The sequence below is a fragment of the Lepus europaeus genome, chromosome 14 (genome assembly GCF_033115175.1).
Source record: "Lepus europaeus isolate LE1 chromosome 14, mLepTim1.pri, whole genome shotgun sequence".
Taxonomy (NCBI): Eukaryota; Metazoa; Chordata; class Mammalia; order Lagomorpha; family Leporidae; genus Lepus; species Lepus europaeus.
In genome coordinates, this window is record NC_084840.1 from 85,934,966 (window position 1) to 86,007,054 (window position 72,089).

A 72,089-nucleotide genomic window follows, 5' to 3' on the forward strand; every position below is an offset into this window, starting at 1 on the left:
TACTTAGGCAAAATGCCTACTAAGGGGTAGACACTGCACTGCAACAGATTAAGCTGCAACTTGGGACATCTGCATCCCCACTGCAGGACCTAGGAGAGAGTCCAGCCTCCACTTCCCATCCAGTTTCCTGCTAGTGGGCACCCTGGGAGGCAGTAGTGGATGGCTAGAACTTCGGTCCCTACCACCTGTGTGGAAGAACCGGATGAAGCTCCTGGCTCCTGATTTAGCCTGGCCCACGTGGAAGGAAAGAACCAGTGGATGGAAGACCTCTCTTCTGTATGTCTTTCAAATACATAAAAAACAAAACATAAACAAAGCACATGGGAGGTCTCAGTTGCCTTTTATTTTTACATTTTTGAAATAACTATTCTAGGATTAATAAGATAAAATAAGCATTTATATCATTAGAACACTTCAATTCTCATTTGTGCATATTTGGCATTTGATGCATGATTATTACAACCAATGTCTTTAAGTTCATTATATTTCCTTCTTTAAGACAGAAGACTTTTTGTCTGACTTGCCAGTCAATACCTTTGGCAATATTTATAGAATTCTATAAGTAAGAGTCGGGGAAAATGCAGTAACATTTTTGACCTTTGAAATTAAACTGAGGTCAGAGCCTAAACATATATAGGTTCAACTGAGTTCCTGAGTACAGTTCGTATGTCCAGTTATCTTATTATCCATGACGGGTCCTTAGCAATTTTTGCATTTTCTGGTCCCAGGATGGCCAATCCATGTGTGCTTCTCCCAATGCCAAGGTACCTAAAAGGAAGATGGATGAGAAAATCCACAGTAGGTCTACATACTTCTGAATTCCATTTTCCCTCAGGGAACACAATAGCCAACCATGTCTACTCACTTATTGCTCACAGCGGTAAGTTTGTCGTGGCTGACAGCAAAGAGCTGTTCCCTGTGTGCCTGCTTCACTTCATCCGAGAGGCCATACAGGAAGTGGTCCATTCCTAAAAGGCAAACCACAGAACAAGTGGAGCGGCTGGCCAGAGGGACAGCCCCAATAGTGGGCTCGGTGTTGGTGGGATTCTGACGTGATCACACGGCTGTTCGATGAACCAAAGGGCACAGTGTAGGTGGTCTAGAGATTGAGCCTTGACCTCCACTCCCACAAAGCCACGCTGACTTCTGTGGACTCCCACTTTTGGAGTGTGAAGATCAGGGAAGTTCACATAAGGCTGATGATACTATCAACAAAAATGACTTTGCATAGCGATGTGGCCACCCCTGTGCCTTGTCAAAAGTTCTTGTTCAACGGTGATGAACATGTATTTCTGCAGGTCGTTTGGCCTCATCGGGGCTTAGATTATTCAAGGTCTGAAACGCTGACTCAGCTCTTCAGAAAGGCCAAATATCAGAATGTGTCTGACTGAATGTCAAGAAGCATGTTTTCAACTTCCAGTGTTTAGGTTGTCAAACGGGAAATTGATATCACAAAGGAGAAGGATGGGGAGAAGGGAACAACAGAAAATAAAACAGTTGTTGCTTGTGGTCCACACAAGCAAAGCAACAAGGAACTTGGGAAACTGGTATGTGAAATTCTACATGGTACCACCATTTATGAAGGCCCTCATTATTCAATCAAACTACCTTTGTCTGAAGGAGCAACAGGGGCATCGACAGTGGAGAAGACCGAGAGCTTTGCTTCATCAATGTCCTGCTGTGTGAACTTTCCAGATTTAGCCCAGTCAACAGCCTTCCCAAAAGACTGCAGTGTTTCTATTGAATTGGGATCCCTAGGAAACACAAAGAGTTCAATATTCAGGCTTACTTAAGGAATACTCTTAAAACTTTCTAAATTGCTAACACAATGGTTCACACTCTCTGTATGATAATGGCTATGCTTTAACACTTCAAAGTCCAAGCAACCTGCTGACACTGACAGCACATACACCCGTGGCCACACATGCTGCCTACAGAGGCACGTTTATCTGCCAGCTGCATCACAGATCCCTTCCATATACCGATCCATGATTTCACCAGGAGATGACACCACACGGACGGAAGAAAGTTATAATAAATTTACAGACCATTCACGGAAAGGTCAAGAAGCATCAAACAAAAATCCTCATTTCAACAAGATATACCCGGAATAGTCAAGAAATTAGCCATGGCTGGCCAGCTTCTGAGACACTCCCTTTGTCTAACGGGAAGTGCTCCCAGCCCTTTTTTTTTTTTTTAACACTGACGTGGCACCAACAATGCGTTACTGTGGAGAGTTGGGGGTGGGGCATGTGCGGTCTGTTTCCCCACCCTTAAAAAAGTACAGTCCCCAGCATAGACCCAGCCAGTGAGGGTCACGGAAATTGAAGCAGTTGGAGCAAGGGTGAAGTGCATCAGTGTGGCAACAACTCGCTCTTTCTCAGAGTGTTAGGAATGCAGGTTTTCAGGACCTTCAGCAGTAGGGCCACAGAAAGTTAACGACTACTCTCAATGAAAGGACAGTAGTTTGTATCTATGAAAACCTAACAGGACAGTAGCTAGATGAGGTCTCTACAATTGAAAGGTCAGAAAGCTCTCAGATTGTACTCCACCAAATTATGGTGGCTATCACTAGGATTTACTCAAGGCAAAGTGCTTCCTAGTGTACGATCGTCCCTAAACTTCACAACAGAAAGAATACTGCTCAGTGTAGCTAGGTGCCCAAGATGCAGGAGGAAAAAACAGTAGGAAAAGCTTTTCTTCTTATAAAATTAAATCTACCTAAGATAATGACGCTGATAAATAACAGACCTGATGTCTCTTAAGTGAAATGACACACGTGTATCCATCCACACGTGTCAAACAGTGAAAAAGCAAAGACTCACCTGTAGGAGTAAAGAGTGAAAATTCCATTGTGGCTAAGTTTGGCACCTCCACCATAAGCACCCCCTTTTTCTCGAATTTCTGTATGCAGGAATTTAGCAGTCATCAAACGTGCAAGGATCTTAAGACTGAAATTAATGATTAAAAAATGCAGGTTAAAAAAAATGACTGGGACACCTGTTGTGACACAATAAATTAAGCCACTGTTTCCAATGCCTACATCCCATATCATAGTGCCAATTCAAGTCCCAGCTGCTCCATTTCCAATCCAACTTCCTGCTAATCACTTGAAAAGGAAGCAGATGATAGCCCAAAAGTTTGGACCCCTGCAACCTATGTAGGAGACACGGCTCCTAGCTCCCAGCTCCAGCCTGTCCCAGCCCTGGCTGTTTTGGCCATTTGGGAAGTGAACCAGTAGAAGGAAGATTGTCCCTCTGCCTTTAAAATGAATAAACAAACATTGGGGAAAAAAAAAAAAAAAAGGAAGAGCAATATGACTGACAGAAAAGTATTACACAGGGGCCACTGCTGTGGTGTAGCAGATTAGGGTGTCAGATCGAGTCCCTGCTGCTCCACTTTCGATCCAGCCATGTGCATGGGAAAACAGTGGAGGATGATCCAAGTGCTTGGGGCCCTGCACCCATGCCGGAAACCCCAATGAAGCTCCTGGCTCTTGGCTTTGGTTTGCCCCAGCCCTAGCTGTTATGGCCCTTTGGGGAGTGAACCAGAGGATGGAAGACTCTCTGCCACTGCCTCTCCCTCACTGTAATTATGCCTTTCAAATAAATAAATATATCTTTAGGGGAAAAAAGACTCTGGTGTCTTAGCAAAAAAAATTACATATACATCTTAGGTAAAAAGGAAAATAAAATCTAATTGCAAAGTCACATATGGCCAGCTCTGAGTCTGCAGAGCTTCTCTAACTGCAGACCAAAAATACCTGGACAAAACAACTGCATTTTTCCTGAACATGCAGCCTTTTTTTCATTGCTATTCCCGAAACAATACACTATAACCATTAACATTGTAACAATTCACATTACCAATATAGCTACTAAGCTTTTACATTATACATTATAACTAAAGATGATTTAGATTTAAAGGACACAGGAGGATGTGTAGGTTCTGTACAAATATGATACCACACTGTATAAGGGACTTGAGCATCACGTGGGGTGCTGGAACCAAACCATCAATACTAAAGGATGACTGTAACCTTATGATTGCACCCCTTTGTTAGTAGACAAAAGCCGAGACAAAATTGTGAGGAACAAAATTCAACAGCTCACTTGTATTACATGATTTGAACGGGGGGTGGTGACAGAGGGAATATAAAATTTTCCTCAAAACACTTCTATATTGCATAACTTGTTATGACATATATGTGACATTTTTAAGTCTGACAAAGTAGAAGGAGGTTATTAATTTTTATTGTGCAGGCAAATTATGAGTGATCATTCATTTAACATGCCCCCCACATCAGAACGTAGAGGGAAAAGAAAACTGGAATCGATTTTTATAGGCATTCCACCCTAAGAAAACATGTACACACTAGGAAAGCTAATCTCTTATTAATGAAGCCTATTTTCCTGCTGACTGCTATGCGAATGGTAATAGCTGTCAATCTGGAAGAGACAAGGAGGTTCCAGAAAACATTTTCCTACTGCAGGAGATGGAGGAGCCAGGCCCACATTTGCCAATAGGGGCTGAAATTTTTATCCATCTATGTATTTTTTTAATTGAGACATTTCTATCATTTTTATATAAAGGAAAAGAGATATATTCCCTGTTGGAAAACTCTAATATAAGAGGACTTCAGATGGTTCATGGAAAATGTGTATGATGAAAAAAATCACATGGCTTTCATTGTTTTTTGGCACCAAGGTAAACATCTGTCATTCCATTTTCCATAAACTTTTCAAAGTACTCTCATTCAATAAACAAAAGTAAAAAAAAAAATGATCTATAGTCCCATATGCAGGGGTAACCTCTTTTTAACATTTTAGTATTTTAAATCCACATTTTCCTATTCAATAGCAGAAAATATACTATTCTTCATGGTATAGCATACAGAATTATGTTCATTTTCTACAAATATACAGAGAAAGAACGGGGTGAAATAACTGAGTGTATTTTAATGGAATTTTCCACCTGGAGGCCCTCTCTGTTGGCCCCACCAGCAGCTTCACTGTGCTGTCCACTCAGATGCAGTGTGAGCACAGAACCAGTGTCCCTCACTCCCTCCCGGGGCACTCTGATCCTCTAGTCTGGCCTTGGTGCGACACATCTCCTCCAACCAGGCCTGGCCACACCAAGCTTTAGCCTTCCTTCCTCCTTACTGAGCCAGACTCCCGTTTCTGGAGGCCCATGTACTTCTCCTTTGGTTTACTCCCTCACGTGGAGCAAACAGGCAGCGGTCAGGAGACATGATTTTTGGGACACTGCAGGTCTGCAAATACCTGTGTCCTAAATGACAAATTAGTAATTAGGGGAACCTCAAAGGCCTGCGTCTGTGGCACTCTTCTCTTGGTCTGGCTGGATCCCCCAGGGAACAATGGACACACAAACACAGCAGCCCCAAGTCAGAGGAAGGAGACCGAGGGCTGCTGTCCTGGCTGCAAACTTCCACGGGGGCCCCTTTTCAGCACCATGTCTGATGTCGGCTCTCAGCCCTGGCCGCTGCTGCTCAACCCTGGGCCTGTCTAAGCTTCAGGGTGCGGAAGCTGGGAAGCGTGTCTGCTCAGAGCTTCGCAACAGCTCCCCTCTTCCCAGGCCCTCCAGAAGCCCTGCTTCTTCCTGTCATCTCTGGAGCTCTGCAAGACAACTACAACTTGGCTTTCCTCTTCTGGGTGGCCTTCCCCTCCCTAGCAGTTTCTCTAGTTCAAGGACTCCATGCCCATTCACTTTCCACTTTGCAAAACTTGCCTATAACTCTCCCATGTCACCTGCCATCTCTGCACCCTTCTTTTCCTTCGTCGTTTCATGCTTCTTTTATGCCTTTGCTGTTACTCTGTGGGATTAACAGAGGAGGGTTCAAATGCAACCATGAGTGCAATTTGCTGTTTTTATCAGAAAGTATCAAGCCTTCATTTGTAGAATTTTTACCTATAGAGGAGGTGGGTACATCGAGCACTTTGAAAGGAGTTGGTATTTGAGTTGGTATTTAGGTTCATAGGTATCTGCTTTCTTTAATGGGCTGCTTGAGGGAGAGTTTACCAAAAAAAAAAAAAAAAAAAAGAATAAATAAAAGGGCCAGAGTTCAGCATTCAAAGTTGGTGCAAAAACAAAAACTTCCTGGGATACAAATGCATGCTCTCCTATTTTTTAACATGGCTGACAAGGTTTTTACTAAGGTACACAAAGGAGAGGCCCATCCACCAGCCCTGCCCCTACCTGGCATGATCTGGGTCGGTATAGGGGACGGTTCTAACACATTCGCCAACGTAATTCACTGGGAAAGGCAGCAGGAAATGAGTCTTCATCTGGCAAGGTTTGAAAGTGGGGTCCTGTGGGATGAGAGGTGCACAGGTCAGACCAGGCTATACACACAGAGAAACTAACTGAATGTGACCGTCACTAGGCAGCCACGCCGGCTTGACAGCAAGGCCCTACAATAAGTCCTTCCAAAGAACTGCTTGTGTTAATACAGAATATCCCCATCTCGATAAGATGCTACAAAATTAGTTACTATCCATTTAAAAATTTTCAATTTTCATCATTTATGAATAGTAGTGGATTCCCTAGGAGCTTGTTAAGTTGCCATACTTCATGATGAACCAAACCAAATGTCATCATTACAGAGCTAAGAAAGCAGAAAGGGGTCAAACACTGCTTCACCGAAGTTGAACTGACATGATTCAAGCACTGTAGACTGCATGAAAATAAAAGTAAACGACAAGGCGAGGACAGCACTCGGGGCAATGACTATCTTCTGATCCTAAGAAGACTTACCCAGGAGCCGGCACTCACTCAGCGCTGTCTCCAAGAGCAAAGACTGGAGATGCAGTGACAAGAAGATATAACTAACTTGAAATTCTAAGGACAAGGCCCAACTCTGCCAGGGCTTGGACAGAGAAAGGTTCACAACTGGAGAGTGGACACACAGCGATGACAGGATCAGCACGGTTCACTCTGAAGCCAGGTGGATGTGCCAACTTACTGTGATCAGCTTTCTTATGATCTGGGAGCCATTAACGTGTGTATTCCCACCACAGCCATTATGTGCAGGCTTCTGAAAATAAAAACGTTTCCAAGAGAAATAAGAAAAATCCAAAACTTAGAGACCAAAACCAATTGCATAAACTAATGAAGTTGATTTAGAATATTAACTGATATAATTGTTCTAGAGAAAAATCTGTGAAATTAACGAGTCACAATGAAAACAATTTAGTATCTTATATCATTACAAGCAAGAATAATGGGCCAACATTTAGGTCCACATCCCAAACCAAACACTGTCTTTTTCCTAATAGGAGACTATCCATCTCCAGGAGTAACAATAAATAAGCCCAAGATTTAAGGCCACACTCCAGGGTTTGAATTCCCTTCTTAACTGCATCAACCCTGGGCAAATTAATTACTGCACAACAGGGGATATTCACACATACACACTGTATGGCTGAGAATCAAATGAGTTAATACAGGTGAAAACAAGTGCTACACCTGTTACCTGCTAAGGGCTCCCACATTACCAGATATGAAATTGGTGCGTTACCTCGATCACGTGTGGGCGCACAGGTTTCCGTTCCTTCTTACTTCGCCCAACGTTTCTAAGGAACTTCTCTACTTCTTTTTCTGTATGAGGCATCTGCTGAGGGGTAGCATTCACAGAACACCTGTTTAAAAAATGATCTGTATGAAACCACGATTATAAAATTCAAAGTTCTACTAATTTATCACATTTTCTCTAAATAACAAAAAGTAAAAAAGCAACTACATAATTGTGCTTTGATATAACATTTACATTTAGAAATGTTACAAACAATAGCCAAATATTGCATAAGACAGCCATGTTACTGCTTGACACTGCTTTCCTATCTGTCTACCATGTGTTACAGCTCGCATATAGACATCAAGATATAAAGACAGCAGGTAAAGCTGCCGCCTGCAGTGCCGGCATCCCACATGGGTGCCAGTTTGAGTCCTGGATGCTCCAATTCCAATCCAGCCCTCTGCTGGTGCACCTGAGAAAGCAGTGGAGGATGCCCCAAGTGCTCCGTCCCTTGAACCCACATGGATGAAGCTCCTGGCTTGGGCCTGGCCCAGCCCTGGCTGTTGAGACTATCTGGGGCATGAACCAGCAGATGGAAAATCTCTCTCTACATCTCCCTCTCTGTAACTCCGACTTTCAATTAATAAATAAATATATCTTTAAAAAATATACAAAGACGGCATTTCTGACTCTAAATACTCTGTTCTAAAGCACAAAAAGAATAAAAGGAAAACTGTGATTTGCCAACATTATATTTTCAAACTTACATTACTGGAACTTTTAAAATTACTGCCCAAAGAGAAATCAATTGTTGGATAATGTGAACTGGATGCTATAATAGAAAATCATTTGTGTCATCTTACTGACTGAAAAATTACCATACTCAGAAACTATTTATTTCCAAATTTGAAGAATCACAGCTAATACTACCATATAAATTTACCTTGAGTTCAACAGTTGTATTGAGTATATCTTCCCCCTCTTTTGGGCCTAAGTGCTAGATTTTCTTTAGTTAAAATGAATGGAAGGTACCATTAAATTAATACTAACTACATTCCAAGTACTACCACAACTATTTTGCAGGTATTTTCTTTTACTCCTCATAGTCCATATGCAAAGCAGGGCTTTATGAGAAGGAAGCAGAGACCAAGTGGTCAAGCAGCCCAGGATTACTGTGGGTTGGAGTAGAGGCAGAGCCTGGTGGTCAGTGCTCAGGCTCTGGTGTCGGGCAGGCCTGGCTTCACTTCCTGCCACCCACAGACCATTCTGCAGAATCTACCAGCGATTCTCAAGAACTGACCGAGGAGAGGTACCACAGTTGTTTTCAAACATTTTTATTATTATTATTTTTAAAATTTATTTGGCAGGCAGAGAAACAGAGAAAGACAGCTCTCATCTACCAATTTACTCCCTAAATGTTCACAAATAGGACTGGAGCAGGATGAAACCAGGGCCTAGAACCCAAATCAGGTCTCCGACATTGGTGGCAGGGACCCAACTACTTGGACCACAACCGCTGTCTCCAGGGATCTGCGGTGTTAGGAAGCTGCAGTTGGGAGCAGAGCATGCTCCCACAAGGCCTGTGGGTATCTTTACTGCTAGGCCACAAGGCTGCCTCCCGGAATCTGTTATGCAGAACGGCCAGTGACTTAAGCAACATTTTCCTATTATGTGTCGGCAAATCCTAAATCAGTGTCACTGAGAAGATGAAAATAAAGTATTGACGACTTTTTTAAACGTGTTTTTTCTCTGTCCAAATGCTTGCTTAGTTATATCTCTTTTTTTTTTTTTTTAAAGATTTATTTATTTGAAAGTCAGTTACACAGAGAGAGGAGAGGTAGAGAGAGAGAGAGAGGGAAAGAGAGAGAGAGTTCTTCCATCCACTGGTTCACTCTCTGGTTGGCCACAATGGCCAGAGCTACACTGATCTGAAGCCAGGAGCCAGGAGCCACGTGGGTGCAGGGGCCCAAGGACTTGGGCCATCTTCTACTGCTTTCCCAGGCTATAGCAGAGAGCCGGATTGGCAGTGGAGCAGCTGGGACTCAAACCAGCACTGGCTTTACCTGCTATGCCACAGCGCAGCCCAAGTATTAATGACTTTTACATTTTACTCATGCTCACAAACTTGACAGCATGAAGCCAACTGTGTGTCTATGACTGAACTGCTAGATGTTTTCCTTGAACTCTCAGTTTAACTAGAAACTGTCCTTTCACTCTGGTCTTGAAGCAAGCTAACCTTGCGTAGGTCTCACTGATCTCTTGCTTATTTAATATTTGCTTTTGGAACTAGTGTAACTTTAAATATATGCCCTAACTCTACTTTGTAATTCTAGGAGATTAAAGTAGCTTGCTTTCTTTTCAAAGTTTTATTAAACTTGAAAGGTTAATTTTCTCCCCAAAAGGAAATGATTCTTTAGTTTATTAAAATACCTAAAGTCTAGAATTGATTCTATAATCTGCACTTATAATACTGCTTTTGTCTTGAAGACAAATTTCTATCATTTTAACTCTGAATGAAAAATACCTAAAAGTATTTAATGAAATGGTATTAATCATAAGATCTTTGCTCAGAATTAAATCGTGGACCTACCTCATGTTATCACAGTTTAACAGATGTTTTTTGATACGTGGGAGCTTTCTCAGGACTGGCTTGATGTCTGTCATTTCTGCAATTCTCTTCATCAGTCTCACCTGAACCAAACACAGAGCCACGTACAGACCACAGACCGACCTCATCAGCCTGGAAACCAGACTGCCCCCGTATGGCACCTGTGCGTGTGTCACTGCCACTCTATGTGTGTCCCAGGAAGGGGTGGTAATGGGGGTAAAGGTGGTATGAGGATGAAAGTGAGTTAAAAAAAAAAATTCCCCAGGAAATTTAGGCCTGTTAGACAGCTGGCTCTTCTGAGGCATATATAATTTATGACCAGAGGAGCAAAAGTGGAAAAATCTCTCTAAGCCAGAATAACAAACATCCCTTCGCCACTCCCCACCTGATCCATCCCTCCGAAGGTCTCCTGCAAGTCCCCTGCGGGCGTGAGGGTCCTGCTGGCTCTGATGGATGCATAGAGATGCCCGGAATCTGGAATTCCATTTGAGAGCTCTTGAGCAGTCATTTTAACTAGGACTTTGAAATGTTCTTCTTCTTCAAAACATGGGCTATGGGGGTAAAAAAAAATATAGAGACCCATCCAATATCAGGGGTCCCTCCCCTTCAATATCATGGAAAATCTACAGTTCTCAGACCACTTCAACATCCTCCAGTGTAAGCCCACAGGAATTACAAGTACAATCAGCCTAGAAAATCAACCAGCCAACTGGTAAAATCTGCTACTTTTCGAACATATTGGCCTTAGATTTCTGATGCAGTCCAAGAGGCAACATCTTTTGCAAATAAACTAACTTGTTAAATATTTCACTCCACAGATGCATCATGTCTGGTAGGTTTCGTTCCAGGCAGAGAGATGAAAAAAGGACACCCTACATTACGAAAGAAAAAAAAAAAAGGCAGAAGAAGATATTACTTATGGTGCAATTTAAAAGCAGAAGAAAAAAACCCCACACACTGGATACACTTCAACCATAACTATGACCTATAAAATAAAAGGCTACCTGCTCATAGGTGTCCAGATGGGACTCATCAGGGAGCACACGGGGAGAAACGGTCATGCCTCCTGTCTTCAGTTCTATCTGCTGAGCTTGTTCTCTGTAGTCGAGAATGCCACAGCCCAGCCTGTACAGCAAACAAGGAGTTCCTGAATTACCAAGGCAATCTCGACTCTCTCATTTGAAAAATTACACATCTGGAATTATAACTTGCTTAAATTAATTCAATAAATACATTTCAAAAATTATAAAGCACACATGCATGTTGGCTTTATCCCTCTACGTAGTGTTCATGTGCCCTGTCCCAAAGTGGAAACCAAAGTGGAAATGAGTTTCTCTCATTTGTGGAATTCACATACAGTATGCAGGCTACTACGTTCTTAGGCAGCCAGTGTCTAGTACTAACAATTAAATTATAAAAGTGTTTTGCCAGTAGTAAGCTTGTGTATGTTACATGAGTGTTCCTTATTTTTTTCTTTTTCTAAAACATTCTTATCTATGTGCTCTATGTTCAAATATCTGATAGACTTTAGGGGGAAAATCTGAGAAGTAAGCCTTTTTTAATTTTTAAGTAAAGTAGAGATGTCCCCTCAGCACTGATGCTTTGGAAAAACATTCTTACTGATACTCCTAAATAAAGAAATAATTTATGTCAGGGGGACAGTGTTGGGCGTTACCTTTTTTAAAAAAAAAAAGATTTATTTATTTATTTGTTCATTCATTCACTTATATGAAAGGCAGAGCAACAGAGAGATGGGGATACAGAGAGGTCTTCCATCTGCTGTGGCTGGGCCAGGACGAAGCCAGGAGCCCAGAACTCCATCTGAGTCTCTCACGTGGGTGGTAGGTGTCCAAGCACTTGGGCCATCTGCTGCTGCCTTCCCTGGCACATTAGCAGGGAGCTGGATCAGAAGCAGAGCAGCTGGAATTCAAACCAGCACTCCAATATGGAATGAGGACATTCCATGCTGCAGCTTTACCCACTGCATCACAACTCCAGCACCCTGTGAGATATTTTCTAAAACTGCTATTAAGTAGTAGGAGCTATATTAGGAGAAAAAAAATTGCAGGGAACTTTCAACAGGTCAAAGATCTCTCTTCAGCCAGGGTGCAGAAGGTCCCATAGCCAGGAAGCTTTCTGCAACATCTTTATCTCCAAAAAGTGAACAGTGCAACTGCACGTTAGACTGGGTGGCAGGTCCCTCCCACGGTGCTGCAATGGTTTCTTCCTTATTTATTTATTTATTTATTTTTAAGATTTATTTAATTGAGAGGCACAGTTACAGGCAGAGAGAGGGAGAGACAGAGAGGTCCTCCCATCTGCTGGTTCATTCCCCAAATGGCCACAACAGCCGGGACTCAGTCAATCAGAAGCCAGGAGCCAAGAGCTTCTTCCCAGTCCCCGATATGGGTACAGGGGCCCAAGTATTTGGGTCATCTTCCACTGCCTTCCCAGGCCATTAGCAGAGAGCTGGATTGGAAGAACAGCTGGGACGTGAACCATCGCCCATGTGGGATGCCGGGGCCACAGGCAGAGGCTTAACCTACTACGCCACAGCACCAGCTCCTGCAGTGGTTTCTTTTCCCTCTGTTTTTCTGGAACAGGAAAGGAAGCCACAGCTCTACTGAGTGCTTGTTCTGCCGCCCTCAGCTGCTGACCCATAGCCGAGGAAGGGACCCAGAACTGTGTGTGCTGTCATGCACCTGTTTCCAAATCTGTTTTCAGACCCTGATTTATGGAGCAGAGCAACTGCACAGCTAGCTCAGTGGAGAAGCAAACCAAGGCAGAAGGCCACACAGCATGTTCTCAAGACAACCCCAGGCTTCCATTCTACATCTACTGCTTACATTCCCTGATTACACAGGGATTCTTTTTCAAAATGCAAATATTTAAATACCAATGAGACAGAGGCATCTATAAATATTATCTTATACTCTAGGTTCACAAATACTACAATGTAATACATCATAGTAGCAAAATATGATTTTCATAAGAAAACAAATCCTAAACCAAGACATACTACATTTTATTTTTATACTCACGTATATGTGCATATATAATTATATGTAAATATATAAGATAGAAATATATAAGGTATTTAAACATGTGCTGTTTTATAAACGTGTGTTGTTCCCAACATGAGACACTTACTTGGTAAGGACATTGCAAAAGAGTGGCACATATGGCTTCAGCTCCTCAGGAAGTGTGTTTAAACTAGAAAAGGCTCGGAAATACACCATGCCATTGGTGGGCTGGGCACAGTACTGCACAGGGATTTCTCCAGCTACAAAAACAAAAGTCATTTTATCAGTAACATTTTAATCCTTTTTAATTTTAAGGGTTAATGCTATTTCTTTTTAAGGGTGGAGGTTTAAAACTTACATTAGCCAAAAACTACTATCCACTGTTATACACAGTTTATATAAATTTCCCTATTTTTCTTTCATTATTTAAAAAAAAAAAAAGACTGAAATAATCTTCAGTCCTGAAGTAATCTCTGCTTTTTGAAGGATGAGAATGGAAGAATATTGATGTTATTTTGGTTTTAGACATAACTATGCCAGCATTCCAGCTGGTGTTGAACCACTTCTATCCACCCTACCTACCTTACTCAAATCCTCCCTTTACTCACAATGAACTCTACCTCGGTCATCCCAACATCACATCTCACTATTTCACCCACCCCAAATGCCGCTCATCTTCATCAGTGAGTCCTACCCTTCCTGTAAGTCCAACACTTGCTGCCTTGGCCACAGAGGGCTCTCTGATGGGCCCCACAAAGTCCTCAGCACGGTATTCTGGAATGCCTCAAGGCCTCTCCAAGTCTCTCAAGGGGAAGAACCTGTGAGTGCTCTTTTGTACATCCCTAGCGCAGTGACCTAAACCGTGAGAGGGACTAGAGCATTTACTTGTAACTGATTTGCCTCATGGATTCTTTGAATAAACACTTGATGATATTCACCAGAAAGTGTAAACTACAGGGGATTAAAAGATCAGCTAACTATGATTTCCAGAAGAATTTACTCGCTCACACATCCACACAAGCATCTGTACAACATGTGTACAAACTAATCAGATGTAGTAAACAGCATAAGGATTGTTCAAAAAACAAAAGGTGGGTTAGAGATGCTTCACAGAAAGCAAGCATGCTCAGATGCTGCCTAAAAGCACACTGCTGTCATCAGATCACACCCATCTGTAAGCTCAGTGACAATGCCTCCGGGTAATGGTATTCCAAAGACATGTCTCTTCTCCCACCAGCCAGAAACCAACGTGGGATCAGCAGCTCTGAGAACTCAGAAACAGTGAGACTATAGGTGGAAAAAGCAGGATGAGACAGGAGTCAAACAGCCTTCTCCAACTCCCTTTCCATTTTCCATGAGCCAGGGCTACCTATATTTCGGGAGGCCTTTCTTTATTCCCCAATTCTTGTTTCCCACACCGACAGCTGAGTTGATGAGTTGGTTTGGGCAATGGGCTCAGAGGATGTCTCTGCCCTTCAAAAACTGTATCTGATTCTAGGAGCAGTGAGTTACGGAGCCAAATCACAATAATTCTAACAACTAAAACTAACAGTCTCTTACTGCATGAAGTCTATTGTCATTGACTGTCAAGAGCAACTCACAAGACAGATGAAGAACAAGACTACAGATTAATTAATGCTTACATGTTTCGTGACAAACAACCAGAGTCTGACTACTTCCTGTATTTAATTTACTTAATCCCATTTTTTCATTTAATTTAATCTAACCAAGGAACCTGTGTACCCATGAAAATGATTGTTTACAATGACCTGCCAACGCTATGTCCAACTCAGTGAAAGGCATGGTGGGCTCGATGTCTGAAACTTTCAATGCCGGCAGACAGGAGGCATCTTGAGGTTTACTTTGCTGAGTCCGTAATTCTAAACCTAAAAAAAAAGAAAGAAAAAGGAAAGGGACAGCATTCAGGACTTCAGTTAAAAGGTCTCAAGCAATTTCTCTTTCCTGCTTGTTATCTGACATTCACAAATACCACCCCATTCCAAGTGGTATGGTTTATAAGGTGGACGTCACTTCTGAACTTACTAGATTTAGAGGTAATGATAAGCCTTCTCCATAGGTAGCCCTTATGCTAACTCTCCTTCTACAATTATTTAAAAAGATAATTTTGCGAAGGAGGAGCGTTCAAATCAGTTTTCCCTCTGCCACTCAAAAGTTTACACTGGATAAACTGAACTAACTTATGTTTGAGTTTTCAAAACATTTCTTGCTGGATTTAATGACTTTTGAAATTGTTTTATTTCACTTCCACTAATTGCAAGATGTTTGCACAGTCACATACATTTCACAAATTACAGCAGTGCTTATACCTGTATTTCCTAGGCCTGATGATTCATTCACCTAACCAGAGGGTGAAATTTCCTCTCCTTTCTTAGAGAATTACTCAACAGAACCATGTGGTCTAGAGAGGTAAGAATCCAAAAGGCCCACAGCGGGCTGGTGCTGTTGTGTAACAGGTAAAGCCACCAGCAGCAGTGCTGACATCCCATATGGGCACTGGTTCGAGTCCCGGCTGCTCCACTTCCAATCCAGCTCTCTGCTTATGGCCTGAAAAAGCAGCAAAAGATGGCCCAAGTGCTTGGGCCCCTGGATTTGCATGGGAGACCCGGAAGAAGCTCCTGGCTCTTGGCTTCAGATCAGCCCAGCTCCGGCCGTTGCAGCCATTTTGGGGAATGAACCAGCAGATGAAAGACTTCTTTCTCTCTCTCTGCTTTTCAAATAAATAGATAAATCTTTAAAGCAAAACAAAAAAGGCCCACAGCAGTTTGTTTATTTTTTTTGGACAGACCTGAATGATGCTTGGGTAGAGTCCTTAATTTAAAATTCTGTCAAGCAGACACTCAAATGTCTCATTTCACATACACAGTTTGTAGGGGATGGCTGTATTGAGTTATTCTTATTTTAACTCATAATAAAGAACACTCCTGTGTCTGCTGAGCTTCCCTAATCTTCCAATTGAGCCCATCCGAAGCTCCATGAGATCACGTGATCACCCAACAACCTACCTGGAGATGGGACTTTGCGGCCAGTGAATACCTCATAGAATACGTAACTATCCACAGGTATTGCTGGGCCCACGTTCAAGTGAAAGCTGGACCTTGCCACTTACTCCCAGCTCCCTAGGCCTATGCATAGGGGCAGTCATCACCACCGACAGTCTTCACGTGCTTTGGTATCAGGAGCCCAGGCTCCCCAGAGGATTAAGCTCAAACCTATTATATTTTCAAGACCTTCCCTTACCTGATGGTTACCTGCCTAATCAAGCTGTTTCCTGATCTTATGCCACTCAGAAAAAAAAAATTTCTATTCCTGTGCCAAGTCTCCTCTTGCCTCTTTACTTATCTAGTCTTACCAACAGTTCAAATATTCTGCAACTACTGGCAATCCAACTGCTCCTTCTCTGAATGTACTCAGCAGAAAAAACATTTAGAATTTTCCCTTTTCTTCCACAAAATCACAAGCTCCCTAAGAGCAGGGGCTCTGTCTCTTCAAATTATTTAACACATCACATGTAGACACCAAAATATTTGAGGGTTAATGTTTTTCAATAGATGAAAACAATTTCCTATGCACCTTCTTCTTCATTAGTATTCACTGACTGGACATTATTTTCAGAGATTAACACTGAAGTCCCTACTGTGAGAACTACTGACCTAAAATAACCACTAAATAATGCACTAGCATTGCGTCCTACCCTACAGGAATTCTGCAAAGTAAAAACATACTTTGTAATATGTACATCATAATGTACTGATTTGGAGTAGTTGTAGTGTACTGGGTTTTCCTAAAATGTAGAAAGCTTCGGGACCAGAGTTGTGATGCAGTGGGCTGAGGTTCCACCTGCGGGGCCAGCGTCACATAAAGATCCCGGTTCGTGTCCCAGCTGCTCTTTTCCCGATCCCGCTTTCTGCTATGGCTTGGGAAGTCAGGATAGCCTGAGTGCTTGGGCCCCTGCGTAAGTGGGAGACCTGGAAGAAGCTCCTGGCTTTGCTCTGGCCCAGTTCATGGGCACTTGGGGAGTTAACCAGCGGATGGAAGACCTTTCTGTTTCTCTCTCTCTCTCTCTATTTCTCTAACTCTACCTCTCTATTAAATAAATTCATTTTAAAAAATCAGAATTTAAAAAATGTAGAACACTTAAGGGTAAGGCATCAAGATATAATCACGTAAGGAACATACATTCTATTGCTTACACGTGGAATTATTGTGTGTACTTACACATGGCTTTAACAAAAACCAGAAGATTTGCACTTGTCAGCATTTAGAAAACAGCTTAAAATATCCGTCTGTCTAAGCAAGAATTCAGTTACAAAGAATATGGATAGGTTCCAAGTTAACACTGATTTTATCTCTACTAGACTAAATTACCTCAAAATTAGCATGATCACAATGGAATTGCCTTATTTCCCACCTAAAGTCAACTCTGACTTCCTGACAAGCCCAGCAATTCCTCATGTAATCCTAGCCTAACTAGCTTTTTGTTTGAGGGAGAGGATATATAGGTTGTAAAAATATTTTAATAGGCCTTATTAATGCTTATTAATGTGTAATTTGCAAGTAATAATATTCACACTTTCACACTCTTTTTTTTTTTTTTTTTTTTTTAACAGGCAGAGTTAGACAGTGAGAGAGAGAGACAGAGAGAAAGGTCTTCCTTCCTTTGGTTCAGCCCCCAAAATGGTCGCTACGGCCAGCGTGCTGTACCAATCTGGAGCCAGGAGCCAGGTGCCTCCTCCTGGTCTCCCATGCGGGTGCAGGGCCAAAGCTCTTGGGCCATCCTCCACTGCCTTCCCAGACCACAGCAGAGAGCTAGACTGGAAGAGGAGTAACTGAGACAGAATTCGGTGCCCCAACCGAGACTAGAACCTGCCGCAGGCAGAGGATTAGCCAAGTGAGCCGCGGCGCTGGCCTAAAATTCACAAACTTAAAGATGTAATTCAGTGAGTTTTGGCAAATGTTCAAAATCATAACATCTCCATATAGTGACAGAACATTTCCACTACCCAAGAAAGTGCTCCCACCTTGACTGCACACAGCCCTACCTCCATCCCTGGCATCTAGAAACTTCTTATCTGTTCTCTGTCCCTAAGCCTTATGACTTCTAGGACTTCATATCAGTGGGTTCGTTCAGTATGTATTCTTTTCTGCCTGGCTTATTTCACTTACTGTAGTGTTTCTGGGATCCACCTAGGTTGAGTTTCATCATCATTTTGTTTCTTTATGTGTCTGAGGAGTCTTTGTATAGATAAACATGTCAAGGCCCTCATCATTCTGGTCTCCACTTGGCCCCTGTCTGTCCTCCACTGAGCCTGGCTTCTTCTGAAAGCAGTTTATACTGTTTACATTGCTCATTTGGCAATTATCATATACACTGCAATGTAACACAAATTTCATTGGCATACTGCATCACCTGGTAAGTGGAAAGCATTTAAAATTTGCAAAATGAGTAAGTCTCATAAAGCTAATTCTTTTTGATCATTTTTGTCTTTCCTGGTAAACCTCAGTGTGAATTTTCTGAGAACAGGGTCTTTTCTCGTGGGTGAAACCACTGCATCAAACGTGCATTTGGGGCAGTAGCCAATAAATATTTGTTGGCTGAAACAGTATTTGCCTCCAACTATTAGCTCTCCAAAAGTTCACTCGATCTGGGTGAACGAAGGCTAGGGAATAACTGCACACAAAATTAAGCATCTGACCTTTCTGGTAGATCTGTTCCTTGTCTTTCAGGGACAGAGACTTGACCTTTTGCTTTAATTTTTCTGCTTCCATTTGTGTTTGTTTCTCATAATACTTGTCATCCGGTTTCATTGATAAGGTCAGTCTGTGCTGATTATTCTGCAACAATGACAGCAACAAAAATTCCAAGTTAAAACAAGATTTTGTTAAAGCTTAACATACTGAATTGGCCTCTGCTGGTGTGCTCCTAGTTGTCAAGTTCTATGTATTCATTTAAAAAAAATCAGAAATCATCTGCAGGTCTGCTTTACATAAGCCATGTAATTCTTATACCCATAGCTGATATTTAAGTACATAGTTCATATATGTTGCATTTATTATTGTTAGGATTATTATCACTGTCACTACTATTAACTATAAATATATCAACAACCAAGATCTTCTCTTTTTATTAGTTGTAAAATAACTGTACTTTTTAATTTTTTTTAGTCTAACTTGAAGATAATAGCATTTTGACTTAATTTTTTGTCAAGTATCAATTATATTATTAATTTCTGAAATGCTGGAACTAAATTTTTGATTCAATACTCTGGAAATTATAAGGACAAAATAGAACTTCCTCTAATGTAAAAATAAATATTAAGTGATTTAAGGTACTTCTATTTATTTCAACAATTAAAAATATTACAAATGTACTAACTGCTCACTTGTAAAACTACTTGGAAAGATTAGTAGAGATGTAGCAGAAAACATAAAATCCAAGCACAAATGCCTAGAAATCTAGGAAAACAATAAGCAAACATCAAAAGAATTCAATCATAAAAATAACCAGAATACTCTCTATATTAGGGTGATTGTTCTCATAATTTACATTATTCTATTAACAGAGAATTATATGCAATGTTTTATTACTATATATGAACCACATATACATATATCTATAAACAAAAACCAACGACCAACTTGCTTTAGAATCTGGAAAAGGGAATTTAAGTTAATGGAAGAATTGAAATTTTTATTTAGAAAGTAAGAAATTATGCTACCCATTCATTAACAAAAATTGACTTAAATAATGTTCTGCATGTTCAATTTATTATAAAATACGGCATCAAAGCTATAGACACGAATCCTCCAACTTCCTTACCTTAAAATACTGTTTTACTTTTTCCTGCAGAAATTTTGGATTTTCCTTAAGGCACTGCCTAAATTTAGTCAGTTGGTTTCCCATCTTCAAGAGCTCCACGGGGTCCCCGTCATGATTCCAACAAGAAGCTATATACTGGATGGGTGACACAGTGTATATTACACCACAGCACACACTACACCACAAATTCTGCATTACCTCGTAAATACTGTACTCATATTACCTCAGTAAACTTCAAACCCATATTTAATTAATATTCTAGTTTCTGGATTGAAAAACACCAGAGAAAATTATTTGCAATAAAAATTAAGTCATTATTTGATTGAATAAAAAAAATCAGCTCATCTTGAGCCATCTTATTTTCATCAAATTAAAAACACAGAATTCTAGAAAATTAAATAATTACCAACAAACTAGCAGTTTTCATAAATCCCTACTCATTTAGTCAGTATAAATCTATTACACATAATAGCAAAATGCCAATTAACCTAGTAAAAAGAGAAAAAAATTCGACTAAATTAAATTTGTATTTGATCCATACAGTATTAACGCTTAAAGTTCAAATAAAAAGTGCTATCAAGTGTCAATGTAGGGGCTGACGCTGTGCTGTAGCACAAAAAGTCACCACCTCTAGTGCTGGCATCCCATCTGGGCATTGGTTCGAGTTCCGACAGCTCCACTTCCAATCCAGCTCTCTGCTATGGCCGGGGAAAACAGTGGAAGATGCCCAAGTCCTTGGGTCCCTGCACCCATGAGGGAGACCCGGAAGAAGCTCGTGGCTCCTGGCTTCGGATCAGCATAGCTCAGGCCATTGTGGCCATTTGGGGAGTGAACCAGCAGATGGAAGACCTCTCTCTTTCTCTCTCTGCCTCTCCTTCTCTCTGTGTAACTCAGACTTTCAAATAAACAAATAAATATTTAAAAAGCACGTCAATCTGTATTTTCAGTTCTGTCAAGAACCACTAACTGCAAAATGCACAAAATAAAATAAAACAAAGCAAAACCAAGGTGAGTGAGAAATCACATACTGAAGTCAGGGCAAGTCCAAAGCTGGTAGACTGGTGCTTCATTTGTATTTCAATTTTATGAAGTAAAGCTTCAATTCGATCATCTTCAAATCCTTTCCTAAAGAACACAATTTGAGAACTGATTGTTGAAAAGACATAAATGTTTTAGAAACACAAGGAAGCAGAGATAATAAAGAACTAAACATGAATCCGTTTTATGACACAAAGAGAAGGACGAAGAAAGCCCTATCCCCTCCCCATGAAGCATCCATGAATGAAGAATGAGAGCAAATCATGAAAGATAAGCCACACTTACTCAACTACTTCATCAATTGTTTTGTCTACAAGGTTTCTGACCGTCTGAATGTCCTTTTCTGCAATGCCTTGGAGGCCAACGCTGAAGAAGGCCTCTCTTGTGTAGCCATTGTATCTAGCACACAAAATCAGAGATAATACATTAGAATCCACACACCTTCATCAGTCACTTGTGAAATAGCTCTATTTAAAGTTCAGAGCTAAGAACTTTAAATTCCAAGGTTTCTACTAAAAAGCTCATTAAAACAGTATTCTCAGATATGTATTTCTCCAAAATAATTGGTTACATACACATGCATGTCCTTTTCAAGTATGTGTAAAAATCAGTAAAATGTAAAGTTTTGAGTTAACACAATACGGTAAATTTAGAAATAGAACTACTGAGTTTCACATAATTTTAGAATTTCATAGAATATGTTCTTATGTGACATTTAAACAGGCAGAACAACATTCTGGGACCTTGGGAAAGCTATATGTTTTTGCTTCCTTTGGCCACAGATCTCCTTCAAGGGACGTAAACAGCTTCTACTGAAACCAAAATCTAGCCCAGAGCGCATGTTGGGAGTGGCCGTCCTGTGACCTGTGGGATACCCAGTGGCATCCCTGGATCCCCCACCTACTACATTCCAACAGATGGTACCTGCTCCAGGTCTAAAAACCCAGATTGCTAAACGTTCTACAAGGGCAAGAAAAAACTGCCCACAACTAAGAACCACTAATCTCATCATCAAACTCACCCAACATCAGGAGAAAAGTCTGTGCCAAGTCCAGATTCAATTAAGGCTTTGTAAAAGGGAGAGTTGGGTCCAGCAACCAAGAGTGAAGACAGAAGGTTTAATGTGAAGGATTCAAATGTGTCAGTGATACTTCAATGGGAGAAACAAAGAAGCAGGGAGAGAAAAGGGAAAAATTACTGACCCTTATACATGTTTAAATCATATAAAATCACTAGTAAAGTAATACTTTTGCCACCAAACAAGCTGAAGTTCTACTAGAAATTCGTGCATGTCAACATTCATTTTAATTGTTACATGACTAAAGAGAATTTTAAAAGCACAACCCAAACCACAAAATTTAACAGCTTACCAAAATGCTCATGACAGTGTGCTGAGTACTGTCCCATGTATTATATCAGCTAACGCTAAAACATCAAAACTAATGGGGTACTTCAAAAAGTTCATGGAAGATGGAATTGATTAAAAAACAGGTTTATTTTGAGGTAAGAAGTTCTAAGCATAGTATTCTCCATAATGCACATTTTCCAGGAACTTTCTGAAATATTCACATATAAAGTAGACAAGGCACAAATGCCAAGATGCAGTGGTGCGTCCCACGTGTGCAGCTACTACCCGGCAGAGAGCTCAGCCATGGTGGGGCTAAGCCAATGTCTTTCCTTCCATAATCAGCCTTCAGGAAACAGGTGCTAACGCCGTCTCCACAAAATCTAGAGCACTACACAGTTCGGTGTGCGTATATTTTTCCAAGGAAAGCGATCAGTCTTCTTTTCACACTGGGGGATCTGTCATGCCCACAATGTGCAATTCTAGGGCAGTCTTTTCTCCACAGGAATGAAGTCTTGAAATAGAATAATGAAATCAATTGTTTTTTCCCTGATGGCTCCCAAAAATGACTTCCTTCCAAACTCATTTCAGATGTCATTAAAATCTTTCTTGACATCTTGTTCTCTATGAAGACCTGCTTGCCTCCTGAAGCCTAACTGTATATGAATTTACCCTTAATTGTAGAATTCACATCTTGACCTCCTAAAATGCACATTTTCCTAAGTGGGTTTTTTGTTTGCTTTTTTGGCTAGCATGCACAAGATATACTTACTCTGGTAAGAGGAAGCTAACACTGACAGTTGTTTGTTTAGAAGGATCTGTAGCAAATGAATCCGGGCCACATGTTATCTGGCATTCCCTCTGTAAAATGGTATGATGATTTCAGTAGGCATAGAGTCTAAATGGCTTTAAATCAATATAGGTTATCTGGGCATTTAAAATGATCCAAAGCACACTTTTCACTGTTAACTTTCTTTTTAAACAAATAACCACTCCGTAGTCTTACATACAATGTACAGTCCCAAACAACATTTCAAAATCTTATTATTAGGGGCTGGCACTGTGGCGTAGCACAGGTAAAGCTGCTGCCTGCAGTGCCAGCATCCCATATGCCCACATGGGCGCCGGTTCCTGTCCCAACTGCTCCACTTCTGACTCAGCTCTCTACTATGGCCTGGGAAAGCAGAAGATGGACCATGTGCTTGGGCCCCTGCACCCACATGGGAGACCTGGAAGCAGCTCCTGGCTCCTGGCTTTGGATCAGCCCAGCTCTGGCTGTTGCAGCCAATTGGGGAGTGAACCAGCAGATAGAAGACCTTTTCTCTCTGCCTCTCCTCTCTCTGTGTAACTCTGCCTTTCAAATAAATAAGTAAATCTTTAAAAAAAAAAAAAAAACACACTTATTATTAGTACATAGTTCAGGTCCTCATTGCAATACCTCTTAAGAGGCAGTGATCAAATTTTCAAAAAGTTAAGGGGGATGGGGGCAGAAGCCAAAAAAAATCTCTAAAGACTGAAACACTACCAGAAAGAAACTCCCAAAGGCCACAGCTCAGACATTTTGAGCATAAAAATAAATACGTAGATGGATGTCACTGGATCACATAACCTTACTGTCTAAAAACTGGTGGGGCACTTACAGGCTTATCCCAGGGCTTCTGAGCTGGCACTGAAGTACTTGGCTCAATTTTCTGAAATTTACTCAGTGCTTCTTCATGAATTTGCTTCAGATGCTGTTCTAACTGAAAATTTCCATAAGTGAAGAACCTAAAATTTTGAGGGGGACATATTAGTCTATTTAGGAGGATTTTATATATATATATATATATATATATATATATATAGGATATATATATATATATATATATATCCTATATAAAAAACAAACTACTTTCCATACTGAAGCCAACTTTATATAGGACTCTATGTTAATTTCACTTAGTTTAACTACAAACATAAATTAAAAGCATTTGCTTTTGCCCTTTAATAGGAAATATTCTAACAAGATATAAACCATGCAGAAGTACTTAACTAATAATTCACCAACACTGAAGAAAAAAACAATCTCAAAAATTCAAATTTAGACTGCAAATTCTGTACTATACATGTTTTTAAGACAACACAATTACTCAAACCAAGCAAAAAGGTTACAATGGCAGAGCTCAGTATTTCTTTACTGTAATTGTTATCTGAGCTGTGATTCAGATTTAGGGGACTTGTAACTTAAAAACCTTTTGAAAGGTTTATACTCAAGGATTTAGAAACATATTTTGTACTCTAAAGGTTTAATTAATGCAGTAAGCACCTCTAGCACTCACATTCTGGTCTCTAAATGCCTTTCTCCATTTAACCGCAGAATCCTGGGCTGTGCAGTGGGAAGAGCCCAGGTGTGTATTTAAGGGGGACAGGGTGGAAACCAAAAAGTCCCTGAAGACTTAACACTACTAGAAACTCACATTTGATCATAAAAATAGATATGTAAATGGATGTCCCTGGATCACACAACCTCAATGTATAAACATTTCCCCTAAGGTCTTCATGGTACTAGCAAACAAACCAAAGGAGGCTTATGAACAATAAAGGAGAGGAAAAGAAAGATTCCTTTTGTCATTTGTCATCACTGGAGGGACGTAGTGCCATCATCGCTCCCCCAGTACCAGAAAGACGCCCACTGCCTTTCGCATCAGCATGTCTATCAGGATAACCCAAGAACCCCAGCTGATGAGGCAAGTCAACAAGTATACAGGGAATTAAAGAATTAGAAAACCCTGCAAACACTGATAAAGAAACTGATGCAGGCAACAATTAGTAATGAATATAAAAACCAGGGACAGAACATGAGAAATTCAATCATCATTCACAGAAGGCCAGGATCTGCATCCCCCGATGGCCTGTGGTTGTGAGGAAAGGACAGAAATTCACGACGCAGCAGCTGGCTGCCGCTGTCTTAACCACTGACTTTGCATCCCAGTGGTGGGGCAACAGGTATCACGGGTGCTTGGATGCAGCAGGCGATTCTGAAGACTCCGTGGAAGAAGGCTTGACTGGACTCTAAGTCTTTGGATCTATACTCCAGTTCTCAGGACATCCAGGAAGGCACCAAGCAGTGGCAGAAGCAGCAAACAACTGAGTGGGTGAGAAAGTCAAGAGGCAATCTGGCCTGACCTCCCTCTGTTGTCCATGAGAGGCAGCACGCACACAGACAGACAAAATGCCACGTGTGGGCCTCAACTGGGTGAAGCAAACATCTTGGGGACACACAGGATCTGAGTACACAGCAAAAGGTGGATTGAAGAAAGTACGATATGTTTTGATAAATGTGAAAATGGTTATTATGTAAGAAAGTACAAAAACATATTCAGGAGTAAATATCATGAGATCTGTATTTACTCCAAAAAATGCCAACAGGGGCAGCATTGTGGTGTGGTGGGTGAAGCTGACATATGCAATGCTGGAATCCCACATGGGTGCCAGTTCAAGTCCCGGCTGCTCCACTTCCAATCTGGCTCTGTGCTAATGCATGTGGGAAAGCAGTAGAGGATGGCCCACGTTCTTGGGTCCCTGCACCCATGTGGGAGACCTGGAACAAGTTCCTGGCTCCTAGCTTCTGTCTGACTCAGCCCTGTCCGTTGCAGCCATTTGGGGAGTGAACCAGTGGGTAGAAGATTTCTCTCTCTCTCTCTCTCTCGCTCCGTAACTCTTTCAAGTGAATAAAATCAATCTTTTTTTTTTTTTTTTAAATAATCATGCCAATGTAGAAAAATACCTATTTAAAAAGTGTATGGGAGGGGCTGGCACTGCGGCACAGTGGGTTAATGCCCCAGCCTGCGGCGTCAGCATCCCATATGGGCACCAGTTTGAGTCCGGCTGCCCCGCTTCTGATCCAGCTCTCTGCTATGGCCTAAGAAGCAGTGAAGGATGGCCCAAGTGCTTAGGCCTCTGCACTATTGTGGGAGACCCAGAAGAAGCTCCTGGCTCCTGACTTCAGATCAGCTCAGCTCTGCCCATTGAAGTCATTTGGGGAGTGAACCAGTGGATGGAAGACCTTTCTCTCTCTGGCTCTACCTCTCTCTGTAACTCTGTCTTGTAAATAAATAAAATAAATCTTAAAAAAAAAAAAAATAAAGCATATGGGGATTCAGATGCTATTCAATACTTTTCTGTATACTTGAAATTTTTATAATTAAAATTTTTAATTTTTTCACAAAATATTTTTACAAATATTTTACATTAATATTTATTTAATATTAATGTTTTATTAGCAATACGTGAAACAACCAATTTTTCAAAAAGTATCTAAGGTTCAAGAACTTCATCCGCCATTTACAGAGCACCTGTATGTGCGAAGGACAGAGCTTTACTTGCAGTCCTGCGACATGGATGCCAACACAAGCAATCCCATTCTACAAGACAGAAACTGGGACTGAGAAGTGAGAGTGGAAGGCTGCCCGTAACCACCTTGCCGTGCCACTGCACATATGTAAAATGAATGTCCAGGGGAGGTATCTGCCACAGTGGTTAACATTTGGCTTGTGATATCTGCACCCCACATCAGACTGCCTGGGTCCACAGCCTACCTTCATTCCCAATTCTAGCTTCCTGCTAATAAATGTGTGCACCCTGGGAGGTAGCAGGTGATAGCTCAAGTAGTTTCATCCCTGCCACCCGCGTGGGAGACCCAGACTGAGTTCCTGGCTCCTGCTTTGACCTTGGCTGTGAGCATCTGGGGAGTGAAGTGGCAGATGGGAGGTCTGTCTGTGTCTCTGCCTTTCAAAATAAAATCAATCAATCAATGTTAAAAATGAATATCCAAGTAAATTAAAATGGGCAAACAAAGAATTTTATCAAGACATATACTTCAACAAACATTTCTTTGATAAATATGAGAGAAGACACGTCATTTAGTTTAAGCACGCAAATAATTCCATTCTTGACAATCTACCATTAAACTTGTACAACAAACCATTACCTAGCATTACTTGGGTGATAGTGAGTAGCGTGAAATTGTTTAAGTTGTTCCCATGTGAGCTCTGGGATGCACAACGGATCACCACCGGAGATGACTGAGTATGTATGATCAGGAAGAAGTCTGTTCTGAAGGTGCTGTGAGAATATCCTCTCATTATCTGTCTTAAAATTAAAAAAAATATAACATATACGTAAAGTGCAGTCATGTGCTTTATAACAATATTCTGGTCAATGACAGACCACACATGTGATGGCGATCCTATAATATTATAATATAGCCTCAGTGTGCATTAGGCTATACCATCTAAGTTTCTGTCAGGATACTCTGATGTTTGCACAAGGATGAAACCACCTAACGACGCACTTTTTGGTACATACCCTGTTAAGCAATGCATGGCCAACACATATGATAACATCACAGAACACTCAGGGAGCATAAATGTGCAACATCTTGCAAATCTGTTCTAATGGTAAACAAGGACATCCTGCTGCATTTGATTTGTTCACAACCTAGGCATAGGACCCAAGAGTGGGTCTTGGAAGGAAAGAAAATTTTCTTTTCATTATTAACTGGGTGAATAATTGGGTATCTGAAGGCAAGGGGATGGGCACATGAAATGAGGATGGAGGTACCAGGATCCCTTTTTGTTTGGCAGGTCGGAAAAAGTTGTTACCCTAACTTGAATTTCAAGAGGGTGCTTTGGAAGGAACAATATTCAGACGGAGTATGAGAGGGTAGGAAACAGTCCTCCAGCTGAAAGAGGCCATGGGCAGTAGCCTGGAGGCCAGAAGCCACTTCATGCACTTCAGAGAGACTAGGACAGACCAGAACAGGTCCTCAAAGTTGGGGGGTAGTGGGGAGAAGCATGAGGTTGCGGGTCCAAGACAGCAGTTCTCAAACCACAAAGGTCTCAAGATCCCTTTCCACTCGCAAAAAATCAGTGAAGTCACCAAAGACCTTCAATTGTGGGGTGTACGTGATCATGCAGGTGTTTGCACTTGTGTGCACATATGTGTGTGTATGTTTTAAAATAAATTCTCTGAATTCTACATTACAGTTGAGGCATTTTAAAACTAGTTACCTATTCATCCATTATTGCATGTTAACAAGTATTTTCTTGAAAAATACTTTTCATAACAAAACAAAAAACATCTCTGAGAAGAATGGTATGGGTCTGCATGTTCTGGACATTTTACTAATGTCTGGCTTACTAGAAGAGCTGGAATCTCCTATGTGCCCCAAATCCAGCACGTTGTGTGTCATACATCATGCCTTTCCATCTATGGGACAACGGGATGCTTGGGAAGAGTGGGAACAAACAAGACAGGGTCTCGGTAGTAGTGGAAAACGTTTCTATCTTGCAGAGCTACTGCGGTTCACACAACAGGGTCCCCACGCACAGTCTGAGAGGTTGGAGGACAAATAGCAGCCAGGCCCTTCTATCACCTGTGGCTTCTGCTCACGCTGACTCTGCTAATTCAAGAAGTTATCACATAGCAGGATAACATTAAATAACTGAATGCCAACTCTCTCTTCTCTCTTAAGTGTATCTATATTTTAACATTTTGTACAGGTAAGATTAACATAACAGGAGAAAAGAAAAAGAAAAAAAAAAAAAAAACACTTACAAAAGCTCCCTTCATCTCATTAAAGACAACTCCTTTAAAGATCAAGGGCGTCTGGGGGTCACTTGGGTTCTCGTGTTCTAGTCGCCATCCTTCCTGCCTAATTAGAGGCAAATGAGTAAATGAAAGTCACAGTGATTCTAATGCTGAGGTTTAAACCAGGTAATTAACGGTTACCTACCAGAAGTCTAGTTCCCGCAAGCATGGAAAAAAGGTTGCATCCAGATACACCGACAGGAGGTTCTGAAAATCCTTGGGATTTTGTGTGGAAAATGGATACAGAGTATAATCACTAGCTGTGGACAAATGAAAATAAGATTTTACAATACAACAGACTCCCACAAAAAATCATTTACTTTCAAGCCTCATTTCACTGTAACAGCATTTTTTTAAAACTTTTATTTAATAAATATAAATTTCCAAAGTACAGCTTTTGGATTACAGTGGCTTTCCCCCCACCCAAAACCTCCCTCCCACCTGCAACCCTCCCATCTCCCGCTCCCTCTCCCCTTCCATTCACATCAAGATTCAACTTCAATTCTCTTTATATACAGAAGATCAATTTGGTATATATTAAGTAAAGATTTCAACAGTTTGCACCCACACAGAAACACAAAGTGTAAAGTACTGTTTGAGTACTAGCTATGGCATTAATTCACATAGTACAACACATTAAGGACAGAGATCCCACATGGGGAGTAAGTGCACAGTGACTCCTGTTGTTGATTTAACAACTGACACTCTTGTTTATGGTGTCAGGAATCACCCTGTAACAGTATTTTTAACCATCAGTGGGACAGACAGTCTCAATCCTGTGCTCTGGATCCATACTCTGGCTCTTACTTCTCATCACCCTGAGGCCCAACGTTCTAATACTCAACACCACCACTTAACAGGCACTAGTGCTAATTCAGGGCACATTTATGTGTTTTAAGATCTAGGGAGGTTGGGCTTTGTGGGACAGCAAGTTAAGCACCGGCTGGGGATGCCATATCGGGGTGCTGGTTCAAGTCGTGGCTACACTGTGCTTCCAAACCAGCTTCCTGTGGGGCAGCAGATGATGGCTCAAGTGTCTGGCACGCTGACAGCAATGTAGGAGACCAGGACGAAGATCTGGATTTCTGACTTTGGCCTGGCCAAGCCCTGGCTGTTGCAGGAATTTGAGGAATGAACCAACAGGAAGAAGATCTCTTCCTCTCTCTGTCACCTGCCTTGCAAGTAGAAGGAAATAAGCATTTTTTTTTTTAATTCTGCAAAGATTTTCTTATGCTTAGAAAAACCACCTCATTTCTGTGACAGCACAGACTTAATCTGCTCTTGAATTTCACTCTTCCACAGAACGCTTTGTTCTCACCATCAGTCTATTCACTATTCTCAAGTTTAATAAAAGCCAAATTCAAACAACACTGGTGCTAATAATAACGCAAGAGGCCTAATGTTGTGGCAATACTCCCACAACAAAACTGTTTTGAACTCTGTCAGAAAAAAAAAATCTTTGCCTAACTCTAGTTTTTATAATACGACTTTCCTGAAAGAATAAACTTCTGACATTTTTCAATGAGACTAGGGATTCTTCAAAATGTATGCTTTTTTTTAAACATTTATTTTATTTATTTGAGAGGCAAGAGTTATAGAGAGAGGCAGATACATAGAGAAAGCTCTTCCATCCACTGGTTTGCTTCCCAAATGGTAGCAACGGCCGGAGCTGAGTCAATCCCAAGCCAGGAGCTTCTTCTGGGTCTCCCACGTGAGTGCAGGGGCCCAAGCACTAGGGCTACCTTTCCCTGCTTTCCCAGACGTTAGCAAAGAACTGGTTCAGAAGAGGAGCAGCCAGGACAGGAACCAATGCCCATGGGATGCCAGCACCGTAGGTGGAGGTTTAACCCACCACACCACAGCACCAGCCCCCATCAAAATGAATTCTAACACAATTACTAACTGCCAACCACCCTTTTTCCTTAGAAACTAACTGAATTCAGCTGGGCATGTGTGGCAAACTCAACAGCAACTTCGGTTGAGGACATCAGTCTTACCTGTGAAGGCATTCATGAAAGTGGATAATGACCTGTTTAACATTTTGAAGAACGGATCTCTACATGGGTATTTCTGAGAACCACACAGGACGGTGTGCTCAAGAATATGAGGAACACCAGTACTATCCATTGGCGTAGTTCGAAACTGTACACTAAGGCAAAGAAAAGGATAAACAAAATGGGGCATATTAAGCTTATGAGTGTCCAACAGCATTCTTAAACACATGACCACCTCGGATTACAAGAAACAATCATTTTAACATGGCGACCTTTCAACAAAATGTTTCCTGACTAGAACATATAAAGTCACTGATTCAGACTGTGTAATTTTAATATAATGAAAAGAAGATAAAAGTCGTATAATCTTTTCCATGTATTTTTGGGTAGCTCTGTCAATAAAAATATTAATGAGATATTACTTTACAAGGCCTAATGTATGGTAGATGTATTAAACGGAAGTAATCAAAAACAGGTCCTTACAATGCACCACATACCTGAACAAATTATTGGTGTCTTCTCTTGCGAGGTGTAAATACCTAGCTCCCGTGTTATCATGGCGAAGCGTCACTGCAGTCAGGCACAGCTCAGGAACAGGCGTTACCTGCATGCCAAAGCACAAGCAGCTAAACTCAGAGAGAATGCTTTCCTTCAATACACTGACAGAACTGGCTTTTCTGTCTGAAATGAGACAATGTTAGAAAGCCAGCTTTCAGAGCTGGAAAGAACAGACCATCTCGTCCAAATCCCTGATATAGGAAACAAGGAAATGAAGACCTAAAAAAAGAAGATGGGGATGTACAATTTTTTTTTGAGTGCTTACATTTGATAGGCATTTTCCAAACATGGCACATGCAACCCTCTCATCATCATTTACAGGTGGAAAGAAAAAAAAAAGCTCAGAAAGGTGAAAAGAAGCTGCTCAGATCCCACAGAGCCAGGACTCACCTGCTGTCCATACCCTTTCCCATATACTATGCTATGCCTGAATAATAATGGCTCATCCTTTGGATGTCCACTGTGTCTCTCTCTTTTTTTTTTTTTTTTTTTTGACAGGCAGAGTGGATAGTAAGAGAGAGAGACAGAGAGAAAGGTCTTTTTTTTTTTTTTTTTGACAGGCAGAGTGGATAGTAAGAGAGAGAGACAGAGAAAGGTCTTCCTTTTTGCCGTTGGTTCACCCTCCAATGGCCGCTGCGGCCAGCTCATCGCGCTGATCCGAAGCCAGGAGCCAGGTGCTTCTCCTGGTCTCCCATGTGGGTGCAGGGCCCAAGGACTTGGGCCATCCTCCACTGCCTTCCCGGGCCATAGCAGAGAGCTGGCCTGGAAGAGGGGCAACCGGGATAGAATCCGGTGCCCCGACCGGGACTAGAACCCAGTGTGCCGGCGCCGCAAGGCAGAGGATTAGCCTGTTAAGCCACGGCGCCGGCCCACTATGTGTCTCTTGCTTTGACACGTATCATCTCACTTAGAGCTCAGAACAACCTTGCGAAGGTGAGTGTCAGAATGAGCTTAGCCTGCAATGGTAGGAGGACGATCCCAGGAATAAACATGCTTCATTCAGCTGGAGTCCCTAGTGGGGGGATCGTCGCTCACACAGACACAGCATCCAGCAAAGTGCAAAGGCTGGGAGCGCAAAAAGGCCCCCAACAAAAACGGATGAATCCTCACATCTTGTGGGCTGATGGGGGGTGGTCATCTCTTACTTTAGGTAATCCTCTGTGTACATAGCCATAATTCTTGGTATTAAATAATGTGCCTTGTCTTCCAGCTATGACAGCAGTAACCTGTATTATAAATCTGAACTTCCTTAAGTGATTTTACAAATGCTCTGCCCCCATTTTCACGGCCTTCATGACTCGCTGCTCCTGGACCTTGCCTGGAAATGCCCACGTCACTGCCCTTGCTCAAGCCCTGCCCAGGGACACAGCACTATTTCTTAAGTGTCATCTTCGGCATGCGCTCTTCCTCTTCCACCAGCAGCTACGGCACTGTCTCTGCTCCTCCCCTCTCCTTGCCCGGGAGACTTCTGCAAGATGCTCATCATGACATGGCTTGTATCACAGCTGTGTCCGATTCTTTCAAGATGGTCAGCCATGTGCATTCGTGATGGCATCAAGCAATAACAGAAAGTTAACAGCCAGCAAGTATTTTAGTTATTACGTAAAAAAGCATTGTGAAGGGTCTGCACAAACAAACAAACAAAAACCCAAAAACCAGATCAATACATCTTAACACAAGCCTAAATAAATATTGATCTATCACCTCTTCTTTATAATTTTAAAATCTAAATGGCTCGGAAAACAGTGTTTCTACATAGGCTGAAAGCAAATCACCTGACAGTAAAACCTCAGTGAATAAACACAGAAAAGTGAGTCGGCACTGACCAGACTCAGTGAATCATCAGGTCTGGCTGCAGAAACGCCAGTGTGTTCAACCACAAAGACTCTGCTGGGAGCGCCAGTTTCTAAAACCCCGGCAGGTGCCAGGTTCGAAGGATGCAGGAAAGGGACTGGGGATGATTCACTTGCACCCCTGTTCAGCTGAGCACTTATCGTGAAATGGGGACGACGCCAGGGCCTGCGAACTCAAGGACGAAAGCTCCAGTCTCAACTCTGAAGGAGCTCATATGCAAGAGGTCGCACTCTGTTCTGTGTATCAGCTAATTTAAACAGCACACTAGGATGGACCCCCACCTGGTTTATGGTGAACCCATGGATCTTGTCTCCCACTTCATACTGTAGAGCTCTCTCACAAGCCGGCTGACTCTTCCACCTGCGTACTCCATGGTGTGCACAGCTGTATTTAAGAAAATCATCAAAGTTAGATGACGTGTAGGAAAACTGGTTAATATAACTCAGCAACACAACGAAAATACTTTCTTATGATAAAAATATTTAAAGAAAATGAAATCTTGCACCTCCTAAAATCTTGCACATTTTAGGAAATTAATTTCCAAGAAAAGTCATTCCACCTTAACATTCAATTTATCTCAACTCAGCTCAAGTTTCATAATATCAAATAATAATTATTCATTAATAACGTTGAGAGCCCAGGGGTCGGTGAACCAGGTAAAGCTGTCACCTGTTATGCCCATGTCCCATGTGGGTACCGCTTCATGTCCCAGCTGCTCCACTTCCAATCCACCTCCCTGCTAATGGCCTGGGCAAAGCAGCAGAAGATGGCCAAATGCTTGGGCCCCTGCCACCCACGTGGAAGACCTGGATGGAACTCCAGGCTCCTGGTTTCCTCCTGGCCAAGTCCTGGCTGCTGTGGCTATTTGGGCAGTGAACCAATGGATGAAAGATCTGTCTCTCCCTCTCTGCCTTTCAAATAAATAAATAAATCTTTAAACAAAATTAAATGCTGAAAACTTTTTATCAGTCCACATTCGCAAGAAACACACTCCCAGGTCAAAATAGCTTATTTCCACCACAAAATCCTGATATACCTCCATAGTCTAGCAATAAACTCAAAACTACAATAGAATCTCATCATATATCTACCAAAAATTGGTCAGAGTTAAAAAGAGGAATACAAGAACTCTCATTCAGGGCTACTTTGAGCACAAATTGGAATGATTATACAAATTATCTGGCATAACCATATTTAGAAAAATTGAAGATAAGCAATCCTTTCACCTCTACACACAGGGGTCTTCAAAAAGTTCACAGAAAATGCATATTCTGAGAAAAAAACTTTTTTTATGCAGAACACCAACTTATCTTTTAATTCCATTTTCCACAAATTTTCTGAAATGCCCTTGTATGTATGTGCTCTTGGGAACTTGTACATCAAGATATAGGTACAAAAATGCTAGCACTATTCTTTTTTTTTTTTTTTTGACTTTTATTTAATGAATATAAATTTCCAGTATACAGCTTATGGATTACAATGGCTAGCACTATTCTTAATCTCAAATTCAACCAACCTAGATGTTCATCAAGAGAATGGATAAATTGTGGATTATTCATTCAATAAAATAAAAATAAAGATGGAACATAGATAGGGGTCACATTACATTGAACAACAACAAAGAAATACAAAGACAGCATTATTCTAAATGGGTATTAGTCAAACATGTAACACCTATTGAAAGTGTGTACAATACTGAAAATAAAGAAAAAGCAAGGAAATAATTTTTGCAAGACAGAAGAGTGATTAGATAGAAAGAAAGGACAGGGTTATGATCAGTTAGGGAAAAGCTTAAGACTGGCAATGGTGACACAACTGATTTTTATTTAAATTATTCTAACTATTATATATCTTAAGGGATTTTCTAAACCAATATTCCATGTCACAGAAATATTTAAAGAGCACATATTCAGGGAAAAAACTGATACTGTCACTAGCAATATGATGGAGATATAATCAACCAATATTTCCTTATTGTTTTAGCAAATTCCAGAATTATGGGATGGAGGATTTTAAGAAGTTGTTCGGCCTCAAGAACATGACAGTATAAACTCATGTGGTTACTGGTTCGAGTCCCAGCTGCTCCACTTCCCATCCAACTCTCTACTATGGCCTGGGAAAGCAGTAGAAGATGGCCCAAGTCCTTGGGCCCTTGCACCCGTGTGACAGACCTGGAGGAAGCTCCTGGCTCCTGGCTTTGGATCGGCTCAGCTTGGCCTTTGTAAACATCTGGGAAGTGAACCAGCGGATGCAAGACCTCTCTCTCTCTCTTTCTGCCTCTCAAATAAATAAATAAACCTTAAAACAAAACAAACCCGAGTGCCAACACCAGGGTATTCTTCCCATGCACTTTCTGGTAACCTACTATATACATAAACAACACTCTGCCAAGCTCGCACACTCAGAAGGGCCCCCAAACTCCCCTGGTTTAACAGTAGTTAAACCACAGCATAAAGTTTCATGGTTTTAAAGTTCACGTAAAGTTTTGTGAATTACCATGAAAAACAAAATTTTTTATCATCTTCTTTTTCCCCATAACTGGAGTCATTAAAAAAAAAAAAAGTTCAAGTCCAGGAGGCTACAATTCTAGGAAGAGCACAGCAGGTTCAATTCAGTGATGAGATGTGGAAGCCTCTGGTCTCCAGTAACGCATACGCAATGGGAGCAGACCCACAAACGACCCTGTTCCTTTTAGGACACGTACCAGATCGCACAGCACTGATCGGCCTGGACCACCTACACCCCGGGCTGCCCGCTCTGGGGTCACCTCAGCTCCTGGGGCTCAGCCCCGGGGACTGGCACCACTGCTCCTGGTGCTGAGCACTTCCGCCATCCCCGGGCCCGCAGGTGCCTCTGGCCGGGCTCTGCAGAGGTCCCGGGGCTGGGTTCTGGGGTGTTCGGGAATGGCAACCTGCGGATAAGGGATCTCGGGGTGTAGGAGCCCGACACCAGGGGTGTCAGGGTTCACCAGCTTCAGCCGAGGGCTGGGAACCCTTGGAGGCCTCGGGGTGCAGGAGCCCCCCACCCAACGAGGACTGTCGCCCCCAAATACGGATGTCGGGGTGTTCCACCCCACGAACGGGGAGCTGTCAGCCCTGGGCCCGGAGAACTACCGTGACCCCTGTGATGCGCGCTCAGCCCCAGCCCCGCCGCCACTCACAGCCCCGCACCTCCGCTACCCCGTCCGCCCTCGGCGCCTCTCACCCGCTACTCTTACGCCACAGCCCGCCCAGCGCCCGCCGTCCGCCGCAGCGCCACATGGCGTGTGACCAGCGCACGGCCGGCGCCGACAAGCCTTAACCCGACGCACGGCGCGGGGCGGGACTCTGGCCGCGACTCCCATTGGTCAGCGTGGACGGCGACGTCCGCACCGATAGGCTGTCCAGGAAAGGGGCGGGCCCTCCCGCGAGGAAGGGGCGGGCCTCGAAGGCAGGGAGCGGCGAGGGGGACTGGACTGGGGGTGGGGGGATTCTGGAGGGGCGGGGCCAGATGCAGAAGGCGGGGCTCAACGCAGGGCAGGATTTGCTTGCGGGCTCTCTACGGGGCGGGACGGGTGCGGGTGAGGGGCGGAGCCTGTGCAGAGGAGGGTCCGGAGGGGGTGAGGAAGGGTACAGATGAGGCCAGGTGAGCCTAGTGGTCTGGCTGCTTTGTGGCTTTGGTACCTGCGGGGAGCCTTGTGCACCTGCTCCCTGGCTGTTGCACGCCCACCCGTAGAGCTAGAGTGAGCGTAAAGGACGTACAGCTGGCTTCCACCAAATGCTTTAGCCTTTGGGATTGGGTGGCTAGCTATATGAGGTCCGCAGGCTGCTGTGCACTGCGTGATGTTAAAAAGAACAGGAAGCGTATTTAGAATTTCGCCGGTGAACCACAGGACACGCTTCGTTACTCCCGCACGTGCACCTGCGTGTAGCCCACTATTTCTGACAACCTTGTTACTTTCTGCATTTTGTGTGCAGGAAGTCTGCACTTTGTATGTTCTAAGATTTCCAAATACCTCGGACCCTTCTTGGAAACGCAGGGCGAGATTTAAGGACGCGTGTGTGTGTGTGTGTGTGTAGGGGGCAGCCTGCTGCTGTGTGCTGTAGGAGACCTCTGGGCTGAACCACACCTGAGAATTCTTTGGGTGGGACCTGGGAGAAGTCAGGACAAAAAGCTGTCCTCAATTTCCTTAGAGCCCTTCTCTCTTCACTCTTCTCCCCCTCCCCCATCTTTCCCCTGACACTGATGCAAAGAAACTCAAATTTACCTCTCTCCAGACGCCACAGAGAAAAATGCCAAGTTGACAGCTACAATCTGTTTAAACATATAAAGGCACAGACAGAAATGAAGAGGGTAGTACTGTGAGAAAAACCCATAGAACATACACCAAAAACTCCATGGGGCAGCGAGTTCTGCACTTAACCAAACACCTCCTTATGGATGAATACAAATGAACCAGAACAAAGCTGTTAATAAGAGGCTACAATACAAACACACTCTGTGTATAAATCTCTCTCCTTGGGGGACTTAGAGAGATAACTAGTAATGCGTCTTCACTGCATCTCTGTGATCTTGGGGAGATACAGTTGGGTGTTATTAACCCTATTGTGAGTGCGCAGGAAACTGAGGCAGTGGCAAGTTATAGCAGTTTTCTCTCTGAAGAACAGATGCTATATAAATCCAGTAATTACCATTTACTCTGATGTTCCCATAGGATGCAGCCACACTGACGGGTAACCCAGATAAACACAAACAGCAAGAATTCATAAATAGTTATTCTGAACAGCATTCAACCCAGTTTTTTTTTTTTTTTTGAAGATTTATTTGTCTACTTGAAAGGCAGAGTTACAGAGAGGCAGAGAGAGAGTGAGTTCGGCTTTCCCAGGCCACAGCAGAGAGCTGGACTTGAAGTGGAGTAGCTAGGACTTGAACTGGTGCCCATATGCGATGCTGGCACTGCAGGCGGCGGCTTTACCAGGTATGCCACAGCTCGGGCCCCAAAGTTAGCTACTTCTAAAAACTGAGAATAGATTGTGACTTGGACTTGGAAGGACAATCAAGTAAACATTGGAGAGGTGAGCATTAAATAGTATCTCCCCCCCAAAAAAAAAGTTTCCATATTTGAGAATGCGACTTTATTTGGAGATAGGAACATTTACAGAGGAATCAAGCTAAAATTAGAGCATGAATAGTGAGGCCTTACTCAAATATGATTGGCATCCTTACAAAAAGGAAAAATTTGAATGCAAAGTCAATATACATGTGGGAAAAAGACCATGTGGATATAAAGGTAAAAACCAGATGATGTTTCCAGAAATCAAGGGATACATGGATTGACAGCAAAATATAGGTTTCTAGGTAAGTGGCACAATGGATTCTGCCTCATAGCCTTAGAAGCAACCAATCCTGCTAATGCCTTGATCTTCTAGGCTTCAGAGCTGTGAAACCATGTTTTTTAATGAAACGTTTGTTATAGTAGCCCCGGAAAACTAATTGAGAGGTGCCAAAGTTTTTTACCTTTGGAAGGAAAATAAGAAGTGATGTACCCGGGACTGGCACTGTGGCACAGAGGGTTAATGCCCTGGCCTGAAGCGCTGGCATCCCATACAGGCGCTGGTTTGAGTCCCAGCTACTCCACTTCCAATACAGCTCTCTGCTATGGCCTGGAATAGCAGTAGAAGATGGCCCAAGACCTTGTGCCCCTGCACCCGCATGGGCAACCTGGAAGAAACTCCTGGCTCCTGGCTTCGGATGGCTCCAGCCGTTGCGGCCAACTGGGGGAGTGAACCAGTGGATGGAAGACCTCTCTCTCTCTTTCTCTCTCTCTCTCTCTCTCCCTCTCTGCCTCTCCTCTCTCTGTGTAACTCTGACTTTCAAATAAATAAATAAATAAATCTTTTAAAAATTTTTAAAAAAAGAAGTAATGTACCCTAACATGTCTGCTTCCAGGATTGAGTGTCATTGATACAATCCCTGCCTTTGGAAAGCCTTCATTTCTGAATCCATCCTAAATCACAAGTGATCATTGTTGGAAGTCCGAAGTAAGGAATGAGCTCAGTGCATCCAAATTTAGGAATATAGAAATTTTTAAAATTGTTAACAAACTCTGTAGTGTCAGCACACTATGAATATGAGAAAGAAACTCATATTTCTCAGAAAACCAGAGCTCCAATCTTAGCATTCATCGATTCACTTTTTCCACTCAACAGGTATCTATTGTGTGTCATCAATTTTCTGATCAATGATTTTTGGCATTGATGAATTTGAATAAAGATTTTATCTTTCTATTGATCTTATAAAAATGGACCACCAGTAAAAAGATAAAAAGAAGCCAGATTTCATTATATTTTTTAAACATTTATTTATTTATTTGAAAGGGTGATAGAGAGGGAGAGACAGAGATCTTTCATCCACTGGTTCACTCTGCAAATGGCTACAACAGCTGGGTCAGGGCAAGGTTGAAGCCAGGAGCCTGGAACTTCCGTCCAGGTCTCCCCTGTGGGTGGCAGAGGCCTAAATAGTTGAGCCATTAGCTGCTTCTTAGGTGCACTGGCTTGCAGATGGATCAGAAGCAGAGCAGGAGGGACTTGAGTTGGAGTTTAGATATGGGATGCTGCTGTTGCAAGCACTGGCTTAACCCACTGTGCCTGAATGCAGCCTCCAGAACAGATTTTCTTGACATTTACTTTCAACCCCCAAATTCCATAGTTTTGTAATTGAGGTCAGTCTTGTAACACAGATCAAGGCATTGACTTCAGCCTTCAGTTTTATTTTCTGTCTGTTTAAAGTGACCCATTGGTCGGCGCCACAGATCAATAGGCTAATCCTCTGCCTGCGGCATCGGCACACCGGGTTCTAGTCCCGGCCAGGGCGCCAGATTCTGTCCTGGTTGCTCCTCTTCCAGTCCAGCTCTCTGCTGTGGCCCGGGAGTGCAGTGGAGGATGGCCCAAGTGCTTGGGCCCTGCACCCGCATGGGAGAGCAGGAGAAGCACCTGGCTCCTGCCTTCGGATCAGCGCGGTGCACCAGCAGCAGCGGCCATTGGCGGGTGAACCAACGGAAAAGGAAGACCTTTCTCTCTGTCTCTCTCACTGTCCACTCCGCCTGTCCAAAATAAATAAATAAATAAATAAAGTGACCCATTGAGAAATTCAAATTTCACCTCCTGAAATTCATCCTTCAGCTATATTCTCATCATGGTACAATTGATGTATAAAGAAAGATGTTCCCTGGAGCATGTTTACTGTGGCAAGTACGGAACAACATAAAATAAAAGTCTACTGTGGCCCTTTCTTAAATGAAATACATATTATTAAATAGTATGCAGATACTATAATAAGGATATTTATAATTTTTCATATCTACATTAATATGCTACAGACGAGTAAATGAAAAAAGAAAAAGAAGATATATGTTGTGTATATTATATATGTGTATTTTGTATGTGTGTGTATTATATATGTGTGTTTTGTATGTGTATATATAAACGCTAGCTGAAGCTTTTACTTAAGTGAGAAAAATATTGATTTTTGAATCAGAAGAGTTCTGAAGAGATTTAAATTTTGAACTTAGCATAACACTTTAATGAATGATATTGAATAAAACCTAAATAAACAGCAAATCATTCTGTGTTCCTAGACACCAAACTTATCATGATAAAATGTGAGGGGTGTGTGTGTATGTGTGTGTGTTTTGCAAATATGCAATACGATTCCAGTAGAAACCCCTAACGGATTAGTGGTACTAACTGATCCTAAAGTACTTATGAAGGGGAAAAGATTTAAGAATGGGGGTTGATTTTGAAGAAGACCAATGAGAAAGTCTCATTTTACCAGCTATTAAGGCAAGATTTCTTATTTAGGATTTATTCCTAGGGGCTCATCAAGTCTTATAAAACTATAGTAAATAAGATAGTGTGGAATTAGTCCAGATGGAGATACAAAGAGACTAAAAGCAGAGTAAACTCAGGAGATACCCCACCTACAGAGGACACGCTCAAATGCAGAAGCAGATCCCTCAATCAACATTGCGGTGCACCTGGGAGAAAAACAGAACTGCCACTTTGAACCCCGCTCCAGCTATGCTGAAGCTGTACTGCTTACACTACTTCTGAGGCTCAGAAAGTTTCACTTTTTGTTTTTTTGACAGGCAGAGTGGACAGTGAGAGAGAAAGAGAGAGAAAGGTCTTCCTTTTGTTGGTTCACCCCCTAAATGGCCGCTATGGCAGGCGCTGTGCTGATCCGAAGCCAGGAACCAGGTGCTTCTCCTGGTCTCCCATGCGGGTGCAGGGCCCAAGCACTTGGGCCATCCTCCACTGCCCTCCCGGACCACAGCAGAGAGCTGGACTGGAAGAGGGGCAACCGGGACCAGAACCTGGTGCCCATATGGGATGCTGGCACCGCTGCAGGTGGAGGATTAACCAAGAGAGCTACAGCGCCGCCCCCCCCCCCGAAAGTTTCACTTCTTTCATTCACGCTGTTAATACTCGTGATTTGAACTTTGTTTCTGCTTCGTAGAAAAATTCCTCAACATAGGAATGACCTCAGAATGAATCTCTGGGTTGGAGTTCTTACTCAAAACACAACATTCAGGACGCAGCTCAGACAGAGGAAGGCTCTCTGCCTGCCTGTCTTTCTTAACGTGTATTTGCTGGTGCTAGAAATAGTTTAACAGGAGATCAAATCTGTGTTCCACATTGAGAAAAGAATTTTAAATTTATATACCCATTTACTTAAATTCACATTCCCAGCAAATAATGCTCTAATGAAAACTATCAGAAGGGAAAATAGCGATCATGTGGGGAAATGGAGACAGGGAAATGACAAAAGGGAGAGGGAAAATAAAGACAGGGTCTTACAAAGAAAAACTATTTTCTTCAAATGTCTCTTTTCTAAGGATAGCCATTTCACATTATAAGTGTATAGTATGTTTAGATGTTTTAACAGTAACTAAAGGTGCTATGATTTTTTAAAAAATATTTACTTATTTATTTGAAAGTCAGAGTTAGAGAGAGAGAGAGAGAGAGAGAGAGAGAGAGAGAGAGATTCCATCTGCTGATTTACTCCCCAAATGACCGTAACTGCCAGGGCAGGGTCCAGACAGAAGCCAGGAGCCAGGAGCTTATCTGGGTCTCCCACATGTGGCACTTGGGACACTTGGGCCTTTTTCTGCTGCTTTCCCCAGGCCATTAGCAGGGAGCTGGATCAGAAATAGGGCAACCGAGGCACAAACCAACACCCACGTAGGATGCTGGTGTTGCAGGTGGCAGCTTTATTTGCTATGCCACAATGCAGTCCCCAAGGCACTACTGTTTTCATTGTGAGTATTTGACAACTTATATAACTGCACCACAGTTTGGATACAACACAGAGTTCATGTGTTCAACGTTCTTTACCTTAAAGACTTTACCACCGTATGTCCGTGGTTTGCATTCTTTATGTAGCAAGCCATTTTATACTACTTGTCACAATTTACCATGCTTTTAGCACTGATTTTTAAGGTAAGAGTCCAGATGGGATCATAATAATTAATCCTTCATTGAATAAATATTTATTGAACTCTCAATAAAGGCTAACTCTGGATAAAACTGTTGAAAGTGGTACTTCATGCACAGATTAATGACATGTTCCCAACATTTATGGAGCTGTTGGTCTAGCAAAATAAATGAATGACTTACTGTGCAATCTAACACACTCGTAATAGATGTACTCACCGAGTGCTCTATGAGAGCAGTTCAGGAAGTCTCCCACAGAATCAAGGATCAGAGAACACTCCTGAAACTGACAGATGAGACTTTCCAAAAATGGTGTTTCCAACAGCATAATGTATTTGCTTCCCGTTGCTTCTGTTACAAATTACCGCAACCTTAATGTCTTAAAACAACACAGATTCATGATCTTGGAGTTCTGAAGCTCAAAAATCCGACATGAGTCTCACTGGGCTAAAATCAAGGTGTTGGCAGGTGCTCCTTTCTGGATTCCCTGGGAAGAATCGACTTCTTGCCTTTGCCAGCTCCCACTTGTGCTCCTTGGCTCATGGCTGCTTCCTCCATGTTCAAATCCAGCAATGGCTCATTGAGTTTTTATTCTGATGCCATTTCTATGCACTTGATGTTTCTGCCTTCCTCTTTATTTAGGAATCCAGAATAATCTCCTAATCTTATGATTATCTTATTAGCAGTCTTAATTCTATCTGCAATCTGGATTCCTCCTTGCCACGTGTCACAAACTCACAGGTTCTAGGGATCAGGATATGGACATATTTTTTTGGGAGCCAAGATTCTGCCTACTACAATGTTAAAAAAAAGACTTTATATTCTGAAATATCAAAAGACTCTAAAAATAAAACATTTAGCTGATCATAAAGCAAAGTATCATTTTACTAATTTGTTGCTGATCTATTAAAATTAAGAAAGAGATAGTTTATTGATTTCATTCATTCACATCATTTCCTGTTTTCTCTTTGAGCTTCCTTCTTTAGTTTCATTTAATAATGGTTAAAGTCATCATTGTACAAGTTATATATGAAGGTTTTATTAAGATTTTATGACATTTTCAGCAAACCATTCTATGATATTATAGCTTATTTATACAGAAGAGGAATTTTATATACTAGAGATAGAAAGAAGGAAAGGAATATTATAATTTAATATTTAGACAATTTTTGGAACTTCGAACGACACCTGTTACTTTTAGAGAGAATAAATGGATCTGTGTCAGAGGATAGAGGAAGGAAAAGAATACTCATGATAATATTCATGTGACATTTTTACCCATTATCGTTTGTGGCAGTGAAATAATCATTAGTGAAATTTCTTTTTAGTGGAAATAAGCCATCAGCAATATTATAGTTATAACACATAAGGCTCAATGAAGGAATAATTATTTTTGGTACTTATCAATTGATTCAGACAATATATCATCATTAATGTAGATTCCTTTCAACATACCTCCAAACATTACTGCCATATTATTACTGTGTTAATAACATTAAACTATCTTTTTTGAGGGAGTAGTGTGGATCTTTTGGATCATGAGCTAAAGAAATGTTGCCAAACAGTGTAGCTCAGCGGACAAGGGTCTGGCCTTTATCATCCCCCGTAGGTGGTCTAGAGTGGGGAGAGGAAGCGTGGCCTTATTTCTAATATCAGGGTCTTCAGAGATCTAACTGTGAGGATAGGAAGCTGGGAAAACCTAAATTCAGCATCAAATCCAGGTTCAGGCATTTGACTTTTCAATTAAGATACTGGTTTGAGATGTCCACAACCCATATAAGAGTGGCTGAGTTTGAGTCCCTGCTGCACGCTCCATTCCAACTTGGTGCTACCATGCACCCTATAAGGCAGCAGGGATGGTTAAAGTGGCTGGGCCCCTGCCACTCACATGAGAATCTTGGATTGAGTTCCTGGCACCCAGCTTTGGGCCTTGATCCAGCCCCAGCCATTGGCTGCTTTGGGGAGTGAACTAGCAGGTAGGTGTGCTCTCTCCTTCTCCTCCTTCTCCTTCTCCCCTTACCTCTCAAATACATAAATAATAAAAATAATGAAAATAATTAAATCCAAATTCAAAGGACAGAAAGAACAAATATTCAGGAATTAGATTAGACAGAAACAAGTCAGTTATAAAACAGTGGCTCCAGCGCAACTTTTGCCAATCTCATTTGAGGGATCATTTAGGTGTTCTTTTCCTGTCTCCCCTACTGCAAGTGTGTGGTGTCCAGGTAGAGGTCTGGCCTCAAAGAAAAGCTAGAAACACATGCCTAGAATTCAGGATGTTTTGACTCATGGTTACCTTCCTAAATTTACATTCTTGTCTAGTGTATCTCTGGAGAAATAAAATGTTAGAACATCTTTTGTGATCACTAACTAGGCTTTCAAGGCAAGAACAGACAACATGAGTCAATATGGTTTAAATAGTTCATTTTCTCACTGTTTCTATCTCTCCACAGGGTACAACCTTTCTCCATTGTTATAAGATAGTGTATGGGCTGAATTGTGTCACCCCACGCCCACAATGCCCCCTGCCAAGACTCATATGTCCTAATCCCTAGGACTCCGAAAAGTGGCTCTATTGGGAAATTGGAGATAGGACCTTTCAAGAGATAATTAAGTTGAAACAAGGTCACGTGGGTGTGTCCCAAACCAACATGATTGATGTCCCTGTAGGAGGCCATTAAGACACACAGAGGACAGACTAGGACAGAGTGAGGAGATGGCCATTCACAATCAAAGGAAAGAAACCTCAAGGGAAAGCAGCCCTGCTGACACCTTAATCTTGGGCTTCTAGCTTCGAAATTGTGAGACAATACATTTCCATTTAACCTGCTCAGTCTGTGGTGTTTGTTCTGAAAACCAAGACAAATCAATATCAATGGCTAACACTTGGAAAGAGCAGACAGAAATATCTCAGGGACTAATATACTGTGTCTTGATGTGGACTCCAGACATGGAATTTTCCTACATGATTAAGGAGGCATTTTAAATTACCAGGAAATGGATGAGTTTTCAAAAAAAAAATATCAATCTGAAATAAATTTGTTCAATCCTGACCTATTCTTTGAACCAAAGAGTTTCCAGATAGATGGATGATTTGAAAGTAGAAATGAGTTCATAGGAACACAAAAATAAATTTGGGTAAATTTAAAATGTAATTGTGGCATTATTTATAAGTATGAATATAAAAGTCCAGAATCCATAAAGGAATGAACTAATTCATCTGTCAAAATAAAATCTAAAAATATTTGTGCAAAAAAATCACTAGCATAAAGAAACTAATAAAGCATGGAAAATAAATATTTCTCATGAAACAGAAAGGCCCTAATCTGCAAAGAATTATTAAAATCTTCAATAAAAATATAAATGGGCAAAAATTTTGGTAAAGGAAGATACTTCAAATTAAAATTGGAAATGGCTGATAGAGACCAGTATTGTGGCACAGTGATTAACTTTCTGCCTACAGTGTTGGCACCCAATAAGGGCATCAGTTTGTGTCCTGGCTGCTCCACTTCCGATCCAGCTCCCTGCTAATGCACCTGGAAGGCACTGAGGATGGCCCACGTCCTTGTGCCCCAGCACTCATGAGGGAGACCTGGATGGAGCTCCTGGCTCCTGGATCCCGTGTGGCCCCGCCCTGGCCACTGAGGCCATCTGGAGGGTGGACCAGCAGATGGAAGACCTCTTTCTCTATTACTCTGCCTTTCAAGTAAATAAAATAAATTTTAAAAAATGATGCTATCTATCCTCAGGCTTTTTAAAAAAACAAAGAAATAGCTGGTAAAGGGATGGGTGTTGAGTATATTGGGGTGCCAGTTCAGGTCCAAGCTATTCTGCTTCTGATCCAGGTTCCTGATAAGGCTTCCTGGGAGGTAGTAAAAGTTGGTTCAAGTGCGTGTGCTGCTTCTACTTATATAGGAAACCCAGATGGAGCTTCCGGTTCCTGGCTTTGAAGTGGCCAGCCTTTGCTTGTTGTGGGCATTTGGGGAGTAAACCAGTGTTGGAAGATCTCTCTCTCTCTCTGTGTTTGCTTTTCAAGAAGATGAAATACATAAATAAATATTTTTTAAAAGTTCAATGAAAAAATGACAAATCCCTCACATCCAGGACTAAGGAGTTAAATATTAAGATGTGATATCATCAGGGCCGGCACTGTGGCATAGTGGGCTAAGCAGTGTCGGCCTCCCATATAGGTGACGGTTCTAGTCCTGACTGCTCTTCTTCTGATCCATCTGTCTGCTATGGCCTGGGAAAGCAGTAAAAGATGGCCCAAGCTTGGGCCCCTGCACCCACATGGGAGACCTGGAAGGAGCCCCTGGCTCTTGGCTTCGGCTGGATGGGTGTGGCCATTTGGGGAGTGAACCAGTGGATGGGAGACCTTTCTCTGTCTCTCCTTCTCTCTGTCTGTAACTCTGCTTCTCAAATAAATAAATAAATCCTTAAAAAATTAAAATACACTGATGAATCAGAGAAAGGCTCTTCCTGAAAAAAAAAAAAAAGTGTGATATCATTCCAACCCAATCCAATTGGCAAAAATTTAAATATTTTAAATTACTGGTGTCTAGAGTAACTCCTGTGACATATAGTTTGTGGGAATACTAATTGCTGCACATTTTTTAGAGTGTCACATGTCCATATTAATCAAAAGGTTAAAAGGTAAGATGTCACAGAGAGTAGCAATTCTACCTCTCACAGTTCATCTTAGGCATATATTCACACCACCCTTGAAAATATATGTTCAGTGTAGCTGTAAATACAGATGCACCTAATTTTAATTACTGTGCACTCACTTAATGAATATTGTGTTGGAAGAGCGTCCTCAATATGGGGCCTGGTTGATTAAACAGCCTGGCCTCGGTGAAGTTCAATAATAAAGCAGTTGCATTTTCTCCAACCACTGACCTCAGCCTCCCTCTTTCCTTAACCGTGTCTTACGGAGAGGCTGTTTGATCCCCTTCCTTTTAGGCTCTGACTTAGACCCGGAGCCTTCCCTCCTTGCAAATCCAGCCAAGCTCAGAGCTGGCCAAGGGCCCTGCCTGTACCTTGCAGGAAAAGGAAGACTCTGAGGTTTTCAGTCTCCACCCGGCTTCCTCCAAAACATGGGATAGGACTGTGGTGTAGTCACTAACCTCTTCTCATTGTGTCCCTCCCCTACATTTAGCAGCTTCTAAGAAAAATGGGGAAAAAAAAAACCCGTTCAGTTTAACAACAGGGCAGGCTTACATATGCTGTGATGATGAGATGGTGAATCTGTTGGGTTACCCGAAAACTCCAAATTGTGAAAAAGAATGATACTTGTTTAATTTTGGGGGGAATGCTTAATTGGAAATAATTAATTTAGAAATAATTAATGGTGATAAAACATACATAATGAACAATTCGCCATTGTAAAAATTAAATGTGCAGGGGTGAGTATTGGCACACTTCTGATGCTGGCATCTCGCATTGGAGGGCCTGGTTTGAGTCCTGGCTCCTCCATTTCTTTTTTTTTTTTAAGATTAATTTGTTTATTTGAAAGTCAGAGTTACACAGAGAGAGGAGAGGCAGAGAGAGAGAGAGAGAGAGAGTGGTCAACCATTCACTGGTTCACTCTTCAATTGGCTGCTCCAAAGCCAGGAGCCAGGAGCCAGGAGCCAGGAGCCAGGAGCCAGGAGCTTCTTCCGGGTCTTCCCATGCAGGTGCAGGGGCTCAAGGACTTGGGCCATCTTCTACTGCTTTCCCAGGCCTTAGCAGAGAGCTGGATTTGAATTGGAACAGCCAGGACTCGAACCAGTACCCATATGGGATGCTGGTACTGCAGGTGGCGGCTTTACCAGCTACGCCACAGCACTGGCCCCTCCTCTGCTTCTGATCCCACTTCCCGATGAGAGACTCAGATGGAGTTTTGGGCTCCTGGCTTTGACCTGGTCCAGCCCCTGCCATTGAAGGCACTGGAGAATGAATGAGTGGACGGAAGATTTCTCTCTGTCTTTGTCTCTTGCTTTCTATGCCTGTCAAATAATTAAAATAATACAAAGAAATTTAAAAAATGAAGTGTGAAGTTCAGTAGTTTTAAGTATGTTTACACTGTGGGCTTCCAGTCTCCAAAACTGTTTTCATCACCCCACATTGATTAAATAACTAAGCAATTAATATTTCCCCAAACTGTATATGAGAGGAGTTCATCTAGACACCAACAGTTTCCGTCATTTAAATCTTTGCCAGTTGGTTTGGCTGAGAATGATATCACGTCTTAATTTTAATTCCTTAATCATGAGTTTGAGGGTCTTTTCAGTTTTTATTGGCAGTTTCTAATTCTAGTTTTAAAGCAACTTTCCCTATTAATTAAATAATGTTCCTCATTCTTTCCTCTCCCCAATCCTTGACAGTCACTATCCTTTTGTCTGTCTCTATCAGTTTGACTACTAGGTACTTCACATATATGGAATGATGCAGAATTAGTTGTTTTGTGACTGGCTTATTTCATCTAACTCAATGTCTTCAAGCTTTAATTGTGTTGCGTAACATGTATAACATGTGCGAGGACTTCCTTTTTAACAATTCATTGTGAGGATAGACACATTTTGCTGATCCATTCATCCGTAAGTGGACATTTGCTTTGCTTCCATCTTTTGCTCCTTGTGAGTAATGCAGATGCGAACCTTGGTGTACAGGCCATCTCCTCCCTCCATCCCTCAGAGTACATACCTAGAAGTAGAATTGCTGGATTGTATGGCAGTTCTATCTGTAAGTTTTTGAGAAACTGCTAGCTTTTAAGGAAAATTTTAAAAATAAAAATAAGGATGTAAATATTTACATCCATATATATACACACACACACATATATATATATATATATATATATATATATATATATATCACAGAACAAAAGTTGTTAGGAGTGGCTATTCCTGTAGAATAGAAACGGAATGCTGGAGATGGAGGATGCCTCCTTTTCACTTTACAGCCATCTAAAGTGCTTATTTTTTTTCCATGGGTTCCTATTACATCAATGGTAATGACAAGTAAAATGTGTGTCTAAAGAAAAAGTTTTCTGTAGATATACTTTGCAATAGATGACTAGAAGGCGTTCAAGAGAAAGCCTCCTACTTACATAGGGTCATTTTCTTGGTTGAAATAAAAACGTGCCCCTCACAGCTTTTGCTTTTCTTTGCTAATTTCACTGGGAAAGAGTTGTATTCATCCATTTGTTTGGGACCTTCTGGAAGGTAGAGGCCACGTGTAATTTATTTCTATGCCTCTATTCCTAACACCATTTTCAGCTTGAAGAAAGCACTTAGTGTTGTCTGTTGCCCATGCTTTGGTTCTCACACGCTGCCTGCAATGTTGTGCCCCATACGAGGGCCATATGAGGGCCATGGTGTCCATATGAGGGCCGACTTGGCTGCTCTTCTTCCTATCCAGCTCCCTGATAATGCACCTAGTAAGGCAGCAGGAGATGGCCTGAGTGCTTGGGCCCCTGCCGCCCACATGAGAGGCCCAGATGATGCTCTAGGCTCCTGTTCAGCCTAACCTAGACTAGGCCAGTGTGGCCATTTGGGCAAGTCAATCATAGGATCGTAGATCTTTTTTTTTTTCTCTCCCTTTCCCTTTCCCTTTCCCTCTCCCTCTTTCCCTCTTTCTAACTCTGCTTTTCTTGTCTTTTTTTTTTTAAGATTTATTTATTTATTTATTTGAAAGTCAGAGTTACGCAGAAAGAGAACGAGAGGCAGAGACAGATAGATATCTTTTTTCATCTGCTGGTTCACTCTCCAGTTGGCCGCAATAGCCGGGGCTGCGCCAATCCAAAGCCAGGAGTCAGGAGCTTCTTCCAGGTCTCCCACGTGGGTGCAGGGGCCTAAGCACTTGGACCATCTTCCACTGCTTTCCCAGGCCACATCAGAGAGCGGGATCCGAAGTGGAGCAGCTGGAACTTGAACCGGTGTCCATATAGGATGCCTGCGCTGCGGGTGGCAGCTTTACCAGCTAAGTCAGGACCATGGACCTTTCAATGAATAATTTCCCTACTATCTCTTTAGGAATAAGTATGTAAGCCATTGTCATGATCTCTGCTACATTTTCATTAAATAAATCAAACTATTTTTGTGCTTTTTTTATTCATTTATATTAGAAGATCTAACCATTGATTTTATATATCTCATTAGGATTTTCTCTTTTTCTGTATAAGTTGTATATGAACTACCTAAACATAGATTCTAGTTTTTGGTAGGCATTTTTAAAAATGTTTGTTTTCATATATCTGGAAGGCAGAGAGAGAGAGAGAGAGAGAGAGAGAGAGAGAGAGAGAGAGAGATCTTCCATTTGCTGGTTCACTCCCTAAATGCCCACAATAGCCAGGGCTAGGCCAGGCCAAAACAAGGAGTGAAGAACTCAATTCAGGTTCAAGTACTTGGACCATCACCTGCTACCTCCTAGGATGCATTAGTAGGAAGCTGTATCAGAAGCAGGGACTTAAACCAGCACTTTAATGTGGGATAAGGATGTTCCAAGTGGGGGCTTAACCTATAGGATGCATTTTTGAATATTCAAATTCTTAGACTATTATAAAGGTGAACACTAAACCTAGTAATTAGAGGAAGGACATATATCATCAATGAACCTAGATGAGCTGTCTTGATTGTCATTATAATTGATTTGGACCAACTAATAAGTAATCTAATTAGTAGTCATAATTTTGAAATGAATTCTTACAGAATTCTAAATGAATTCTTGTTCATTGTATTGAACAGATTTAGCTTCCTAGTCAGTACGCAGTGGATTTATAGATAAATTTACTTAATTGAAAAACCTGGTCAAGTTTCAAGTGTTTGTTCATAATCAATCATTATGAGAAATAAAGCAGTTTCCAGGTTTTGATTTATTTTCATTCACTGGACTTGGTCTCTAATAATATGAAATGTGAATGTGTGACATTCATGAAAGTTAGCATGCCAGAGTTGCACAGGAAAGCTGCACTCATGTGGCCGTGTTTATGTGGTTGTAAAAAGTCATCCCCGGTTGGTGCTACTCAGGGTGGTCTGTGAATAGTTCACTCCTGTTTTATAATGAGGCAAGTTCAAAAATGGTAAATTGGAGCCAGCAGTGTGGCATAGCAGGTAAAGCTTCTGCCTGCAGGGCCAGCATCCCATATGGGTGCGGGTTCAAGTACTAGCTGCTCTTCTCCAGCTCTCGTGTGCCTGGGAAAGCAGCAAAGGCCCCTGCAACAACATGGGAGACCCAGAGGAAGCTCCTGGCTCCTGGCTCTTGTCTTTTGGATTGGCCCAGCTGTGGCCATTTGTGGAGTGAACCAGCAGGTGGAATGTCTCTCTCTCTCTCTCTCGCTCTCTCTCTCTTTCTCTCTCTCTCTCTGCCTCTGCCTCTCCATAACTCTGCCTTTCAAATAAATAGATAAATCTTTTAAAAACTGGTAAGTTGAGCAGATGTTAAAGTACTAAAACTAAAACTTTGGAAACTGAGAGTAGAAAGTGAATTTGTAAAGTTTAGAAACTTCTATTGCATTTGAACAGAAACACTATTTTTTAAAAATCCAAGATTAAAAATATAGAGCTTGTATTGTGTATTTAATTACCTTCCTAGTAATTCATCTTAACTGTGTTTAAGAAAAGTGCCTATCTGTCAGGACTTAAAATTATACTAACATTTTAAACTTGCTTTTTATTTATTTACTTGAGAAACAGAGGAATGGAGAAACACAGACATATGAGCACGTAGAACCCCCTCTGCTGATTCACTCCCCCAAATGCCTACAATGGCTAGGGCTGGGCTGTGGTCAGACCAGGGTTGAAGCCAGGAGCCAAACACTCGATCCAGGCCTCCCTCATGGGTGGCAAGGACCCAACTACTTGAGCCATCATCTGCTACCTCCTAGGGTCTGATTAATAGAAATGATTAGCAGAACAATAAGGCAGGGAAAATGGCTTAAAGGGTTGAAAGCAAAGAAAATGTAAATAGTTGGTGGGACTAGAGCAGTAGAGCAGGTCTAGGATGTAAACCATAGCCCTTTACCAAGATCTAATGACGACCTTTTTACCAGGACTTCTAGGATGTAAGATTAGAAGTCAACTCTAGAAACACAGGTTTGTAACTTTCTGTGCTCATGTGGTCATGTTTAAGTTACTTTGCTCCAAGGCACATGATTCATTTTTGAAGTTATTTCCAGTTAATCCTTTGACAGTAAAAGTTCATTATTGGGTAACAACGCTTTGCAGAGAGGAAGTCTCCAAGAACTCCCTCAGGTTCAGTAAGGTGCTAAAAGGACTCACAGAACTCACAGAAAGCTATTATCTAACAGCTACAGTTTATCATGTGAAAAGGCATGGATTAACATTAGCCAAGGGAACAGGTGCATAGAGCAGTCAAGGAGATTTCCCATACACAGAGGCCTCGACAGTGGAGTTGTAGACAGCACTGACAACACGCATGGCATCTTGAGAACCAGAGCGCTTCCCCAGTCTCAGCATCCAGAGTTTCTGTTGTGATCTTGTCACATTCACATGGCTAACTGCTCACTTGGTTGACCTTTAGTTCCCGACTATCTTCATTCATTTGTGCTGTGATAACAAGATACCTCAAAGTGGATAGCTTATAAGGAGCGACGTTTTATTTTCCATAGTTCTGGTAGCTGGTCAGTCCAAGACCGTACATTAGACGGTTAGACATCTGGTGAGGCTCACTCTTTGCTTTAAAATGGTGCATCGTTGCTGCAACCTCCAGAGGGAAGGGACACTGTGTCCTCCCATGGTAGGATGGATAGATGGGCAAGAGAGGGCACCCTTCAACCTGGAGCCCTTTATTAAGCATGCTAATCCCATTTATGAAGGTAGAGCACTCATAATTTAACGAGCCCAAAGGCCATACCACTTAATACTGGTGCATGGGGGATTAAGTTTCAATGTGAATTTTGGAGGGGACACTAACTTAAAATCGTAGCTCATCCCTTCTTGAGCTCAGGTTGCTACTGCATGATCCATAAATCACGTTAAGGGCCCCAGGTAAACAAAGATACTCTTATCCATTCCAAGGGCTTAGTAGTAGCTCCCCAGCAGCCAAGGGCAGAAGCCAGGCCTCTCTCTGGGCATACTTTAAAACACTATCATAGAGGCCGGCATGCGGCTCAATAGGCTAATCCTCCGCCTGAGGCACCGGCACCCCGGGTTCTAGTCCCGGTCAGGGTGCCAGATTCTGTCCCGGTTGCTCCTCTTTCAGTCCAGCTCTCTGCTGTGGTCCGGGAAGGCAGTGGAGGATGGCCCAAGTGTTTGGGCCCTGTGCCCGCGTGGGAGACCAGGAGAAGCACCTGGCTCCTACCTTCGGATCAGGGCGGTGCGCCGGCCGCAGCGGCCATTGGAAGGTGAACCAGCGGTAAAGGAAGACCTTTCTCTCTGTCTCTCTCTCTTTCACTGTCCACTCTGCCTGTTAAAAAAAACTTTTAAAAAATTAAAAAAAAACCACTATCATAGAAATGCTTTGGAACTTGGGAGATGCAGATTGCACATTGTAGGATGGACTACAATCAGTAGGGTGCTCTGAGTGAAAAGGCCCAATGAGTAACATCCTTAACTCAGTGCTGCTCAACAGGGCTCAGTTCTGCAATGATGCAAAGCCTGAAAGCTACATTTCCTTAAAGTAACGTGTGCAGCAACTTAGACAAAGGATTCACATTGCTTGATGTAGTCGCAGCCCCTTCCTAGAAAGTAGTCACTACTCATAGCTCCTGCTGAGTGGTCAGCCTTGGTCAGCAACAATACGTGCGTCTGCACCACACCCTGTGGCTCGGATTGATTTAGAAGGGGGCCCCTAACCACTGACAGTCTGTACAGAAGTTAATCAATAGCTACCGGGGCTGGCATTGTGATGCGAAGGGTTAGGCTGCTGCCTGCAACTCCAGCATCCCACATCAGAGTAGAGTGCCAATTCAAGTCCCAGCTGCTCTGCTTCTGATCCAGCTTCTTTAGTGTGCCTGGAAAGCAGTGGAAGATGGCCCAGGTGCTTGGGTCCCCGCCATCCATGTGGAAGACCAGATAGAGTTTCTGGTTCTGGGCTTTGGCCTGGCCTAGCCCTGGCTGTTGTGGCCATTTTGGGAGTGAACCAGCAGATGAAAATTTCTTTCTCTCTCTCTCTCTCTCTCTCTCTTTCTCTCTCTCTCTCTCACACACACACACATACACACTGCCTTTCAAGTAAATAAATAATTCTTTAAAAAGAATCAGTGGCTATTAGTTGAGTCAACCAAAAGCCTTCTCCCTCTGCTGTATGTCGGAAATCAAAGAAAGACTAAGCACAGGAAATGAGAAAATATGTATCTGGTTATAGAGTAGCTGAAATCTGTCAATAATGGAGCATTGCGACAATTTTCTAATGTTTATTTTTATGTAATTTAATGAGGGGAGAGAGATAGAGGGAGAGAGAGAGAGAGAGATTGATTAAGATGGATCTTCCATTTGCTGGTTCACTCCCTATGCACCTGCACCAGCCAAGACTGAGCCCAGCCAAAGCCAGGAGTCTGGATCTCCATTCAGGTCTCTCAGATGAATGGCCAGGACCCAGGAACTTGAGCCATCCCTTGCCCCTCCCTAGTTGTGCATCAGAATTGGAAGCTGGATCTTAAGCAGATTAGCTGGAACTTGATCCCAGGCACTCCAGTATGGGATGCAGATGTCTGAAGTGGCAGCTTAACCAGCTGTGCCACAATGCCCAACCCTGGGGCCCATTCTATGGCACTTTAGAGCTGCTTTGGATGCATAATGCAGTGAACCTCCATAAATGCTGACTCTTCCAAGATTTTTTTAAAAAACATCTCCTTGAAAATCAGCTTCTTTATTACCTCACATACTTGCCTATTACGGAGTCCTCTTTACTTGCAGTAGCTTGAGTGAGTATTCCCTGAAGTCTGCCTGGGCAAATGAAACCAACTATCAAAGACATACATTGCCGGCACTGTGGCTTAGCAGGTAAAGCTGCCGTCTGCAGTGCTGGCATCCTATATGGGTGTCGGTTCATGTCCTGGCTGCTCCACTTCTGATCCAGCTTTCTGCTATGGCCTGGGAAAACAATAGAAGATGGCCCAAGTCCTTAGGCCCCTGCATCCCCATGGGAGACCCAGAAGAAGCTCCTGGCTCCTGGCTTCAGATTGGCGCAGCTCCGGCCATTGTGGCCAATTTGGGAGTGAGCCATCGGATGGAAGACCTGTCTCTCTCTCTCTGCCTCTCTTCTCTCTGTAACTTTGTCTTTCAAATAAATATTTTTTTTTAAAAAAAGACATACATTAGTTGATGGCAAACTGAGTTTGGACCAACCTCAGTTTGAATGAAGTTGCTGCAGGATTTCAAAGGCAATTCAAATCATCAATGCATTCTACTTTATGAAATCTTTGAATACTTTCTTCTAAGATTTTATTTATTTGGAAGGCAGAGTACACACACACACACAGAGGGAGAGACAGAGAGAGAAATCTCCCATCTTCTGGTTCACTTCCCAAATGGCCACTAAGAGCTGAGCCAGATTGAAGCCAGGAGCCAGGACCTTTTTCCGAGTCTCTCATGTGGGTACATCTGGGCCATCTTCTGCTCCTTTCCCAGGTGCATTAGCTGGGAGCTGGATCAGAAGTGGAGCATCTGGGACTCGAACTGGCACCCATACAGGATGCCGGCATCACAGTCATTGGTTTTACCCCCATACCACAATAAATGCCCCTAAATCTTTGAATATCTTTTACATCAAATTGTTTAGCCAAATGCTCTTTATTTTTTTAGTGATTTATTTTTTTTATTTAAGAGAGTGACACAGAGAGAGAAGGAGAAACAGGGAGAGACAGGAATAGGGAGAGAGGGAGAGAGAGAGAGCAACCCAAATGGTTGCTCCTCAAATGTCCACAACAGCCAGGGTTTGGGCCAGGTGAAAGCCATGAGCCAGGAACCCTATCTGGGTCTCCCACATGGATGGCAGGAGCCTAGGTACTTGGGCCATCTGCTGCTGCCTTCCTAGGGGCATTAGCAGGAAGCTGGTTCTGAAGGGAGCAACTGGAACTGGAACAAGCACTCCAAAATGGGATGCAGGTGTTACAAGTGGCAGCATAGCTTTCTGTGCCACATCACTGGCCCAAAATGCTTTTAAAAAATGTAGGGGGCTGGCACTGTGCCACAGCAGGTAAAGCTGCTGCCTGCAGTGCTGGCATCCCATATGGGTGCCAGTTCGAGTCCCGGCTGCACCACTTCTGATCCAGCTCTCTGTTATTGGCTGGGAAAGCAGTAGACGATGGCCCAAGTCCTGAGGCCCCTATATCCAGGTGGGAGACTAGAAGAAGCTCCTGGCTTTGGATCAGCACAGCTCCAGCCATTGCGGCCAACTAGGGAGTGAACCAGCAGACGGAAGACCTCTCTCTCTCTGCCTCTCCTTCTCTCTCTGTGTAACTTTGACTTTCAAATCAATAAATAAATCTTAAAAAATGTGAATGATCTATATGATATTGATCACATAGTACATTCTTCCTATGTTCAGTATCCTATTATTTTATTTTCTATGAATGTTAAATATGATAGGCTGCTTTATTTCTGAGAATATATCTTTGTCATAGTTCAGTAATGCATATTTACATATCATGTTATTATTGATAATCAACAGTTTATTTAGAAATTTATGTAAGTAATCTTGGGGCTGGCATTGTAGTGCAGCAGGTAAAGCCACTGCCTGCAGTGCCGGCATCCCCTATGGGTGCCTACTTGAATCCTGGATGCTTCACTTCCAATCCAGCTCCCTGTTAGGGTGCCTGGGAAAGCAACAGACAATAGCTCAAGTCCTTGGGCTCCTGCAAATGTTGGGGACCTGGAAGAAGCTCCTGGCTCCTGGCTTCGGATCAGCCCAGCTCCGGTCATTATGGCCATTTGGGGAGTGAACCAGTGGATGGAAGACTCTCTCTCTCTCTCTCTCTCTCTCTCTCTCTGTCTCTGCCTCTGTTTCTCTGTAATTCTGCATTTCAAATAAATAAATAAATCTTAAAAATTGTGTAGGTAATCTAACATTGATAGATCTTTGGGTGAAAATATTTTAATGAAAATTCAATAAAGAAAAGTAATCTGTTCATGCACCGTAAGTTCTATTTAGTTGACAAAGAAGAGAAGAGAGAAAAGAAAAGAACCAATACTAGAGGTAGCATCTGTCTTATCTATGATTTACCAGGTTTTTGGCAGGTATTTTGCGAGACTCAGGTGAGTGTTGACAAGTTCATACTAAACAAGGCCAAGGTTGTAATTCTACTCTTGAATTGCAGCTGGAAGGTGGAAGCAACATGTAATTCAATGAGCCCTGGGCTGAGAAGTCAGCGCCAAGCCCCACCACTGTTGAGCTGTGTGGCTTTGGGAAACGCACATAACTTCTCTGGGCCATGATTTCCTTTTCTGCAGAATAAAGAGGTTCAAACAGATCTCTGTGATGCCCTTCTTTTCTAGTATTCTGTTATTCTCTGAAATAATTATGCAATCATGATTAGGAAAGGAAAGAGCTCTAAGTTATAAGCAAATGCCACTTCTCTTGTTTGAAACTTGGAGGTGTTGGTGGGAAATACATGCCCTCTCTCCCTCCTAGCTCCCCTGATCCTAACCCCATTCTGCCAGGATATCTCCTACAGACTCTCCTGATCCTATGCTCAACACCACACACAGCAGATGTGCTGCTGAGAGGTGGACTTCTGGACAGACTACAGAGTTTCTATGGCAGAAATTGAAAATGTTTTGGGGCCAGCACTGTGGTGTAGCAGGTAAAGCTGCCTCCTACAGTGCTGGCATCCCATATGGCCGCCGGTTCAAGTTCCAGCTGTTCCTCTTCTGATCCAGCTCTCTGCTATGGCCTGGGAAAGCAGTAGGATATGGCCCAAGTCCTTGTGCCCCTGCACCCACATGGGAGATCTTGAAGAAACTCCTGGCTCCTAGCTTTGGATTGGCCCAACTCTGGCTGTTGCAGCCAACTGGGGAGTGAACCAGTGGATGGAAGACCTTTCTCTTCTCTCTCTCTTTCTCTCTCTCTGTCTCTCCTTCTCTGTCTGTGTAACTCTTTCAAATAAATAAATATTTTTAAAAAGAAAATGTTTTATATAAGTATATTTGAAATATTATACTTGTGTGTTTTATATTATTTTAACTTATAGTAACAATTTTGTTGTCCTGAACTATACCCCTCTTGACATTGAATATTCTTTTGCTTTACTTTTCACTTATGGTTATTACAGGACTATGCCATTTTAAGCATGTGTATTTCTATGTTTACTTGATTTTTAACTTTATAAAATGATATAATGCAATAAGTAAATTTTTAGGATTTTCTCTTTCTACTTCATATCATTATAGATTGACTGATATCATTAGTTGTCAAACTGGAAGTGGCATTATTGGACCAGATCAATATGAATAAAATGTGCATAGTGGAATAGTGCAGTAGTTGAAAAAATTATCAATTATATACTAGAAATATCAGAATCAGGTAATAAGCCTCATCATAGGTATATAGGTATAACAAAGGGAAATAAAATATAATTTCTGTATAACCATCCCATGAATAAATTTCCAGATAGATATTGGCTATTTTTTTCAAATAAATAATTTATATTCATTAATCATTTTATTTTGCCTCACTGATAGAGTAATTTTCCCTCAAATAGAATTGTATTCCCAGATCCTTTGTTTTAGCAACAGCATAAAAGGCCATGGTCACTAGATGGCTGCCTTTTCTTCTTTTATAATTTCTTTGACATGGAATCTGCTTTTCAGTGAATTTGTCTTTTTATGGTTTATTTATTTTTATAAGGTTTTAAAAATTTTACAATTTACTTAAAATCATTTTCATGACAGTTATTCAAAGTTACATCCACCTAATACTGTTAGTCTGGCATTTTAAAAAGGATAAGGGAAACAAAGCAATTGCTACTGTAAGTAAATGGGAAGTAACAGTGAGTTTAAAATGACTAGGAACTTCTGTGCTTTGTTGCCTGATCACTTACAGTACATGAATAAGTGAAAAGTGCCAGTGATTCGTGGTAGAACAATCCTGGACTTGGGAATGCAGTGGACTTATGTTGGTTTTGTTCTGATGGCTTTTTTTTTTTAAATGTATTTATTTATTTGAAAGTCAGAGTTACACAGAGAGAGGAGAGGCAGAGAGAGAGAGGTTTTCCATCCAATGGTTCACTCCCCAATTGGCTGCAACAACTGGAGCTGGTCCCATCCGAAGCCAGGAGCCAGGAGCTTCTTCCAGGTCTCCCACGCAGATGCAGGGGTCCAAGGACTTGGGCCATCTTCTACTGCTTTTCCAGGCCATAGCAGAGAGAGCTGGATTGGAAATGGAGCGGCTGGGACTCGAGACTCAAACTGGTGCCCATATAGGGTTGCTGGCTCCACAGGCGGCAGCTTTACCCGCTACACCAAAGCGCTGGCCCCAGACCAAGTTTCATTTAAACCTTGCATTTATCCTTGCTTAAAGTCTGCATAACCCTTGGATTTTTAAGGTTTTAAGCCAGTTTCTTTGTCTTGCCGTCCAAACTCCTGAAGATACAAAGTCATAAAGCATTCATTTGGTTCTAATTTGGCTGCTTCTAGCTATAAATTTGGACAACTCTTTTTTTTTTTTTTAAACTGGAAATGACACACCACCAGTCACCTTCACTCACTTGTTAATTTAGAGGTCTCTGGTGTGTCTTGGGAAACATGATAGAAACAGCGAGCTATTCATGTAGTAATTTTCTGGTAGACTCCATGGACATGGTCTCTATCAACATCACAGGAGCAAACCATAGGACAGCTCACATCCAACCCAAGGCCTATCATGTGTCTAAGGTTTATGTTTACAATGTTCCTTCACATCAGGGTAACTATTCCAATCCCACGAAAGAAGGTGTGGTTGCAGCCCATACAATGAAAAAGATGTTCGCTAGGCTTCCACCGTCATTAGCTGAACAAACACATCCCTCTGGGACATAGGCAGGCTGAGATTGGCAGTAGGAGTGCAGAGGGAGTAGGGAGCTTTGTGGGCACAAGGCCTGGGTGAGCAACTCCTCAGTAGGAGGGTTGCTAGTGGAGCAGTCTAGGGAAGAATATTGACCCATGTGCAACATCAGAGATGGCGACGAGTGTTTTGAAGTAGTCATTGCCTTTTCTACCTCATTAGCTTTCAGAAACATCCCTTCCTATTAAAAAAGATTCCTTCCTTCCCTCCCCCCCCTCCCTTTTTTTTTTTTTTGACAGGTAGAGTGGATAGTGAGGGAGAGAGAGAGAGGGGTCTTCCTTTTTGCCGTTGGTTCACCCTCCAATGGCCGCTGCGGTCGGCGCACCGCCCTGATCCGAAGCCAGGAGCCAGGTGCTTCTCCTGGTCTCCCATGCGGGTGCAGGGCCCAAGCACTTGGGCCATCCTCCACTGCCTTCCCGGGCCATAGCAGAGAGCTGGCCTGGAAGAGGGGCAACCGGGATAGAATCCGGCGCCCTGACCGGGACTAGAACCCGGTGTGCCGGCGCCGCAAGGCGGAGGATTAGCCTGTTAAGCCATGGCGCCGGCCCCTCCCTCCCTCCCTTCTTCCCTTCCTCCCTTCCTTCCTGGAAGCCTGACAGGGAGAAAGAGAGAGGGAGAGAAAGCTTTAGTCTCTTGGTTCAATCCCCAAATGGCTGTGGCAGTCAGGGCAGGGCTGGGCCAGACCAATGCCAGTAGCCTTGAACTCCATCTTGGTCTCCCTCATTTGTGGCAGGGACACAAGTTCTTGGGCTATTCATTGCCTTCCCAGGCACATCAGCAGGAGGCTGGATCAGAAGCAGAGTAGCTGGAACTTGAAGCAGGACTCCGATACGCGATGCTAGCAACATCACAAGTGACTCTCACATCCCTTCTTGACTCTGCTCACCCATATGTCCCATCTGTTTTTTTATCTGCTTTCTAGAATTTCCATTCTTCTGTTTTCCTATCTTTATTCTAAATACTTCCTTTTAATCTATCTTCTGTCATGTTTTTGGCTAGGCTTAATGTTCTATAAAATAAATCTACTGAATTCTAAGTTTGGACATTATATTCTTTATAATTCCCATCTGCTTAAAATTAAAATTGCCAATATTTTCAATGTGTCTACTATTTTCTTGAACATACTAATGATAGGTATTCAAAAATTATATGTATGTACTTTTTTTTTTTTTTTGCAGTATGTAGAGCCTATATTGGTTACTATGTAAAGTGGTACAGGGGATATGACAGCTACTGCTCCTGGGGAGGCATCTTCAGACTTGCTCCCCAACCTCCCCAAAATATATGTCTTACTTTTTCATAATCTCCACCTTTTGTGATTCTGTCAGAAAGCTCTGTTTAGGTTTTTACCATCTCAATCACTACTTTTCAAATTGGTGGTCATCTAAAGGGTGAAACTGACCTTCCCTGGCTAGAATTTATCCCTTTCTCAGGTCAAGTTCACATGAGTTTTACCCATTGGAAGCTCAACTATTGTTTTCATTTTTATCATATTTTGCAGTTTTTCTCAGTGAGAGCATCATTCAATAAGAACCAACCTACACTTTCTGGAAATGATACTTTCATTAGGTCTTTTTTTTTTCTTACTGAAAATGTTTTATAGTTCATGGAAAGAAAAGTTAGAGTTCCAGAACAAATTTATTTATTAAATTTCCCTTTATGTATGCAGGGGAGCAATTACACATAACATTTAGAGTTGAAAATAAAGAAAGGGATGCTACAGGAACAAATAAATCTTTTTTTGTGTGTGTGAGAGAGGGACTTACTCATATGCATAAAATCTAGTTTCTGGCATATAGTGGATGATACATACTATTATAATTTGTTTGAGATCAAATATAATTGGTGATATGTATAGTGTACATTTGATCCCTATCTATTCTTTTTATCAGAATAGATAGTATGCCAAGCTACTATTATGACCAGGGACATTTAATTAATTTATTTAAAAGACAGAGTTACAGAGAGAGAAGGATAGGGAGAGAGAAAGAGAATCTTCAGTCTGCTGGTTCACACCTTAAATAGCCACAATAGCCAGTGCTGGGCCAGGCTGAAGTCAGGAGCCAGAAGTTTCATCTGGATCTCCCACATAGGTTCAAGGGCTGAAATACTTGGGGCATCCTCTGCTGCTTTCCTCTGGTCACTAACAGAGGGCTGGATTGGAAGTGCAGCAACTGGGACTCCAACCAGTGCCCATATTGGATGCTGGCATTTCAGTTGGTGGCTTAGCCTTCTTTGCTACAGTACTGGCTTCCCAGGTATATTTAATTTTTTAGATGTCAGTTTTTTTTAAAGATTTATTTATTTATTTGAAAGACAGAATTACAGGCAGAGGTTGAGGCAGAGAGGTCTTCCATCTGCTGGTTTACTTCCCAGATGGCCGCAACAGCCAGAGCTGAGCTGATCCGAAGCCAGGAGCCAGGAGCTTCTTCCAGGTCTCCCATGTGGGTGCAGGGACCCCAGGACTTGGGCCATCTTCCACTGCTTTCTCAAGCCATAGCAGAGAGCTGGATTGGAAGAGGAGCAGCCAGGACTCGAACCAGCGCCCATATGGGATGCCGGCGCTTCAGACCAGGGCTTTAACCTGCTGCACCATAGCGCTGGCCCCTCCAATGTGAGTCTTAAAGATTGAAAATGTCAAAATGTAGAAAGATCTAATGAGGGTCCTGGTCTAAGAATGACCCCTGTCATTCTGGTCCTTGTCTGGTGATGTCCCCTCAATGGACTGTATGAGTAAATTGCTCCTTGCACTACTGGCAGCCTTGTGTTTCATATTGAATGAGCCATACTCACTTCAGTAACACAATTTGGCTAATAAGAAAAAGCTGCTTCCACTATGAAATCTGATGTTTACTCTTTCTGAAATCCTGAGAAGGTGTAGGAAGAACAAAGAAGCAGAGCCACGTACCTCAGAGTGTCACACATGGAGACAATAGAATGGCTAACCAGAAAATAAAAAGGCTGTTTTTCCTCAGCCAGAGTTTCAACTTAGAAATGTCAGGTCAGTCGCTTGTCTTTTTAGGTACGCTTATTATTTTTTTTTAAAGCTCTTATCAAGCAAGTATTAAACAATGAGCCGAGTGCAGCACAATTCATTTATATCAATAATCTGACTTACAAATCAGATAGTAGAGAAAGCAGACAGCACTTTCAGAAAGAAAATTAAGCACACATGTTACATATGCTTAACTATGGAAATACAAATTAGTCCTTTACAATGCGTTTGAGCAAAGGGTCCAATATTTCCATGAGGCAGACTAACATGAGAGTTGAGAATTAAGAAGAAACACCACTGTTTTCTAATGAGTCAAGGAAAGCTCCCTAATAGAATCCCAGACATTTTTAAAATCAGGGACCAAAACCTTGCAAAGGGACATGGTGTGATTCTAGTGACAAATAACCCTTAGGTGAACTAAACTTGAACCTTAAAACTTTCAACTGAGATGTAAGTAAGTGGAAGGGACTAGGCACAGGCAGAAGTCTGGCATATTTTGAGACAGGGCATCCAGGAAGCACATCCTCAAAACTACTTCACATACAACCAAAGAACAATGGCTGTGTTGTGCTCACTCTTGTGGTTGCTAAGGGTTATTCATTCAACAAATATTTATTGAGTACCAGATAGAGATCTGTGCCTGGGATTTAACAGTGAACAAATAAGGTAGTGATATCTGGCATGTACCTTCTTGTGTCTACAGACAGGACAGAATTAATACATGGAAGTGTGGAAGAAGTACCAGAAAACTCAGTGCAAGGATGTTGTTTGGTCATCTACTTAACTGTAATTCCCCTATTACCAGAGAGCGGTATCAGAGCTTCTGACTTTTAGAAACCCCAAGGGGCTGGGTTAAGACATTTGAATGTGAACTGAGCCTTGGGCAAGATTCTTGAGTTTGCCTGGGCAAATGGGATCAATTGTGGGCAAGTGCAATACAATGTATTGATCCAGATGCAAGTCTTGTAGATTCTCATTTTTAAAAAAGATTTATTTATTTGAAATTCAGAGTTACACAGAGAGAGAAGGAGAGGCAGAGAGAGAGAGAGAGAGAGAGAGAGAGAGAGAGAGAGAGAAAGGTCTTTCATCCAGTGATTCACTCCCTAGTTGGCTGCAATGGCTGGGACTATGCCGATCTGAAGCCAGGAGCCAGGATCTTTTTTTTTTTTTTTTGACAGGCAGAGTGGACAGTGAGAGAGTGAGAGAGAGAGAGAGAGAGAGAGAGAGAGAAAGGTCTTCCTTTTTGCCGTTGGTTCACCCTCCAATGGCCGCTGCGGCCGGCACACCGCGCTGATCCAAAGCCAGGAGCCAGGTGCTTCTCCTGGTCTCCCATGGGGTGCAGGTCCCAAGGACTTGGGCTATCCTCCACTGACTTCCCGGGCCACAGCAGAGAGCTGGCCTGGAAGAGGGGCAACCGGGACAGAACCGGCGCCCCGACCGGGACTAGAACCCGGTGTGCCGGCGCCGCAGGTGGAGGATTAGCCTGTTAAGCTGCGGCGTCAGCCATGGAGCCAGGATCTTCTGGATCTCCCGCCGGTGCCCATATAGGGTGCTGGCACTATAGGCGGTAGCTTAACCCAGTATGCCACAGTGCCGGTCCCGTGGATTCTCATTTTTGAGGGAGGCTATTTTTATAGCCTAACTTCTTCAAAGTAATTGTGATGACAGATTCATACCCAAAGCCACACACACACACCTGGGGCTTTGTGCTTGATTCTCTTCATCTGCATAAATCTTTTCCTGGGTAAAAAACATGGTTTCCTCTGTCTTAGAGGACTTTAATGTACCCTTACCTTCAAAGTCATCCCTGGCAAACCTTGATAAACAAAACCTCTGAGCCTTGACCTTTTTGACCTTTACATTGTGTGACTTTCTCCATGGTGCTTATTTCCTGAACTGTATTGTGTTATTTTTTTCTAAAGATGTATTTGAAAGTTAGAGTTATAAAGAAGGAGTGCCAGAGGCAGAGAGAGAGAGAATGTCTTCCATCTGTCGGTTCATTCCCCAAATGACTGCAATGGCTGGAGCTAGGCCAATGTGAAGCCAGGAGCCAGGAGTTTCTTCCGGGTCTCTCACATGGGTGCGGGGGCCCAAGGACTTGGGCCATCTTCTACTACTTTCCCAGGCCATAGCAGAGAGCTGGATCAGAAGTGGAGCAGCCGGGATTGGGACCAGCACCCATATGGGATGCCGGCATTGCAGGTGGAGGCTTCACCTTCTATGCCACAGTGCCAGCCCCGTATTTGTATCATTGAGTGTGTGCGTCCAGACACATACATTTTTGCATACATATGTGTGTTTATTGTCAGGCTCAATCCACCAGTCAGAAACTTTGTTTTATTCATTGCTCTATTTCTAACTCCTAGAAATACCTGGTTGATGGTGCTCTATAAATATCTGTTGAAGAACCATTTCTTGGAGAGGGCTTGGTTTAGGACTCCTGTTGAACACCCAAATCCTTGGATGGGTAAGTCCTTTATAGAAAATGTAGTATTTGGCCGGCGCCGTGGCTTAACAGGCTAATCCTCCGCCTTGCGGTGCCGGCACACCGGGTTCTAGTCCCGGTTGGGGCGCCGGATTCTATCCCGGTTGCCCCTCTTCCAGGCCAGCTCTCTGCTATGGCCCGGGAAGGCAGTGGAGGATGGCCCAAGTCCTTGGGCCCTGCACCCACATGGGAGAAGCACCTGGCTCCTGGCTTCGGATCAGCATGATGCGCCGGCCGCAGTGGCCATTGGAGGGTGAATCAATGGCATTGGGAGACCTTTCTCTCTGTCTCTCTCTCACTATCCACTCTGCCTGTCAAAAAAATTAAAATTAAAAAAAAAATTTAAAAAAAAAGAAAATGTAGTATTTGTGTGTAACCTAGGCAATCCTCCTGTTACTTTAAATCATCTCTAGATTCCTTTTAATACCTAATAAAATATAAATGCTATGTAAATAATTGTTATACTGCATTTTTAAAGAAAATGATGAAAAGAAAAAAGTCTGTGAATATTTGGTATATACACAATTAAAAAATAGTTTTGAAATGGAAGCACAGCTGATGAGGGGGACTGTAACTGTAAGTTCTCTATTTTTTACCATCCAGAAACAACTGCCTGCCAGTATTTGATTTTTCTACTTCTATATTTTTCCTATGTACAAAATAAAAATATGGTCACACTTAATTTTTTTTAAAGTTTCAATTTATTTGCTTATATGAAAGGCATAGTAAGAGAGAGGGAAAGACAGAGAGAAGGAGGGAACTTCCATCTGCTGTCTCACTCCCCAAAAATGCCTGTGACATCCAGGGTGGGCCAGCTTGGAGCCAGGGATCCCAAACACCAACGGGGTCTCCTGTGTGGGTGGCAAGGACCCAAGTACTGGAGCCATCACAGGATGACTCCCAAGTGCATTAGCAGGAAGCCAGATTGGAAGCGGGGAGCTGTGACTGGAACTGGCCGTGGCAGCGTAACCTGCTGTGCCACCATGCCTGCCTCTATGCTTGCTATTATGATCTGAGACCTGTATTTTTCACATACTTCCTGTTAGCATTTCTATACTTCTATACATTCCTTGACATCATCATTTTTTAATGTCATGCTACATTTCATTCTATAATCAACCTTTTTCCCTTCTCATCTTTCTCTCATCACTCCTGCTAACAGGATTCTGAAATACCAGCTTATCTAATAAAATATCATCACCCGAAGATTCACAATGTAACTCTGAATATTCAAAGGCCCTAAATGGTGCTAAGGAGCTCGCTCAGGTGTCCCTTTTGTAAAGAACACCCCATCAATCACTTTTGGGTTATTATTATTTTAGAAAATAATCTATAAGGGAGTGAGAAAGGGATCAAACTTTCGTCATCAGTGGAGCTGCACTCATAGACAGATGTGGTGCCAGCCTGGATCCCCCCTTTAACAAGTTGACAGCAGTGTCCAGACCAACTGTAAAAGGCTGAACTCTGCCAGTAGGCGAGAGCAAGATTCATTTCTCAGTTCATTTCTCCACTTGTCAGGTGAAATCCATTTCAGGCATTTATATTAATATCGGATTGAATTTTTGGTTTGATATTTTGGTGAATTACAAACCGCTTTACAAAAATCTAACTTAGAAAATCTCTCACGGGAGACTGGGTTGGAGAAAGACTATAACAGGAATTGAATATTAGGTGATTAAAATTCAAGAGAGTTAACATACTGGTACTTAAGAGTTTCCTATTACTGCAAGCAGTGGCAATTTCCATTTCCAGGTTTTTATCCTTATTACAATGGAAAATGGAATTTGCAGTACTTTTCAATTTTTGTTACTCTGTTACTTCAATTGTTCCATTTCCCTTTACCACATTTGTTTGCTTTTGATGGCAAAACTGCCCTGCCACCCTCACCCCCTCACCCTTGCCACAAGGAGGCGTTGTTGTGGCTCAGTGGGTTGTGCCATTCCTTTCCAGTATCTGAGCCCATTTGGAATCCTGGCTGCTCTGCTTCCCACTCAGCTCCCTGAGAATGCTGCTGCAAAAGCAGTGGAATATGTTGCAAGTACTTGGGCCCCATTTGAAGACCCAGATGGGGTTCCTGGCTCCTGACTTCAGATGGCCTACCCTTAGCTGTTGTGACTACTTGGGGGGTGAACCAGCAGATAGATAGATCTCTCTCTCTCTCCCTCTCTCTCTCTCCCTCTCTCTTTCTCTCCCCCTCTCTTTCTCTCCCTCCCTATCACTCTGCCTTTCAAATAAATAAAATGATTCTTAGAAAAACTGATCTCCTTAGCACAAGACTACCTCTTATATTCGAATCTACATATATAATACTTATACTTTCCCCTTTTCAAAACAGGATTTTATTCTCTATACAGAAAAAAGAATGTTCATAGAAAACAGATGAACAGATTTTATTTTTTCAAGGGAAGAATCAACTCTGTTTTTAATATTAAATGTAGTGCATTTGTTGTTCACTTGGTCAAATCAATTTGGCAGTTTTTAAATGAACTTATACTACACACAAGTTCCTGTTCAATAGTATGTACATAGTAGGTTTTCCATACTGATTGCCTTGTTTTTGCCTTTCTAAACAATAACATCTAGAAGGGCTAATATTACAACCTTGCTATATTTCATGCCTTCCTAAAAGAAGTGTTGCTTGATTTAGGAAAATTATTGACAGACACAAACAAAAACAAAAACAAAAACAAAACAAAACAAAACAAAACAAAAACCTTTCAGGATCATAATCCAAAGGAATTAGGAAGCTTAGGTAAACTCATTTGAAAGTATATTTTAATTGAGGGTTAGGAAAATGTTTGTTTAACAAAATTCAAGACCAAGACTAAAATATTCACAGAGGGGTGACCCTCTTTGAACAGATCAATGGGTTAGTAGCATGATCTAATGGGATGCCAAAACTCTTCTTTGTTTTGAAGCCTGTAATTTGAATTCCTTCTCATGCAATAGATTACATGTGTACTTTTATGGGACTTTATCATTAGAATTCCCTTAGGTTCAATGAACCTGGCTGAAAGATATATTGTTAGTATAATAACTTCCTGCTAACTAGGGCAGAGTAAAGGGAGAAGAAATGCAGAGGCCATTTGGGGAGTGAACCAGCAGATGGAAGACCTCTCTCTCTCTCTCTGCCTCTGCCTCTCTGTAATTTTCCCTTTCAAATAAATAACGTTTATTTTTTTAAAAAAAGAAATGCAGAGACATATTCAATGGATGCTGTTGCATAGATTCTCTCCAGGTGAACAATATCTATATCCTAACACCAGTTGCTGAGGGTAACAGGTTGAGCCAGGAGACCTGGGAGTCAGTTTTCCTTCTGTGTCTGTGGGTTCTGTAGCCAAGAATTCAATCAACAATGGGTTTAAATACTTGTAAACAATTAGTTCCATACCGAACATGTACCGACTTGTTTTCTTGTAATTATTCCTTAAATAATACAGCACAATAACTATTTACATAGCATTCACATTGTATTAGGCAAATAAAGTGGAGATGATTTAGAGTATATAGGATGTGTATAGGCTTATGCAAATACTATATGATTTTGAATAAGGAATCTGAGCATCTGAGGATTTTGGCATCTGAAAAGGATTCTGGAACTAAAACTTTATCAGTATTGAAGAATGACTGATTGTTATTCCCCTGGCTGTTTTTTTTTTTTTTTTGAAAGCATGATCAAGTGTAATATTTATGAAGCCACAATCCCACTGTTGAGTCCTATGGTGGTATAATGTGCAACAGAATTGGTTCTCCCCAGCAAAAATAATTGGAAAATAATCCATATTCTCTATTTTATATTTGAAAAGGCATTTATTTGAGAGAGAGATTTCACAGCTGCTGGTTCACTCCTCAGATGTCCGCAAGAGCAGGACAGGGCCAGCCTGAAGCCAGGAGTGGGGAACTCAACCCACATGGGTGGCAGGGCCCCGAGCCCTTAGGCATCAGCTCTGCCTCCCAGGGTGCACAATATCGGAAATCTGGGTCCAGGAGCACAGTCCAGGACTGGAGCCCAGCCCGGGCATCCTGAGCAGCGTCTTACCGCAGTGCCGAATGTCCCTTCCTCCATTTTAACTCTTAAAACTCCACGAAAGGCATCAATCATCTACTGCACCACTTTCTAAAATCTCCCCTTCCCAGAACTCTGTAGTCCAGTAGCACACATAATGAATCTAATCATAAGCCTGTTTTCCCGAAGCCAAACAAATCAACTCCAATTCCTGTTTGACTGTCTTTCTCTGTCCACCACACCCCTTTCCCCACCTTCTTTGCTTGTGAATTTTCCATGACAGACTCCGATGCCCATCTTAATGGACAGGACTGTATTAGGGTCCTGGGAGGAGGGGAAGGAGAAGGAAGAGAACTGAATAAAGCTAGCTAAGTCCCTTTTGAGCATATAGGAGTAGGGTAATTATTGGAGACTCTGTATATGAAGGACTTTTATTCTGCTATTCTTATTTATTCTTGGCCAATAACTGAGAAATATTGAAAGAATGAATAGGCCTCTCTTAGAGTTCTACTCCTTTGGGAACCAGACCCTCCCCTTTCAGTTTTCTCTTCTTTTACTGGCAGCCCTGGTAGTCAAGTAGTTGAGGATGGGGTCCCCTTTGGTTGAATGAAGCCTTGCTGGGAAGAGTGAAGATTCTGAGAAGGAAACAGGAGCATTTTCATCCTAAATAGAGGCACATGGGAACCTAGGAGCAAGCAGACACGAAGTGCTTGTCTTGGTTGCACTGTCATCGGGTTCTGCCATTCATAAGAAAGAGACAGCTATCCTGACCTACCTATCCATGGGCCCAGCCTACAGCATATTCCTGCACTCAGCCTGGAGGATGCATGACTGGTCCTCTTCACCCACCAGGAAGCAAGCATGGAGTCTATTGCCCAGGATAACGGATGTGCTTGTCCCTAGAAGCCCTGGAGTTTCAGGTCTGAGTTCTTGTAGTGAGGTGGACATGGAGGCAGAGGTTTGTCCTGGATGATCAGCGTGAGCTTTGGATTTGAATGCAGGGCTCTCACATGGGGTGGTAAGATCTTGGCAAGTCACTTTCCCCACATGACTCATTTTCCTTCCACAAAACAAGGTTGATGATTAGTATTCATAGCTCAAGGGTGTGGGGAAGATGCATGAGAAGTATCCAGAAGGAGCCTGGCACAGACCAGGCATTATAGAAATGTTACCGTAAATAGGACCCCAACCCTAGGGGTTTCCTAAGGATCCTCCTTTTCCCTCTGTCCTGGGTGAATTCACCAGTAGTGAGTGAGAGCGCTTTGGCTCCTCGGGGCAGTGCCTGAGTCTGCTCCCTGTTTACTCTTTGCTGACTGCATCAGCTCGGCTTGGATGCATTTCCTCTCTAATAGCCATTCTCTGTTGTTCCTGGCAGTTGTCACCTTGAAGTAATTATTCTAGTTGGAACACAGAAGCAGATACTGTTCACCTGGCTGCCGACTTTGGTTATGAATTCCGAAGTTGGCCAACCACCAAAATTTACATCACTGAATGATTGTTTTCTAGAATGTCCAGTTTGCCAAAAACCAATTTGTTAAATTTACGGATTTATTGTTTATTTGAAACAAATTCACCTAAAACCAGGCCACAAACTGAATAGATAATTCCAGGGTACTAAAGCTGCCTAGTGCTAACGTTTCATTTTGTTTTAAAGATTTATTTATTTATACCAAAGATAGACTGACAGAAAGAGGGAGGGAGGAGAGTAGGAAGAGAGCAAGAGTGAGCG

At 42.3% G+C, this 72,089-nt stretch overlaps 1 protein-coding gene across 1 annotated transcript; it reads right to left on the reverse strand.

Annotated features, from left to right (window-relative positions):
• Positions 1 to 297: 297 nt before the first annotated feature.
• On the reverse strand, positions 298 to 36,710 carry PITRM1 (pitrilysin metallopeptidase 1). Its single transcript, XM_062211089.1, has 27 exons — positions 36,627 to 36,710; positions 33,704 to 33,806; positions 31,508 to 31,614; positions 31,014 to 31,165; positions 29,162 to 29,276; positions 28,984 to 29,080; positions 27,356 to 27,516; positions 24,027 to 24,153; positions 23,159 to 23,247; positions 22,063 to 22,191; positions 21,327 to 21,440; positions 21,032 to 21,128; positions 20,004 to 20,138; positions 18,880 to 19,018; positions 14,935 to 15,051; positions 13,293 to 13,425; positions 11,147 to 11,267; positions 10,938 to 11,014; positions 10,528 to 10,693; positions 10,125 to 10,225; positions 7,538 to 7,658; positions 6,983 to 7,054; positions 6,217 to 6,329; positions 2,826 to 2,951; positions 1,609 to 1,754; positions 866 to 968; positions 298 to 768 (listed from the first exon to the last, which is right to left on the reverse strand). Exons 1-27 carry the CDS (start codon positions 36,680 to 36,682, stop codon positions 675 to 677), a joined length of 3,111 nt encoding a protein of 1,036 aa, XP_062067073.1. The 5' UTR covers positions 36,683 to 36,710; the 3' UTR covers positions 298 to 674.
• Between the last annotated feature and the right edge of the window lie 35,379 nt (positions 36,711 to 72,089).

What these genes read in the sequence shown, in the direction of transcription:
- PITRM1 (XM_062211089.1), bottom strand. Translation starts at nt 36,682, where the DNA reads ATGTGGCGCTGCGGCGGACGGCGGGCGCTGGGCGGGCTGTGGCGTAAG. An exon ending in TTTCATGAATGCCTTCACAG is followed by an intron (nt 29,277 to 31,013) that starts GTAAGACTGATG and finishes ATTTGTCCACAG; the next exon opens with CTAGTGATTATACTCTGTAT. An exon ending in ACCGACCCAGATCATGCCAG is followed by an intron (nt 2,952 to 6,216) that starts GTAGGGGCAGGG and finishes CATTAATTTCAG; the next exon opens with TCTTAAGATCCTTGCACGTT.